General features: G+C 33.1%; 6 protein-coding genes across 6 annotated transcripts; 2 read left to right on the top strand and 4 right to left on the bottom strand.

Moving 5' to 3' along the window:
• Positions 1-6,813: 6,813 nt before the first annotated feature.
• On the bottom strand, positions 6,814-8,001 carry LOC112637532. Its single transcript, XM_025407438.1, has 2 exons — positions 7,834-8,001; positions 6,814-7,737 (listed from the first exon to the last, which is right to left on the bottom strand). The coding sequence occupies exons 1-2, from the start codon at positions 7,999-8,001 to the stop codon at positions 6,814-6,816; spliced, it is 1,092 nt and encodes a 363-aa protein (XP_025263223.1).
• Positions 8,002-18,204: 10,203 nt separating this feature from the next.
• Positions 18,205-19,935, bottom strand: LOC112637527. Its single transcript, XM_025407433.1, has 6 exons — positions 19,819-19,935; positions 19,569-19,664; positions 19,221-19,459; positions 18,589-18,748; positions 18,404-18,504; positions 18,205-18,325 (listed from the first exon to the last, which is right to left on the bottom strand). The coding sequence occupies exons 1-6, from the start codon at positions 19,874-19,876 to the stop codon at positions 18,296-18,298; spliced, it is 684 nt and encodes a 227-aa protein (XP_025263218.1). The 5' UTR covers positions 19,877-19,935; the 3' UTR covers positions 18,205-18,295.
• A 73-nt stretch (positions 19,936-20,008) lies between these two features.
• Positions 20,009-26,507, bottom strand: LOC112637057. Its single transcript, XM_025407437.1, has 6 exons — positions 26,371-26,507; positions 26,120-26,233; positions 23,960-26,055; positions 23,408-23,612; positions 22,209-22,397; positions 20,009-20,136 (listed from the first exon to the last, which is right to left on the bottom strand). Exons 3-6 carry the CDS (start codon positions 26,000-26,002, stop codon positions 20,009-20,011), a joined length of 2,565 nt encoding a protein of 854 aa, XP_025263222.1. The 5' UTR covers positions 26,003-26,055; positions 26,120-26,233; positions 26,371-26,507.
• Positions 26,508-40,318: 13,811 nt separating this feature from the next.
• Positions 40,319-41,599, bottom strand: LOC112637531. The gene is made up of 6 exons (XM_025407436.1): positions 41,413-41,599; positions 40,998-41,192; positions 40,809-40,886; positions 40,505-40,669; positions 40,361-40,424; positions 40,319-40,322 (listed from the first exon to the last, which is right to left on the bottom strand). The coding sequence occupies exons 1-6, from the start codon at positions 41,597-41,599 to the stop codon at positions 40,319-40,321; spliced, it is 693 nt and encodes a 230-aa protein (XP_025263221.1).
• Positions 41,600-42,742: 1,143 nt separating this feature from the next.
• On the top strand, positions 42,743-43,549 carry LOC112637530 (histone-lysine N-methyltransferase SETMAR-like). The gene has a single exon (XM_025407435.1). It carries the CDS (start codon positions 42,743-42,745, stop codon positions 43,547-43,549), a length of 807 nt encoding a protein of 268 aa, XP_025263220.1.
• Positions 43,550-68,482: 24,933 nt separating this feature from the next.
• On the top strand, positions 68,483-69,369 carry LOC105253409. Its single transcript, XM_011261440.2, has 2 exons — positions 68,483-68,669; positions 68,750-69,369. The coding sequence occupies exons 1-2, from the start codon at positions 68,483-68,485 to the stop codon at positions 69,367-69,369; spliced, it is 807 nt and encodes a 268-aa protein (XP_011259742.2).
• The last annotated feature ends 2,720 nt before the right edge of the window (positions 69,370-72,089 follow it).

Genomic DNA, 72,089 nt, shown 5'->3' with positions numbered 1-72,089 from the left:
GGAGAAAATTCGGGGCCTACGGGACTGGGTGGTCAAGATCTTGAGGCGGCCAACCGGAAACAGGCCCACTATTACAATTTGCGAAAGCGTGATAGGCGTTTTAATGTCGGAGACCGCGTATTGAAGCGGCAACACGTCTTGTCGTCCGCCGCGTAAGGCATAGCGGCGAAATTAGCATCGAAATATCACGGTCCGTTCACAATTTCAAAGGTATTGTCACCCGTAGTGTACGAATTGATTGACGACCATAATCGTTCGTTGGGTAAGGTTCACGTGAAGGATTTGAAACTCTATAACGTTCCTATTCCATTACCGTAGGCTGTCGAAAGGAAGAGTAGAAAGATGCTGTCGGAGGAGTTCCTGGAAGAAAACCAGGATCTGTTCGAGGCCATCAACGATGCCCGTCCAGGGTTTTGGTCGGCGTTGGGCAACGAGCTGGAGCGGGTGCGTGACGAGCGGGTCACCACGCGGGGAGCCGTGGTGCGCGAGATCCCGCCGTCTCGTGACGCGAGCACGCAAACCGAGCTCGGAAACGAGGAAGCCTCCACGCAAACCGCCCAGATCGAAACCCGCGATCAACCGGTTCAGACGGGGACTTTGCGGGAGGAAATCGAGCGGAAGCTCAATCAAATAAACCGGGAGCTGCAGCACGGCCTACCCCCAACGGTCCCGGGGGATGCCGCCAAACCTGTCCCGCTGGAATGCGATCCGTTGTGGACGAAGAAGCCCGGCTTCCGCGACACGATCAGGGGACCATCTCGCGGGTGCTGGAATTGCGCCAGCCGGGAGCACCGGGTGCGAGACTACCCCTTGCCGAATGCCCGCGAGTATTGTTACCGATGCGGGCGCGGGGGCTGCACGGTAAAGACGTGCTCAAAGTGCGGAGGAGCCTGGCGGGCCCGTACGTCGGAAGGGACACCCCGGACCCTCACCACCAAAGCGCTCCCGAAAGAGCACGCGGCGCTCTAGCCCTTACTAAGGGCTGCTGTCGACCTCCGAATGGGGAGGTCCGATTTTTTTAAATTTTTTGTTCTTCTCGTCTCGGCTATCGATGTTTGACGATCGACATCAGTCTGCAATCGGATCTTATCATCATGGCTACGCTAACGTTTGTGGATCTGCAAGGATTTATCGTTGGGAAAAATTTTGTCGTGAAGGAAGCTGCGGTTTTGAGAAAAGGATCCGTACTTTCTCATTACATTTTTACATGTCCGGTACCATGGCACACGCTCACAAAATCTGAAAGATGTCAGGTTTTATGCCTGATTAAAAACCACCATGGGTTATCGTGGATGATTCTTCGAATCCATATTTATAATAAATTGATGTTACGATATATTTTTATCGTCTTTCTTATTCCCTCCTTTCTTTCCTCATCCCTATCTATGTACGTGCGCAGTATCGTGTACGTGACACAGCTGCCACATATATTGTATTTCGATACTACATTGTGATACATTGTAATACATTTAAATAATTGTTTGATAATTGAATATAATTTTACGTTTGATTTCCGTTCAACGGACATTGGGTCTGTTCGTTTTAACTGCACTGTTGCACTAGTGCAATAAGTTAGAAAGAGACAAACATACTTTCTTTCACTCTAACTAATTGCACAAGTGCAGCAGTGCAGCTAAAACGAACAGATCCATTAATTTTCGTTCAAGGACTGTTCAATTACCATTCATTTCCGTTCAAAGGGCGTTCGACGGTCGTTTATTTCCGTTCCTTTCCGTTCGACAGTTGTTCATTTCCGTTCGACGGTCATTTATTTTCGTTCGATGACCGTTCAATTACTGTTCGTTTCCGTTCGATGACTGTTCAATTACCGTTCGTTTCCGTCCGAAGAGCGTTCAATTACCGTTCGACGGTCGTTCATTTCCGTTCGACAGCGTTTGACAACCGTTCGTTTCCATTCGATGGCCGTTCAATTATCGTTCGTTTCTGTTCGAAGAGCGTTCGTTTCTGTTCGAAGAGCGTTTAATTACCGTTCGACGAGCGTTCGATGATCGTTCGTTTTCGTTTGATGACCGTTCAATTACCGTTCGACGAGCGTTCGACGACCGTTCGTTTCCGTTCAAAGAGCGTTCAATTACCATTCATTTCCGTTTGACGACCGTTCGAAGAGCGTTCGAAGAGCGTTTGATAGCCGTTCAACGTGTGTTCGATGATCATTCATTTTCGTTTGATCGGTTGATGCATTACATTATATCGTGCTAATTTGCATGGGAAGATGTATACTTTTGTCTGACGACGTGTTTTTAGCAAAGCGATAATGATACGTCCCTATTCTAAAGTTTCGTACCGAGAAGTTTGTCTGCTCGCAAAGTCGCGATATTAATATTATACTATACCGCGCTGAGTGGCATGGGACCGGGTGTACTTTTGTCTTACGACGCGTTTTTGGCATGGTGATAATGCGGCATCTCTACTATAAAATCCCGTGCCGGGACCTCGTGTCTCATCATAAAGTTCTAACTGGTGCGCGAGTTAAGAAGAGAAGTAAAAAACAAAAAAAACAATGGAGTACATTTTCGAGAATTGTGCAGGATGGAAGCAGGCCTTTTCGGACCTGCTATGCGAACTGCTAGTGAAGCTGGCATTCCATTGGAATGTAAGTATTGATTTTGCGAATAATTTATAAAAAATTTGTATATCTATAATACTTATATTTTTATATATTTCTAGTCTCAGGATGAAGTTGAAATACCGGGATTTGTCAACATTAGACGCCGGCAGTGGGTGCGGGCGGAGCGGCGGTGGAGGAGACAGTACCTCTCCTTCATGTGGGGTGACGCCCCGGAGAGTCCCCCTGACGAAGAGGACATCTTCGATCTGCGGCGGCTCTTCGGAGAAGAGCCCTACATGGAGGAGGAGATTTGGGTGCCCGGGGAGATTCGGGCACCCAATGGCATGTGTAATGGGGAGCACAGATGTACTTTTTTTTTATAAATCTTATTATAACTACACTTGTATTAATCCAATATCTTTTTTTCTGTTATAGGAGCGGCCTCCTCACCCGGCTCCCCTCTGATCCCCCACCTCCGAACCCCCCGCACCCCTCAATAATATTATTTTTAAAATTATATTTTATATTTTATTTTAAAATTTTATTATTACTAATCATAATTTTAAGTACATACACACACACACACAAATATGTATAAAACACATACACATTTTAAAATAAATTTATATTTTATATTTTAATAAAAAAAAATCTAATTATTTATGCGCCTCTCCTCGCGTTCCCATCCCTGTGTTTCTCTCTCGCGCTAGTTATCGCGATATCGTTCTCTCTCGCACGCGTTAATCATAAGTCTCGCGCTAGTTGTAAGTCTATCTCTTTCTCTCGCGCTTAGAATTAGTAATCTCTATCATACTCGTTAGTTGTAAGTCTCGCGATATTATCATTCTCTCTTGTACATGTCGTTTTCGCGTTATCGTTCTCTCGCGCACGCGCTAGTTGTAAGTCTTCGCGGTATTATCATTCTCTCTCGCACGCGCTAATTGCAAGTCTCGCGGTATTATCATTTTCTCTCGCACGCGTTGTCTTAAAATATTATCGTTCTCTCTCTTTCGCTTAGAATATACTCGTTGCTCACTTACCTTTGCGTCGTCCTTCTCTCACATATACGTCGTTCTTGTCCCTCGTTAACGCCATCCTTGTCGCCCTCATAGCACTGTCCTCTTCACACACTTTGCACTGTCCTTTTCCATACATAGCGTTGTCCTTCTCACACCACCGTCCATCGGTCGCGCCGCAGATCCCCCTTCACCGCGCGGACCCCCTCGTCCATCGCTCGCGCCGCGGATCTCCCTTCACTGCGGGTGACGTCACCCTCCGCGCGCTGCGGTTCCTCCTTTCCCGCGCGTGACGTCACTCCCCCCGCACCGCGGTTCCCTTCGCGCCTCACCCCCCCTGAGAGGACCTGAGTTAGAACTGACATAGTTATACTACTCAAAAGAAATGACAAATAAAATTAATAAACGCGAAAAACATAATATCGTTTGTCTCTCCGGGGAGCTCGATAATGTTCTTTCGATGCAGATTCTGGCGCGGCTGCTCGGCCCGTTAAACTTATCGGGGCGGATGAACGCGCGACAGGACTGCAACGTCACAATATATATATATATATACATATATATATATTATATATAATATATATAATATATATATATATATATATATATATATATTCATATGATTAATATATGATTATTATTATTTATGTTACAGAAAATATACAACTCTTGGAAGCGGAGAAACCTTGGAAGTGGAAGTTAGATGATATTACCAATAAAATTCTACAAAAGAATAATACATATAAACAAATATTGTAATGTAATTACTAATGTGCTCGCGAAATGTCCACTAAGTATCATAATATTTTTAAATAGATGCCATAAGTTTACAAATAAGTATCTGACAAAAGATATTAAAAATTTATATATATATATAAATTATAAATATTAATTCTGAACATCACCATAATGTTCAGAATTTATATTTATTCGTATAAATTTTTAATATCTTTGGTCACATACTTATTTGTAAACTTATGACATCTATTTAAAAATATTATGATACTTAGTGTACATTTCGCGATAACATTAGTAATTACATTACAATATTTGTCTATATGTATTATTCTTTTGTAGCATTTTATTGGTGATATAAAAGTCATTATATTAAAAACAGAGACAAATAAATTTAAGCATTAGATGTTTTAATAGATATAAATAATTTATAGATTCAAGAATAAGAATTTTTATAATTCTGTAACGTTCCGTTTTTCCCGGAGATTAGATTGTGGATAAACTCGTCGGATTCGGGGTAATGAATGGTGAGCGAATTGGAATGTAAAAGAAAGAATGTATTTATTCAAATCGAATGCGTGTGTACAAGTAGTGTGTATCTTGTTGCGATTATAAATGTGAGCGGGTTTGAGTGTATAAATGTCTGCGTCGCGAGTTATAAATGTGAGCGTATTCACGTGTATAAACGTCTGAATGCGCGTGCAAAATGCAGGTGGTTCAATGCGCCAGTATAACTGTTATTTGTAAATTCGATAAATTCGCTGATATAATACGCGTGTATAAAAACGTTGTTTTGACGCGTGCGGATATGCGCTCAGAATCGATCGAAGACCTCGCGTTGTTGTGCCGGTGTTTTTGTCGCGTTTCTTACACGGGGAATCCCGTCGTTCTGAGAATCCCGTGTACGAAGAAAAAGCCGGTGGATTCCGGGAAATAATACGCTATTTCCGCGAAATAATATGCGATCTCCGCGAACGGAAATATCGCGCTAATAAATCGGGATCGCGCTTTAAGAACAGCTGGTCTCGAGAACTCTCGATCGGGGCGGCTCTGAACTCCACCTTCCGTGGGTTTTGCCAGCCGGGATGTGGAGGAGCGGATGGAGGCAGTACTCCACGCGATAGCGAGAACTCTCGGCTTAGGCTGAGTACTCTCAACCGGTTCGATCGGGGCGGTAGTGCCGGTTTTAGGTGCCTGGTAATTTCTCTCGAGCGTACAGCTTAAGAGCAGGACAGGAGAATGTCTCTTTTAGCCGAAATACGGCCTTTTTATACCGGCTAATTACCCGCATCGGCGCGCGGCGGTGTTACCCCTTCCGAACGGGTTAATTGCGGTACGGTACGGTCGGGCCCGTTCGGAGGGATTCGGGTTTGCGCCGAGCGCGGGTTTTCGCCGGTCGGTCGGTCGGACCGCGTCGGCTTCGCTCGGCAATTCTCGGCCGTTTTGGATTTACAACGGCCCCGGTTTTTTGAAACGTATTAAAAATGTGGGCGCACCGCGCACCTGCCTCTGCCCGGCGGGTGTTCTACCGGGCGGCAGCTTCCGGCGATGTTGTTGCCGGGAATTCGGAACGGTGCATCGGAGTGCACCGTTACATCACCCCCTATGTTAAATATGCCCGAATCGGGCATCCGCTTCGGTCGGTCGGTCGGTTGGGCGGGTGGATGCCTGGTCGTCGGCTGTGTTTAGGAAAATAAATAAACGGTTTTCATCATTTATTAAGCCGCGCGTGGTGCAATGCGGCGGCAGTAACGCACCCTGCCATCGCGGGTGAATCTAATGATCCACCGTCCGGCAGGTGTTCGCGCCTTGTATCGGTGCGATACATATACCGCGAAATGAGGGACCTCCACGGTGATCCCTGGCTCGACCTCAACGAGGATCGGTGGCGGCGGCAACGGACCCATTGGTCGCAAGATGGTCGGCAGCTCGGCTGGCGCGTCCCCTCGGTTGACTGGCCGGGGTGGCCTCTCGTATGCTGCTGGGCCCTTCGCTGCGGTGGTGGTGATGGCGGCGTCAGGAGAGTCTCCTGCTTCTGCCGGTTGACTCGGTCGGACCACTGGATGATGGTGCCGACTCGAGGTGGCCGCGGCGGTGGTGGTGCGGCAATGCGGGGCGGCGCGGGTTCCTCGGTCCGCGTCGCGAGGTTGCTCGCCTCGTACTCTCGAAGCAGAGCGGTGATCTCGTCCAGGATTTCCGAATTTTGATCCATCTTCCAAGAAGTCTGGCTCAGTTGTGAGCGTTATCGACAAACGAGGTGTCAGGCTCGTTATCGATGTCCTCGTTGGGGGGGATAAGGTTGACATTGTTGTTGTTTTGATGAGCCGTTTTTAAATCCTGGATATGTACATGCCTTATCCACTTTCCCCTTTTGCTCTTGAGATCCACTATAACGGGTGAGACGATTTTTTGGATCTCGTATGGCCCGCTGAACTTGGGCGCCAATTTGGCGTTGTACGCTTCGCTTTTCTTAGAAAGAGGGTGATCGCGCTTTCACATCCATTCACCGACGTTCGGTTTCCAAGGCCGACGCCGGAGGTCGTAATGGCGTTTCTGGCGCTGGAAGGCTTGCGCCAAATGGAGCTTCATCACTTCGTATGCCTCGGTGAGCTTGTTCCGGATGACGTCAGGCGCGTCCGGTACTGTGGTCTGCGGATCGGTGTCTTCCGGGGCTTGCATTTCGCGCCCGTAATTTAGGAAAGCCGGCGTGTATCTGGTCGCGTCGTGGAGTGCCGTGTTGTAGGCGAATTGCAAGGCCGGTATGTGTTCGTCCCAGGCTCGATGATCTTTGTCGATGTACTGGGTGATCATCGTCTTGACGGTGCGGTTCGTTCTCTCGACCGGATTGCAATGAGGCGAGTAAGCCGGTACGGTGATATGCCGGATATCCCATGCTCGTAGGCGCTCCTCCAACTGGATGGATCTCAACTGTGTCCCGTTGTCCGATAGCAACCCGGATTCGGGTCGGCCGTGTCGCAGGAGAATGCGCTCGGTCAGTGCCTTGGTGACGGCGGCGGCGGTAGCTCGGCGCAACGGCACAAGCTCTACCCATTTCGTGAACGGTCTTGGAGGACGAAAAGCCACGTATGTCCTTGGTGCGAACGTGGCAACGGACCGACGAGATCCAGCGTCACTTGTTCCCAGGGTCGGCCGACGTACGTAGAGTGCAGTGCCCCGGCCGGTCGTTGCTGAGCGACCTTGTGGACCTGGCAGTTCTGGCAGGCTCGTACGTAACCGGCAATCTCGCGCAACATCCCCGGCCAGTAATATCTCTTGGCAATCCGGGCGATGGTTTTCGCGATGCCCAAGTGCCCGGCGATGGGGGCGTCGTGGTATTGCTGTAATATCTTCCTCCGGTCCTCCTTGGGTATGCAACGTTTCCACTGCTCGTCCGGGTGGCTGTCCTTGAAGTCCAGGCTGTGATATATGAGGCGGTGTAGTTGTCCATCCTGGATGCGGTAATCGGGATACGCGGCGGGGTCATTCTGGACCCCTTCCCGCGTGCGGCGGTACCAGGAGCATTCCTGGCGTCTGGCGGCGCAGGTAGCCGGGTGACGCGACAATGCGTCTGCGACCCGGTTTAACACCCCGCGGCGGTATCGTACGTCGAAATCGTACTGCTGGAGCTCGAACACCCAGCGTCCGAGGCGTCCGGTCGGTGATTCCATTTTTTGCAGCCATCGTAGGGATTGATGGTCGGTTACGACGGTAAAAGAGTAACCCTCGAGGTAACTCTTCATGCGCCGGATGCCCCAGACGATGGCCAGGCATTCGAGCTCCGTCGCCCTGTAAATTAAAATTTTTATTATCAGACCAATTAAAAATTATCCGATTTACGTCGTGTTTGATATCATTTTAATCGCAAAAATCTCAATGATTCATTAAAATTACTTTCGTATCGATAAAATAAAAAATAGGAGTTTCAGTTTTCAGTTTATTATCTCGTAAATTGCGAATGGATAGAGAAAGTGAAGAAGCCGATTGTAAGAGACTTCGGAATTCTTTGATGATAGGTCATCTCGCTCGCTCTCGACTCGCTGTCGCTCTCGCACTTGATAGGTCGTAAAGATAAGCGGACTCGGCTTCCTCGCGAATGTAAACATCTTATAAAATAAAAACTGAAACGCCTATTTTTTACTTTATCTATTTGAAAGTAATTTTAATGAATTATTGAGATTCTTGCGATTAAAATGATATCAAACACGATATAGATCCAATAATTTTTAATTGGTCTGATAATAAAAATTTTGATTATATACATTTATCCGATTGATACCGCGTTTGATGTTGTTTTAAAATTTGTCGTCATTGTCGCAAAATTTTCATTGTTCCATTACAATTACTCGCATACCCTTATAAATATATCTTAAAATGATTAATTTATTTATTTCTCACAATTTGACATCGGTCGCTTGCCAGCGGCAGGCTTGATAACGAGATGAATATGACAGTATATGAGTACGTAAGAGCGAGTGAAACAATAACAGAAGCGAGCGAGAGAGAAATAGTATGCCAGACTGCAAGAAAGACTCGGTTTTCGAGTCTTCGTTGCTTGTTCTATTCCTATCTCGCTCACTCTTATTGCCATTTCTCTCCCTCTTATTACCTTCTCGCTTGTTCACATACTCCCGCGTACACTATATATATATATATATATATATATATATATATATATATATATATGTATATATATATATATGCATATACATATACATATATATATATATATATAAGTGTATAAAACGACCGTATATTCGTGCTAGATTCATTAATTATTGTGAATCTCAAAATAAAGTTCGAAACATTATTGCGTATGATCTTTTTTTCATTTTGGTAATATTTATTATTGGAGTAACATACACATATATATTTTATTAAAATACTTTTATTGAAATTATTAAAAAATTAAATTTTATGTGAAATAAAATAAGCATTTTAATTTTATATACAATATATTATACACGCATATACATATATATTACTTTATAATATATGCTAAAGTGAAAAAAGATCACGCGCTGTTAATAATATGTAATAAAAATTAATAAATGTATGATATGTTTCGTACTTTTGAGATCCACAATTATGGATCTAGCACGGACATGAACCAATCGGTCGTTTTACCGTGGCAGCCAAAAGTGGATCCAGCCACGTAGTACCGCCGGCCGTAAAATGGATCCAGTTAGCGCCACTTTATGGCGGGGAAAAAGCGTTCCCTGAAAAAGGGCAGCGTGACCCCTCTCAGTCTTCTCTCTGCTATAATGCTTAATTAAATAATTAGTGAATCACATCAAATGTTATTGTAGTGTCAGGCATATTAACAATTTTAAGCCCTAAGCCTTAAGAAATTGACCAATCACAGTCTAGTATTAAGAGAATATTCGATTGTGATTGGTCAATTTCTTAAGTCTTATGCATTAAAATCTCATTGTAGAAGACGCTTAACACGTCGTCTACAATGGCAGTAGGATTAATGGATTAAAGCAGTAACTTAAGGAATTGACCAATCACATTCAAGCATTAAAAGAATACTCGACTGTGAAACTCGAGTGTTACGCCTTACAATCTTATGCTACGGCCATGCAGACGAACCTTTAATCCTGATTTACCACAGATAATTTAAGCCCTAAGCCTTAAGAAATTGTTCAATCACAGCCGAGCATTGTCTTCATAAGCCGCGTTACGAAATTATTATCAGTATACTGCAAATTTTATAGTGCACGTTACGTATATTATATATTTTCAGTGTTTACAGTAAACTGGCAGCAATTTCGGAACACGGCCATACTTGACTGTGATTTGTCAATTTCTTGAGTCTTTCGCCTTTCAACCTTATGCTACGGTTATTGTAGACGACTCTTGAAGCGTCATCTACACTGAGATTTTAAGGAGACTTGAGGCGTAAGACTTAAGATGTTGACCAATCACAATCGAATATTCTCTTAATACTTGACAATAATTGGTCAATTTCTTAAATCATACGCCTTAATTCTCCTTAAAATTTCATTGTAGACGACGCTTAATGTAGCGTCTATAATTAGTGTTTAATGCGTAAGTCTTAAGAAATTGACCAATCACGGTCTAGTATTAAGAGAATATTCGATTGTGATTGGTTAGTTTCTTAAGCTTTACTCCTTAAAATCTCATTGTAGAAGACGCTTAAAGGCTATTCTACAGTGGCCGTAGCATAAGGATGTAAGGCGAAAGACTCAAGAAAATGACCAATCACAGTCAAATATTAAGAGTATACTCGATTGTGATTAATCAATTTCTTGAGATTTACGTTTTAGAACCTTATGCTACGGCCATTGCAGACGAACCTTTAATCCCGATCTACAACAGATAATTTAAGCTCTAAGCATTAAGTAATTGTCCAATCACAGTCGAGCATTCTCTTCATAAGCCGCGTTCCGAAATTATTACCAGTATACTGCAAATTCTATAGTGCACGTTACTTATATTATATATTTTCAGTGTGGCAGTAATCTGGCGGCAATTTCGGAACACAGCCATACTTGACTGTGATTGGTCAATTTCTTGAGTTTTACGCCTTACAACTTATGCTGCGGTCATTGTAGACGACTCTTGAAGCGTCGTCTACATTGAGATTTTAAGGATACTTAAGGCGTAAGAAGTTGACCAATCACAATCGAATATTCTGTTAATACTTGACTGTAATTGGTCAATTTCTTAAATCTTACGCCTTAAGTCTCTTTAAAATTTCATTGTAGACGACGCTTAATGTAGCGTCTATAATAAGATTTTAAGTCGTAAGACTTAAGAAATTGACCAATCGCAGTATAGTATTAAGGGAATATTCGATTGTGTTTGGTGAATTTCTTAAGACAAACGCCTTAATATCTCATTGTAGATGACGCTTAAAGGCAATTCTACAGTGGCTGTAGCATAAGATTGTAAGGCGAAAAACTCAAGAAATTGACCAATCACAGTCAAATTTTAAGAGAATACTCGACTGTTATTGGTCAATTTCTTGAGTTTGATGACTTACAATCTTATTCTACGGCCATTGCAGATGACCCTTTAATCCCGATCTACAATACATAATTTAAGCCCTAAGCTTTAAGAAATTGACCAATCACAGTCTAGTATTAAGAGAACATTCGATTGTGATTGGTTAATTTCTTAAGTCTTACGCCTTAAAATCTCATTGTAGAAGACGCTTAACACGTGGTCTACAATGGAAGTAGGATTAACGGATTAAAGCAGTAACTTAAGGAATTGACCAATCACATTCAAGCATTAAAAGAATACTCGACTGTGATTGGTCAATTTATTGAGTTGCAGCTTTAATTCATTAATTCTACTGCCATTGTAGACGGTGCTTTAAGATCGTCCTAAGTGGCCGTAGCGTAAGGTTGTAAGGCGTAAGATTCAAGTAATTGACCAATTACAGTCAAATATTAAGAGAATACTCGACTGTGATTGGTCAATTTCTTGAGTTTTACGCCTTACAACCTTATGCAACGGCCATTGCAGACAAACCTTTAATCCCGATCTACAACAGATAATTTAAGCCCTAAGCCTTAAGAATTTGACCAATCACAGCCGAGCATTCTCTTCATTAGCCGTGTTCCGAAATTGTTTTAATAATAGTCAAATATTGCCTTCAACTTCATCAACTTCAACTTCAAATCCAGACTCTATGTCCTTGGTTTACGAATGTGATGACCAATCAAATGTCTGTACAAGTTAATGAAATCAGCTATTTCCAAAATAACAGTTATAATTCAGACAATGAATCTACTCATTCAAAACTTTCTGATAAACTTAACTATTTTTTCATTAATGTTGAATTCACGAATTCTGTCGACAATCTTCCATCTTTTAAATCTTGGTTGCAAGAGTGGGCAATTAAAGATAATATAACACACGTCGCGCTGAATGAACTTATATCGCGTATCGAACCTCAATACCCTGACTTGCCGAGAGATGCTCGCAGTTTATTAGGGACGCCCAGAAAGATCAATGTAGATGATGTTGCACCAGGACACTACTATCATTTCGAGTTAAAAAATTGCATTGAAACACTTTTAACGCGACATTCTTCAAAAAATATGGAACTTATTGAAGTTAACATAAACATTGATGGACTGCCATTACACAAAAGTTCAACAAGTCAAGTTTATCCGATTTTATGCAATTTAGTTAACAATTTCAGTGAAGTTAATGTTATTAAAATATATCATGGATTTGAGAAACCATCTGATGCCAATTTATTTTTAAAACCATTTATAGAAGAAGCAAGAAATTTAACAATTAATGGATTAATGATAAACGGGCACACTTATCCTTTTAAAATCCGATTTATATGCGACGTCCCGGCGAAGTCATTTATTACGTACACAAAAGGTCATTCGGGCTATTATGCATGTTCTAAATGTACTGCTAGAGGCGAATATTATCGGGATAGAGTGATCTATCCATATTTGACAAGTTGTGATTCACGTACCAATCATGATTTTCGATTAAAATTACAACAAAGCCATCATGTTGGAACATCAAATCTTGAATCGATTCCAAATATAAATATAGTGGATGATTTCCCCTCTGATCCAATGCATTTAATTTTTCTAGGAATTGTCAACAAACTAGTTGTGTCTCTACAGTGTTTTGGAAAATCAGGTACGAAATTATCACATCAACAAGTATCAGTCATATTAAAATTTTTAGTCGATCAAAAAAAGAATGTTCTTTGTGATTTTAATCGAAAACCAAGATCATTGTCCGAATATAAAAGATGGAAGGCTACCGAATTCCGAACTTTTCTATTGTACTTAGGGCCCATCGTTTTAAAGTCTGTTTTAAATCATGATCGGTATTTAAATTTTTTATCTTTGCATGTAGCTATCATCATTTTGTCAAATTCAAATCATGTTGATCAAGTTGTTTAGATTATGCCAAATCCTTGTTGCACTATTTTGTCCAAACGTTTATTACTTTGTATGGCAAAGAAAATGCATCGCATAACGTCTACCATTTGTTACATCTTTGTGATGACGTGGAAAAAATGGGAACGCTTCAAGAATTTAGTGCCTTTCCATTGGAAAATTATTTGCAATCTATCCTGAAAATGACTCGCAAAAATAATAAAGAATTAGAGCAAATTGTTTGCCGTATAACAGAAAAGAATTTTTGTGCAAATTCTAATCTATAATAGAAACGTGTTGAACCTGAACTTTTAAATCCACATTTAATTAACGGTTCATTCACCAATTTCCATGATTGTAATCAATTTAGTAAAGCAGTGTTTAACAAATTTATTTTAAAAACAAATGCACCAGATAATTGTTGTAGTTTAAAAGATGGAAGCATTATTATTATTTGCAATTTTATTGCAAACAATAACGGCATTGTAGTAATTGGCACTAAATATAAGACGCTTTCAGATTTTTATGTGAAACCATGCAGATCATCAAAATTAGGCATACATTTAGTTGAAAATATTGGAAATTTAGAGTCTTGGAATTTAGAACAAGTCAAGAATAAATGTGTGAAATTAAAATTTAAAAATAAGTTCGTAGTTTTTCCCTTACTACATTCAGAATAATTATGTTGTTTATCTCTTAATCTCATCGGCAAATGTAACATATTTTTAATAGGTTTTATAATTAATTGTACATAAAAATTTTAAAAGTATATCCTGTAAAAACAAAAACTGCGTTTAAATATTTGTTCCATGTCCAGAAATGCAGAAGATATGATCGGTTGATCGATTTACATCGGAGGATACTGTCGAAGCGGTCTCGTCTACTTGGATCATTAACAATAAATGTTATTGGCCACCGTTTCAATCAGACAAAATGATGGCAGCAATTCGTAAATATGAAAATCCCAATAATTGCTAGCCTTTGTATGACGTGATCCCATTTCGAAACGGCAATTATGGTTAATACTAATTAATATTTAAATTAATATAACTTTTATACTATATATATATACTTTTATACTATACTTTTAAATTAATATAACTTTTATACTAATATCATTCGTTTATGTACTTTTTCTTTTCAGTTATACAAATATTTTTATTTATATGTTTTCAGACAGCTACTCTAAAGCCAGAGAGAAGGCAAAAAAGGCGGAATATACGTCAGAATTAAATAGCGATACGGATAATAATAATAAGAGGGATGACATAAAGAAAAAATTTAAAAAACTTAAGCAGCATGATTCATCGTCAGAAGAATCGATTAGTGATGAGGATGAGTTTACCGAATTGCCAACGCCTCCGCTTATGCAACGTGAGTTTCAATATTAATGATTTTTTGTAGTAATTATTTCTTTAGTTATTATTTCTTTAAAAAACCCACCATATATTTCCAATCATTTCACAATTATTATTAATAATTATTATTTTAGGATCGTTAAATACAATAGTATTCCGCGAAAATGAAAAAAGCAATGACTGTAACGAAAAATCAGTCTCTGAAATACCCAAGACATAATTTAAATTCACAAAAAATTTAACTGATAAGCATTTAGACAATGTTAACAATAATAAGTCGACAAAATTATCAAAAATTAGCGTGTCCCACGGAAATGAAAAACACAACGACCGTCATGAAAAATTAGCTCCTGAATCTACCAATAATAACGAGTCGTTTTCTATCCTTGACGAGATTATTGCTAAAACAACAGACGACGATTGTGGATGTTATACTTGCCCTGCGCATAATAATAATACAAATCGTTGAAAAAAATTGTAGTCGACCAAACTAGCCAGAAATTTGTTTATTAATACGACGTTTTTTTTTTTTCGATTCGACTACAATTTTTTTCAACGATCCTTGTGATTATCTGACTAGCGACATTAGTTATTTTATTAATAATACAAGTGGTTCGTATATACATTCTTTTCATCAATACGTACTAATTTTTCATTCCTCTGTAAACACTCTGTAAATATTTTTTTAAATTCAATTACATGTCTTAATATTGATATAATTAATGGTCTGAAATCGTTGAAATTTAGAATGACGTATTTAAAGTTTAATTTTTCTTTTCGTTCATAAAATAGTTCTTCAGTGTTTCAAAGAAATCATTCGCCAGCAGTCGTACTTTAAGACACAGTTGTGGCAAATGGCGGATGACTTGAAAGATTTAAAAAGTAACATGCCTCGAGAAATCCAGCCACCGGAAAATTTAAATCCAGTGGAATCCATATTTTCCTGTTTTGAGTTGCCACTTACATCCACGGATGACTTGGAAAAGCACGTTGAATCATTTTTAAAACAACCACAGCATTTCAATACGTCGGTAAATAACATTGGATTTATTATTTTTAAAAGTATAATTTCTTAGTAATCTTAAATTATGTATATCTTTTTTATATCAATATAAAAAATATAATAATAGTGATATTATAATAATAATAATTTTTGAGTCTATTGTCATTTTAAGTATAACTTTTATCAGAAAGGTACATAGTTTACATTTATGTAAAATTATAGTATTTAAAAATTGAAAAAACGCTCTATTCTCGCTAGTCGAACAATCAAAGGATTATTAAAGAATTGTAGTCAACCAAACTAGCTAAGAAACCATTAATTTATTTAAAAATTACGACGTTTCGACCATATGGTTGTGGTCCTTATCAAGTACACTGGAAGGATTTAAATACATTAATTAACGGTTTTTTAATATATACTAAGCACAACAAAAATGAAAAGTGAGCATAATTACCGATGGAAAGATAAAAAACAGGCATGGCACTTAAACCAGCACAAGTCACAAATTACAATTTTGAGAAATTAAGAATTAAAAAATTAATTAGACAAAAGACGTTATTTGATTAAAGTTCGAAATTGAGAGAACTGATGTGTCCGTGTGAGACTTCGTCAAAAAACTAAACATAGTTAAAAGAATAAATCAAGTTAAGTGACCTTTATAATTTTGTTATAAATATTGTTTAGATTGTCTGTGTCTATCTGTAAGTTTATTAGATTGTCTGATCTCTTAATAAAGAACATCTCAGCAATCTCTCTTTTTCGAACATACGTTTCGCTGTGTAAAATGTCGGGGTTCGACCAATCAAATTCGTGTCCCGCTTCCAATCTATGTTTGGTAATTACGGAGTGATTGGTCTCATGTAGCTTCATATTATTACGATGTTCATTTACTCGCGTACGTAAATGTCTCTTTGTTTGACCAATATATGATAGTTTGCAATTTTTACAATTTAATTTATATACAACGCTTGTCTTGTCGTTGTTATGTAATCTATCTTTACCACGTCTAATTAGATTACTAAGTTTTTTGGTTATTTTGTAAACGACATTAAAACCATTATTTCGCAGGAGACGGTACAGATCATGGCTCGTATTGTCTACATATGGTATTGCCATAATCGGAGTCTTGTCTCTATGAGAAAGATCAACTTTGTCATTACGGTCACGATTACTTAAAAAATTGATTCTCTTTCTAATATGTTTATGTATGATATGTTTAGGAAAGCAATTATTAATTAAGGTGTCATATACCAGTTTAATGTTTTCTTGTTTAAAACAGTCGTCGGATAATAAAATAGCGTGGTCTACTAAATTATAAATCGTATTAATTTTATATTTTAATGGGTGGTTCGAAAGGAAGTTGTAGTATTATAGTATTATAGTATTATATAATTTATTATTATAGCATTATAGTATTTAATTAATAATTTAAACCTATTTGTAAATTTTCGTAAATAAGTTCAACTTTGAAAATATAAAGTGCCATAAAATCAAACAGAAAAATATTTTAAATGATTATTGAAATAATTACTCACATTCCAATGACAGATTATATACATATTATATGTATGTATTATCTGTGCTGCTTGAGAAGAGAAATCTTATATTTTGTTCTTAACCGAAGTATCAACTTGATAATTTCCTTGGACTGTATATATGAGAATACACTATTTTTGGTTGAAATAACTATGCATCAATATAAAAATTATATTTATATTAATTATATTTATGTAATTACACTTGACGACTTACATTTATACGGTTATCGGTGTTTTTCGTATGATAAATGCTGTTTGTGAATAATTAAAAATAATACTGTATTCTTTCACACTTAAAATTTCACATATGTCAGAGCGTTGTGAGATTTTAAGAGTATGAAAGAATATGGTACAATTTAGTATTTATCATACGAAAAACACCGATATACAAATATATAAATATACCCGCTAAACAATATTCTGTTGCAAAAACGTTTTTGTAACATTGCAATATAGCCGTGCGACGTTTTACGTTTGGTTGTATTAACCTTTTGGTAACATTTCAGGAACCAGAAATGTCCCGATTCAATTACCTTACATATGCGACGTCGAACTTGCAACGTGTTTTAGGCGTTTGAAAAACCTTATATGTGCGACGTCGCATTTACAACGTTTTTTGCGCCGTTTGTAAAACTTGCATGAAACGTTAGGGAAACGTTACAAACTTTCATTCCAAAAACAATGTTTATACAACGTTTTTTATACAACGTTCCAGGAATTTATTTTCCGCTTTATGGTTAATTTGCAACGTTTTTGTAACGAATGTATAAGGCACAATCTACAATGAGTCATTAATCGTTAATTTGCAAATGCCATCTCTTATGACTTACGACTTAGGACACTCGAGTGCATAAGAGATGGCATTTGCAAATTAACGATTAATGACTCATTGTAGACTAGGCTTTATACATTCGTTACATGCGTAATAATACGATCAGTGAAAAACAAAAATTATTCGCATATTAATTACATTTATTTTCATATACATACAACAATATTTTGTGATAAAATTAAAAAAATACAAAACATCAATTATATAAGATATATTATATATTTATAACATGTATTTTTAAAATATTTCTAATATTTATAACATAAATATTATTATTTTAATATTGCACTATTAGTGCATTTGCAGGATCGGCTGAACGCCATATATGAGTTCATGTACATTTCTTTAAAACTGAATTATCCGATCTGATTTCTAAGTGCTTTTGCCTAAGACAAGAAAAAAGACACAAAATCAATTCAGCTGTATAAAAATAGTAATTCATTTAAGTAGAATGAAAAAAGTACCTGCTCTCTATCATGACGTGTTTTGGCATATTTAAACCAGGCGGAAACATGATTTAAAAATTGTCTATCCGTTAACATCGGATAATGCTTTCGAGCAGCCTCTATAAAACGCAAGAAAAAATTAAAGTTTAATAAATTGATTTGTATAATTTTGTTTCAAGTTAGGTCAATGCAGAAAGTCTTACTTTTTATGATATCTATTAGCAGAAGTGAATTTATGGCAAAGTTTCCTTTCTGGCCTTTCCATGAACATTTCATAGCCAATTTATTGGAAAACATTTTTTCCAAGCTATGTTTTATTTGATCCTGAGGTGAGTCTCCTCCAAGCAAATAGAAAAATGTTTCCTGAAGCATATAATTATTACAATTATAACGACATATTACATTTTTCATATATGAATAATGTCGAAACATTACATATTTCAATATACATACTTTCGAGAGATTAATATGTAATAGAAAATTGTAAATAATTTTACTGTACATATATCAGTATATATGTACAGTAAAATTAAGTTAAAATATTCAATTATGTTAAAAGTATTTTCGGCCGCACAATTCTCTGAGTATCGACATCATACAAGCTATTTACATTTTTTCAATCTTTTTTAATTTACATGTCTAATTGAATATACGATGCAATTATATTTTAATTGTATAAATAAGTAAGTGGGGAATGTACACTATCCGTCAATGATTCGTTCCCATTCCTGCTAGGAAATAAAGACGACGCTATAGATAAACTATAAAAAATCTATAGCGCCGTCTCTATTTCCTAGGGGGGCGAATCATTGACGGGTAGTGTATATACTATTACCAGTTGTTTTTTTCCATCTTCATCATTCTTCAATGAAGTGTCATACTGCAGCAATTTTCGGTGCTTTTTAAATGGTTTTGTAGGGATAGTCGAAAAATTATTATATCTTGCACCTGCTGCTGCAAATATTACTGATTCGTCGTTTTTTTGTTTTAATTGCTCAACAAATTCATTTTGTTGTCTTAATAGGTTTTTAATCTCTATCGTGTTCTCTAAAATCTTAATTATATTCTGGCTATCTGTAAAATTACAATTAAATATTATTACATACCTTATTGTTATTATTGTTGCTGTTGTATTGTGTAGTTGTTTAAGTAATAAAATAACAATAAATATATATATTGATACCTGATGGAAAATCTTCAAAGATTACGTTTCCTGCGAATAAGTTATTTCTTATCGGAATTGGAGATGCGTTTCCAGCAATATTTTGCGGACCTAAATCTGTTGAATTAAAATATTTTATGTTATAAAAATATAACTTCGGAAAGTAAATCTTGATATATTAAAATAGTATTTGTTATTTATCGTAGATATACTACGACCAATAAATACGTGTATGTGAATGTTAAATATACATATATATACGTTTACATACCCTCCGTTGGGTAGGTTTCAAGATCTACAGTATTGTTTATATTATTGTTACGATTCATAACCCCTATATCATCCGTTTGATCTATCTGATTTTCTTTATTATCGTTATTGTTTGAGTCTAAATAAATATGAAATTAATAAGTACTCAGGACAAAACATTAACATTTCTATTTATAAACATTAAAAAAATACTAACCTATATCACCTATATTACTATTTATTTTTTTATTGACGGTTGGAAAAATGTTGTCAATATCTGCTGGCAGATTTCTTGTAGTCTGTAGAACTTCACTTGATTGTCTACGTTCGATTGCAGGATCTGAAAGATAAATATTTAGCAAAAAGACTCATCTAATCGTTGCAAAAATATTCACTTCTGTATTCACTTGTAAGACTGAATAGAGGCTATTTATGTATTACGTAAATGTATTTTTAACCAACACTTAACAAAATTAGAATTACTTGATTACAAAAAATATAATATTTATATTATTTTTATTTCATATAGGAATTTATATTATACATTTTTACTTTCTTATTTATATATTTAAAAAATTTAACTTACTATTTTTAAAACCGTAATATGTTACAAGAAATAACAGTGTGTATTAATTCTTATTACTTTTCGCTCAATCATCTCTGCTTATGCAGATCAAAATGGAATGATTGAAACTCGTGATTCGCGAACAATTTTAAAGATCAAATTTCTAAAATTAAGTTACAGGTGTTTAGATAATGTCGATTTTTTTAATTTTTGTTAAATACTTTTATTTTTTAAGTACTTTAAAGTGTCTACAAATTTGTAATGGCTTATGTTTGCATCATTACATAGCCAGAAGTGTTGGAAAAAATTGTGAAGTGAAAATGTATAAAATTGTGCATAGTTAGCCGGAATCGATATTCGTGGTTATAAACGGCATATTTTCATTTTTCTAAATGTTTTCAGTGGTTTAAAAATTCAAAATTGTTTGTGACTATATACAGGGTGTTTCATTTTAATCTAGCCAGGCGAATATTTCCAACGCTGTTGAGTTTAGAGAAAAATGTTTCAAACAAAAGTTGTAGGGTTCGAAGGGGCACATAAGATGATACTATTGGTTTGACTTTGAAGAGTTATTTGAAGATCACATGAAGGTCACTTTCAATTTCTTAAACGGAATCTACATTTTCTTATTACATATTCTTGTAGCTTATCTCGAGAGCTTTCCAAAACACTATAATAAAATATTTTTTTATTGAGTACTTTTCGAGTTATGAGGCTTAAAATCATTTCTTAATTTTACACAAACCATAAAATATCTAGTAAAATATTCATTTTCTGATTATCTTACCTTAATGCTTTCATGTAGAAAATAATGAGAGAAATCAATTGGTGCAAAGAAAACATACAGTTGTTTTTAAGAAAAAATATGTAATTGTTAATTGCAAATTACATATTTTTTCTTAAAAACAACTGTATGTTTTCTTTACACTAATTGATTCCTCTCATTAATTTCTACATAAAAGCATTAAGGTAAGATAATAAAAAAATGAATATTTTACTAGATATTTTATGGTTTATGTAAAATTAAGAAATGATTTCAAGCCTCATAACTCGAAAAGTACTCAATAAAAAAATTTTTTATTATAGTGTTTTGGAAAGCTCTCGAGATAAGCTACAAGAATATGTAATGAGAAAATGTAGGTTCCATTTAAGAAATTGAAAGTGACCTTCATGTGATCTTCAAATAACTTTTCAAAGTCAAACCAATGGTACCATCTTATGTCCCCCTTCGAACCCTATAACTTTTGTCTGAAACATTTTTCTCTAAACTCAACAGCGTTGAAAATATTCGCCTGGCTAGATTAAAATGAACCACCCTGTATTATGGCATGGTAAAGTGTGTCTATATAATAAAATGTGCAAATAAAAAATATGAAAAATCCTGACTGTATCCCTTGGGAGCGTCCGAAATGGCCACGGGTAAATTTGACCACGTTCGAAATGGCCACGTTCGAAACGGCCACGCGTTCGAAACGGCCATACAACTTTTCACGCGAAGCGAGGGGGACGGGGTGGGTGCGGGAGGGGTGCCGAAGGCCCCCCTTGCACCCCCCCGTATGTGTGTGTGTGTGTGTGTGTGTGTGTGTGTGTGTGTGTGTGTGTGTGTGTGTGTGAGTGCGTGTGTAAGGGGATAGTGCTTCCAACATTCCGTGGCCATTCCGAACGTGGCCGTTTCGAACGTGGCCATTTCGAACGTGGTCAAATTTACCCGTGGCCATTTCGAACGTGGTCAAATTATATCCACTCGTATCCCTTTACAAATTAAAATTAAATTCCTGAATTCAGTTCTATTGGTAACGTAATGCACTGCTTAATTTAGTTCTATTAATAATGCACTACTAACGTACCAAATACGGTAGACAGCATCGGAGGTGGTGTCATTCTATGATTTTGGGAATTATCGCTGAAGTCGCTTGTGTAATCATTTTGGCTCTTCTTTTTTACTCTCCTTTTGCTTCGGCCAGTTTCTGGCACTGACGTATCTGTATCAGTTTTTGTTTTTCTTTTTGCGAAATCTACGGCAGTCTGATATTCATCTGTCAATCAAAATTATTCATATATATATATATACAGGGTCTACCAAAAGTGTGGAAACCCCTAAATATCTCGGAAAATATACGTTTTACAGAAAAGTGTTTCCAACAAAAGTTGTAGGGTTTAAGAAGATCTATATACTGATTCTATCAGTTTGACCTTGGATGGCGTCGTCAAGGTCAGGTCAAGGTCACATTGACTTTTTTAAATGACACCCCCTACATTTGATTGCATATTCTTATAGCTTAATTCAAGAGCTTTCCAAAACACTATAATAATGTTCATTTTTATTAAGTACTTTGCGAGTTATGAGGGTTGAAATAATTTCTTAATTTTACATAAACCATAAAATATCTAGTAAACCATTCATTTTTCGATTATCTTACCTTCATACTTTTATGTACAAATTAATGAGAGGAATCAATTGGTGTAAAGAAAACACATAGTTGTTTCTAAGAAAAAATATGTAATTTGCAATTAACAATTCCATATTTTTTCTTAAAAACAACTGTATGTTTTCTTTACACCAATTGATTCCTTTCATTATTTTGTACATAAAAGTATGAAGGTAAGATAATCGAAAAATGAATGGTTTACTAGATATTTTATGGTTTATGTAAAATTAAGAAATTATTTCAACCCTCATAACTCGCAAAGTACTTAATAAAAATGAACATTATTATAGTGTTTTGGAAAGCTCTTGAATTAAGCTATAAGAATATGCAATCAAATGTAGGGGGTGTCATTTAAAAAAGTCAATGTGACCTTGACCTGACCTTGACGACGCCATCCAAGGTCAAACTGATAGAATCAGTATATAGATCTTCTTAAACCCTACAACTTTTGTTGGAAACACTTTTCTGTAAAACGTATATTTTCCGAGATATTTAGGGGTTTCCACACTTTTGGTAGACCCTGTATATATATATATATATATGTATATACATATCGTTACATATATTTACAAGTATTTTGAAATAAAAATAGTAATATTAATTACAATAAAGATTACCAGTTTGGAAAAAGATGTTTCTTATATTCCAAGTTTCCCAAGAACTTAATGGGGCTGTTCGTTTGTTGATTGCCCTGCGGATGTTTTTCCCAGGCCATTTGCATGTAATTTCGTTGTTTAAAATTGTTACCCATGTTGTCGGGACGACTTCTACTGCAGTCGATTCTTCGAAATACTCCGCAAATTCGACTACAGACCAAATAAACTGAAATAACACAAATTTTATTTGTAATAAAAATAAATAAAAATATCAGAATAAGTAAATGCAAAATGTGAAAATACCTTCTTATTGTATACCATATAATTATATTAACTCAATTTTATATTAAAATTTATATTTAAATTCAAAGTATAATTTATTTACTGGTTTTATATTGATGTATTATATATTAATTAAAATTAAATGGCAGAGATTCTTTGTGTAATTATTAATTAATTATTAAATATTATTATTAATTACTGTTATTAAATATTACTACTATTAAATATTTGTTATTATTGTGTATGAATTAATGGCATAATTATAAACTTATTTTCGTGCGGAAATTTTACACATTTTGCTTGAATTTCGTCAATATTAACAGTATACGTATCTTCAGAAATATTTTGCACCTGTTCTACATTAAATAGTTCAGAAGAACAGGGTGACTTAAAAAACGTTGTTGATTCTGTAAACTTTCTTCCCGTTATGAACATTTCCAGTGTGTTAGTGTTTTGGAAAATACCGTCTACGCATAGTACAGCCTTGTCTCTAAGCATGACGCAATTTTCTTTATTTTCTGTGCTGAATTCATACTTTCCAATATCCACTTTTTTGTAGAATATACATCTTTCCTTATCAATAATTTGCACTTTACTTTGTTGATGTAAAATCGGATAAGTCTTGTCGTCCTGTTTCTTTTTCTGCTCTTCTTCCTTTAGTCTGTTACAAATTTGTTGTAAGGGGTGTTTTGTTGTTTTAATTTTTCGTTTTATTTCGTACAGAAAATTTTCATATTTGAAACAACTAAATGTATCAAGTGGACCGTGCAACAAGCAGTCTGCAGGTAAATGAATGAGGCCGTGTACGTTGTGATTGATGAACTCAGGACCATAAAGAACTGAATATTTTTGAACAAAATACTGAATAAGTTGCAAAGCATAATCATTATAAACTGAATATAATGCAGGACTACATAAAATGCGAATAGCGCATGATAATGTCATAAAATGTGTATACATGTTCTTGTTTCTCATATTTTGTAAAACGATCGGTCCAATGTACAACAACAATTGTCTTAGTTCAGCAGCTTTAAAGTACTCTATGTCATCTAAGCTTCTTGGTAAGCGGCCAAAATCTTTAGGTACATAATTCTTTAAAAATAATATTTGATCGTTAATGGCTTTTTTCTCATCGTCAGTGAAGCGAATGTTTTTTGGTCCTCGTACCCAAAACGTTATCAGTTTTTTCATTACACCGAGAAATACCAGATGCATACCATCAAGGGGTATTTGCGAAACTAACCCGATGTTAATATTTTCAAGAGGAGTTGTACCTTTATGAAATTCATCATCTAATTTGTTTTTAAAACTTGCATCAGTTCGTAAGTCTACATTGATATCTGGGAAAGCTAGTCGGTTATTAATAAAGGTACCACTTTGAGTACATTTTGTGCAACTGTAAAATCCCGTGTGACCTTTCGTACATAAAACGAATGATTTAGCAGGAGCATCGCAAAGTAATTTACTGGCCTTTATTTTAACAGTTTTATTGCATATGTTAAATCCATTATCTTGCAAATGTTTAAATTCTGTAATAAATTCACTTAAAAATTGATTAACATCAGCTGGTTTTGTGTGCCCGTGGTAAATTCCAGCTACAAAAGGTTTTGACGCATTTTGACTAACTGAATCTACATCTAGAGAAATCAAAATTGGCCAAAATTGACTTTTTGAACTGTTTGAAATAGGTAATCCGTCTATGTTTATACTAATGGGTAACACTGGTTCTGAATTTTGAAATAAGAAATTGTGCATATTAATACTGTCATTGATGAGTCTACGAATTGTATTCTCTATACCGATGTGACAGTAGAAACCGGGGGGCATATTAATTATTTCATAGGGGCACGAATTTGGTGTTTTTAAAAGAATACGCGAGTCTGCAGGAAACTTTGGATATGGCACTCGTAAAATTTGCAACATATCGTTAATGGCCCGTTGGCTTAATAAATGTCTATATTTCAGAACCCATTGTTTAGTGGCATCAAGTGCAAACTCTTCAGTCACAGATGAAACTTTATCGTCAAATCCTATGTTACATTTATGTAATTGAAAATCATCATCGACGAGCGTTTCAATATATCTTATAGATTCTTCCTCATCTATTTCTGTTGGAAATGCTGCAGTACACTGATTTTCGGTATGTGCAAATTGTTCAATATTTATTTCATTTTTATTTCCTTTTTGCATTGCTGACTGGAATGCAGTTTTAGTTTGTGATTTATCATTTATTTTAATTAATTTGTGATTTACCAACAAAGTTTCTAATAATTCTTTTCTGACTATTCGACGCATATGTCTTTTGGACACAAAACATTTATTTATTTTTCCCATATTTTTTTCTACTAATTCGCTCGCGCGAGTGTGCACTTGGAACAATAAGTTTTCTAAAACGTTAAATATTAATTATTTTTTAGGTTAGTATAGGTTATAAATAAGTTTGTTACTTACCTTATGTAGCTGATGCTGATTCCCCTCAGCAACAGGAGTCTGAGTGTGCGATGTCATAGATCTTTTTTGTAAGAAATATACGCTTATCCGGGCGTTAATTATGCAGGAAGCGTCCTTGCGGGAGGACAATATAATGTCAGAATTATTGCGTTTTTGACGACCGAATCCAACCCAGGTTAGCCAGGTTTTGAATTCGATCACGTCGAAAACGCTATTATATACTTGAAAACTTTATTAATGCACAAACCAACCGGCACACAATTAATTATACGAGAAGATTGTAACACAACACGTTTGCACACTACGCAGTAAGTCCCCCCGACTGCTCGATACACGCGCCTTGTCGCAACTCAAGCGACCAATCATAACGCGCGAAACAAGAAAGCAAAACGGTGAGTGGCAACCGCTTGTAGCGCGCGACATTTGCCGCGTTCATCAGTATGTCCTTTACTTTCTGATACGCGGAGGCCGCCAGTGGTCGCAATCAAACAATTATAATAATAGGAGTAATATTTAGAGACTTATTTGTTGCAAAATTGCAATTTGTTAAAAAGTTATGACCATTTATCAACGATAAATTGCGAGTTGACTTTACGAGGCTGCAAAATTAAATCTTTTAATAATGTCGCATTTATAACGTTAATGCGAAATGAAATGTTTTTCAAAGTTTACGTTTTGAATGAAACGTTTAAAGTACGTAGCGAAATGAATGTTTTAGAAACATAGTAAATGCTAGCATTGAAGCAACGTTTATAAAGTCGCAAAGAAAACGTTTCATATGAAATGTTACTTGAACTTTACAAAATATTTCATTTGTGACGTTCCGAATTGACAAATTAAATGCGGAAAAGCAACGTTTCTGGTACGTTCTACGAACTGACACTAATAAAACGTTAATTTCAGACGTTTACGGAACCTTTTATTACCGTTACATGTAAACGTTTCAAATTTGCTTAATTACAGTCGAAATGTGACGTTACCAGAAAGTTACATGTTTAGCGGGTACCTATTTTTTTACCATATTTCAATATATGTATATGCATTATATGAGAGCATAGGAAAAACATCGACGTACAAATACAAATTTATAAATATGTTCTAACATTATATTTGAATATATGTATATATATATATATGCATTATGTAAGACAGTGTATAAATGTAAGTCGTCAAGTGTAATTACATAAATATAATTAATATAAATATAATTTTTATATTGATGCATAGTTATTTCAACCAAAAATAGTGTATTTTCATATATACAGTCCAACGAAATTATCAAGTTGATACTTCAGTTAAGAACAAAATATAAAATTTTTCTTCTCAAGCAGCACAGTTAATATATACATATAATACATATATATGTATAATACAATATTCTGCACTTAAATATGACATCCTAAAGTATTGTCTTCCTTGATGTAAAAAACTGAATAGCAGTATAAATATTCCTAATTGAAACACATCTATAATATAAAATTGTTATTGCTTTCACCATCACTGTAAGTTAATGAATGAGCGTTGATTATTCCATTACAGATCACAAGAGTCTATTAGCGGAGACTATAATATTGAACTCTCGCTCTAAAGATTCTCATGTTTTGTAATGGATTCCTTCTTGACATTAGATGCAAGCTTTCGGGTGAATGTTTTGGACGGTTTGCAAATTAGTATCCATTACCATCCCCTGCAAACAGTAAAATAAATATGATGTATTAACAGACAGCATGACACTAAGACAATACAATATGTAATTGTCATTATTACAAATCACGCTTTTTTTATTGAATAAGTAAGAGAACACAATTTTTAAGATAACATTATACAATATTATGCTGTAGTTACACAGTTATCTTAGCACTGATTTGAGTAATGCAGACACAAAAATGCATTAATTATTATGTAAAAATCTTACTGTAAATAAAAAAGAATGATTAATAAATTACTTATTAAAATGTTTTAATTAATTAGTTTTTTAAATTTATGTTGTGTATGCGTACTTATCATAAATTATGAAAATATAACAAAAATACTCACTTCTGTGATCATAATAGGTGTTTTCCATTTACATCAAAACTCAGATAAATCTCACTTCTGTCTTTCTTTAACATGAATGTTGAAGAAAGACAGAAGTGAGATTTATCTGAGTTTTGATTGTAAATGGAAAGCACCTAATATGTCTTATTACATATAGCCAAGAATTTGCTCCACATTGTTAAAATACTCAAGCACTTTCACTGAAAGAATTCTCAATCAATGTCCTTCATAAAGATTGAAAATTTAGAAATGTAACATATATATGTTTAATATAACAAAAATAATGAGATGAAATGATAAGATAAATAAAATACATGAGATTATACAGGTAGGATATGTGCATATGGATTATCATATGCGCAGTAGATAATATAGAAAAATGCTTTCATATGTAAGATTGGCGAAAAAGTACAGTGATTATTCAAAATATTTATCGACGGTGATTATTAAAATTATTTATCGACAGTAAGCATATAGCCATCAACTGTATTTGAGTTGCAAAAACAGATTGAAGAAATAAGACTTGATAGAAAATTAAAAATATAATTTTAATAAGAGACACATAGGAAAACGCATCTGGACATGTGTAGACGCATTCGGACATGTCTGGACACGTTCGCTCCACATCGCGTAACGACGGATCAATATATTGTAGTATTATATGTATAAATCACTATACATATTGTGAAACATATACAAAATAACAGAACGTTTTTCTACATTTTCTACTGCAAGCACAATAAATATCCTAACTTTGCGTATATATTGACTCTGTCATAAAATATATGACATATATAATGTGTAATACCATTAATAAAACATCATTACAAACATGGAACAGAAAAAGCTCCTTTGCAATTGTTGTAAAAATTGCGAATTATATGGCGATATATATATATATACCAATATATTGGTGCATGCTCTTAATTTTGGCTGAATTCAAGAACATACGCCAATCAGATTCACGAATTTTATGATGATTGCAAAACAGCTTTTTTCTGCTGAATACCTATGAAGCGGATCAATTTTCACACGTAGTTCGTGTACATAGTTCAGGTTTGTAACAATGCTTTATCTATTATTGGTATTTCACCTGAATATAAGCAGTGAGACTTGAACAATAAGGAAATCGACCAATCATGATTGAATAGTAAGCATAGACATATTAACATAGATATACTGTATTTCTACAATTATATTGGCTTCTCTCTGTGTATTGTTAGAAATATAATTGGTCACACTGAATTATTTTGTCATGTTGGCAATCCTTTAATCAACGATTGAGTTAATCGGAGTTTGGTCGAAGCGGGCCTAAAGCGTCGTCTACAATGGCCGTAGCATAAGGTTGTAAGACCGTAATCGTAAGAAATTGACCAATCACAGTTGATTATTCTCCTGAATTTCAACTGGGATTGGTCAATTTCTTACGACTACGGCCTTACAACCTTATGCTACGGCCATTGTAGACGACGCTTTAGAACCGCTTCGACCAAACTCCGATTAACTCAATCGTTGAGAAATTGACCAATCACAGTCGAGTATTCTCTTAATACTTGACTGTGCATGATTGGTCAATTTCTTAAGTCTTACGCCTTAAGCCTCCTTAAAATGTCATTGTAGATGACGCTTAATCAATCAATTAATCAGTTAATTATTTTTCTTACATTCAACTATGATTGGTCCATAAGTACATGTATAAAAAAATGAACCAATCAATTTTCTTATGTTTATAATTATGCGTTTATGCAAAAGGTCCCTGCTTTAAGGTGAAAGCACATAAAATTGCATAGTCGCATAACTATAAGCATAAGGAAATTGATTGGTCCACAAATATATGCATAAGAAAATAAACCAATCAGTTTTCTTATGCTTATGATTATGTGTTCCTGCAATTTTATGCTTCCACCTTAATAGTGAGAGAGAGAGAGAGAGAGATAAAGAAAGAGAGAGAGAGAGAAAATATATTTTATAATCATAATTAATATTTATATAATTCTGTTCTTTTTCATGTGCTAAGCTGTTAAAAATGAGTAATTGTGTTGTATTTTTTCGTAAGTAAATCCTCAGGCCGATGTCCCATACAGCGGAAATACTCAGCGGAAAGTGCGGAGTCAACGCAATCAATCATAGCCATTCCGTTTTTTCGGCGTTTTCTTATGGCTTTGATTAGCTTCGTCGCGTTAGCTCCGCGCGTTCTGTTCCGCTGAATATTTCCGCAATGGGACGCCAGTCTCACATATGTCACAACATTGTGATATTTTTACTTATGATAGGGTACAATTATTAATTTGCAAACAGCATAGTACACAAAAAACGCAAAACTAAACTATATATAAATAGATAAATAGATATAATAGATTTTCAATATTGCGTTTTCACGTTACATACTGTATATGTAACAGATATTTTAATCTCTCGTGACGTATAAAAAATTGTATTAATTTATTCATCACGTTTTTAGTATCAAACGTATCTTCATGATTTCCAAATTTTAATCTTTTAACGAAGTTATATTGAGAAATTACATTTCTGTGTTAATTTGAAAGAGTTATTGTAAAGAGATGCAGCAGATTTTTATGTATATGTAATAAGATACATTGTAGTTAGTGTTTTTTTTGTTGTATAATTATTTAGTTTATATTTATATTGTGTATTATTGTTATAGTTGTTTATATTACAAAAGTATATAAAGTTTATATGTCATATATGTTTAATTATATTTCTCATTAATGTCATTATTTTTTCTCATTAATGTCATTATTGTTTAATTATATTTTTCATTATTTGTCATTAACGAATCTCTTTTATTTTCTTCTATCTTTACATCTTTACATTTACGATCTTTACATTTGGATTAGAAATAATACATTTTTATGTCTACGCAACACATATCTGCTGGAAAAGTTATACAATTATAATGTTTTAAGATAGAGTTTTTACAAATTACTGTGTTTACTGACTATTTAGTCAACCTAAAAGGTTAAATGCTGATGGTAATAATTATTCTGGTAAGAAAGTAATTGCTGCATAAAGGGAATTTTAATGTTACTATAGCTACTAATATTATATTATATTTATTTCAATCTTTAAGAAAATATAAGCAATATATCTACAGTCATTTAAATAATTAGATCTACAGTAAACCAGCTTTTATCAGATGTCAGGTGATCTATTTACGAAAATATTACTTTCATCTCTTAAAAATTAAAATAGACATGGTATATTTGTAATTAATTCAACGTTAAGATCTTGTACACAATCTTACCAGAATAATTATTATCAGTATTCTTTTTATAGTAAACAGTCAGCGAACACAGTTTGTAAAAACACTATCTTATAATGTTATAATATACAATTTCATAACCTTTCCAAAAATAGTATATGTTACATAGACAAAAATGCATTAATTTAAAAAAAATATAAAGATCCCATCACTGAAAATAAAAGAGATTCATTTATGACTGGAATATATTTAAACATATGACATATAAACTTTATATATTTTTGTAATATAAACAATTATACAACAAAAACGCTTACTTTTAACTATAATGTATCTTATTACATACATCTCTCTCATAAGAATTTGTTATGTTGCTAAAATAACGAAACTCCTTCAAGTCAACACAGAAATATGTTTTCTCAATGTAATTTTATTTCAAGAACAAAATTTGGAAATCCTACAGATATGTTTGATACTAAAAACGTAAAAACAAATTAATAAAGTGACATAAAAAAGGTTAAAATATCTGTCATGTATGCAGTAGACTACGTGAAAGAACATAATGTTAATATCTGTATTATTTATATATAAGTTTACTTCTGTGTTTTCCATGTGTTATACTATCTGTAAATTAATAATTGTACTGTATACTGCATCTTATCGCACATAATATTATATATATCATGACGCCATGATACACGGGAGCGTGTATAAAATGATGTTTTTGAATGATCATTTAATCGCTCCGGGATAGTTTATTAGGTTAATATTACATTTATCGTACGACAAATTTTTTAAGCACATTTATTGGCTGCAGAATAGATAGTTTCTAAAGACTCAAAAAAATAACTATCCCGCAGCCAATCAATATGCTTAAAAAATTTGTCGTACGACAAATGTAATATTAGCCTTAGACATCATTGCCCAATCATAGCCATTTTTCTGAAGAATATAATCATACATATTTCAGAAAAATGGCTGTGATTGATTAATGACATCTAGTAAACTACCCCGGAGCGATTAAACCCGACCATTCAAAAACGTCAAAAGATACGCATTAATGCGTTCAGCAGAAAAAGCTGCTTTGTGACTGTTGTAAAATTTGTGAATCCAATCACAGTCAAGTATGAAGAGAATACTCGACTGTGATTGGTCAATTTCTTAATGCTTAGGGCTTAAATTACCTATTGTAGACGGGACTTATGGCCATCACACATGAAATTCCATAAGCACGTAAGACGTAAACGTAAGGAAATCGACCAATCACGGTCAAGTATTAGCCCCTCCAAGGGGTCAAAACTTGACCGTGATTGGTCGATTTCCTTACGCTTATGTCTTACGTGCTTATGGAATTTCATGTGCGAAAGTCTTTAGCGACAGAAGTCAACGCAAGCTTTATTTTGTCTTTGTCATTCATTGATTATTGAAAAAGATAGAATGGTACTTGTGTATCCATTTGTGTCGTTAAATGAAAACACCCCTACTCTAGACATGACAGATCATGACAGATTTTCTAATCTCATGAATATTATTATGTATTAATATTACATAATATTTCTAGTTAAACATAGCTATCTATAAGATTTCCATATCTTATTATTCTTCATCGTACATTGAGAAACCATACTTCAATTCTAACTTGAAAGGTTTAGCAATATGAAGCAAGTTCTTATGTGTATATGGTAAGGTACAATTAAAAGCAAGTATTTTTTATGTTATATTTTTCATATGTTATATATTTTTCATATGTTATATATTATTTTATATATTATATTTATATTATATATTATTTTATATATTCTTTTTTTAATATTATATTTATATTTTTTAAATATTTTCTGTTAATAACGATATAAGAGTATATGCAAGAGAAGCTAAATAATTTTCCAATCGTTGTATAATCTCATTTACTATATCAATGGTAGTTAAATTATTAGGCTTACATTGCATATATATATATATTCTCTTGTATTGTAACTGTCAATGAAAATATATAAAAAATACTTGCTTCTAATTGTATCTTTTACATACATATAATAACTTGTTTTGTGTTGCTAAAATAACAAAACTCTTTCAAGTGAGCACAGAATATGCTTCCTTAATGTTAATTTGTCGAAATATTAAGATTCGGAAATCTTGCAGATATATTTGATATTAAATATATATTGAAGTTATAACGATGCACCCATGCACCCCTGATTCCCAGCAGGCGATCGCTGGAAGCTGCCGCCCGGCATAAGAACCGCCGGGCAAGGGCAGGGCGCTGAGCGCCACATTTTTAAAACATTAAAAACGAAGCCGTATGGTTGAGCTTCGAAATAACGAAGCGCGCCGAAAACGGCCGACGAAACCCGAACGATCGGGTTAAGTCCCCTCGCGCCCGGCTCCACCGCGCGCCACGAACGGAGCCGTCACGTTGTGCGGCCGCTCGACGGGGGTAACGTTGTTTTTACGCCGGCGCGGACTAATTAGTCCCGTATAAAAAGGGCCCGTCGAGCGAAGAAGAGACACTCTTTTCCGAGTTTCTCCAGCGCACCAGTCGCCAGAGCAAACTCACATAAGACGCCACAGCAGCAAAAATCAGCGGTGGGGAGTACCCCGCCACGCCTGGGAATTCTCAGGATTTGCGAAGGCACAATCCTTCCAAAAAGTGCATTTAGAAATTGGGGCGTTCCCCGATCTCTCCGGGAGTTCTCGGCAGACGCACGAAACCAGCTTCCGTCACTTTTCCGACCAGTGCATCCGGAGGTAGAGAGGAGAGCTACCCCCGGCGGGACGTTCTCGCTAGCACGGTCTTCCCGAAGGGAAATCCCGTCGTTTCATTTCCCCGAAAATACGCGGCCTTACGGGCAATCTCGCATCGCACGGAAAAAAGCGGTAGAAAAACGCCGGCACGCGCCGTGACGTCACGCATCCATCGACCGACGATTAAACCGCTGATCAAGTTAAACTCGTTATTACTCGCGAACGCGGCGTTACATCGACGCCTGGTCTTCACGACCCGCTGCGCGAACTCGTGGTGCATCCGACCGTGCAACCTCAAGCATAAGCCCCGATTGCAACCCCGCTAAAACGCGTTGCAACTATTAGCGCATTTCCGACACGAGCCGCGAGCCCACGAACGAACGCCCGCGGCATATCTCGAAGTTCGGCATCGAGTTCTTGCGATACCGACACAAACACAACTGTATATACGCGCCGAGCTTTCTTTTGCGATAATTACGCGCCCACGCACGCAACTGTATCTGTATCAACTCTTTTTTTTAAAATATATTTTCTTTGTTATTTTATTAATCGAACCCCGCATTGCACTTATTTCTACGCCTGCCTAATCGAACCCGATCACCACGACTGCCGCTATCCGCGGAAATAAGCCCGTTACAAAGTATTAAAATACCTAGTGATATATGTGAAGTTAAAATATCTGTTATGTATGAAGTAAACTTGAAGGAACGCAATGTCATATATGAACTAGAACATAAAAGAATTCAATTTTAAGATATCTTTATTTATACATATATAAATTATATATTTCATGTGTTTCTTATATATTAAGTGCATATTTCTTGTGTTTCTCTTTGGTTTTCTTTGCGTTTGCTGTCTAAATTAATAATTATATTGCACTTTCTCGCATATAAAATCTCATGACATATTTTACTTACATAAGATATAGTATAACAAATATTGATTAGCATAACAAATAGTAGATTAGCATAACATAACATAATATAGTAGTTATTTTAAAAATATTTAAAAGATATTAGTCTTTTCAAATGTTGCACAAATTTTATAAATATTAAAAAGTCGCAATTATAATGATGTTTATACAATGTTAAGAACTACATATCAAAAAATGTTACATGCTATTGAATACCATTGCATTAAATTTTTTATCAATCATATTTTTTTTAACAGATGAAGTTTTTTGATGAGCAAATGTTAAAGTGTGATTATAGTATTATGCTTCAAAGTAAAATTATTTTAAATGTAGTGATTACATTATAACATAGTATGCTTCTTTAAAATAAAAGTTTTAAATTAACACAACAATTAAAGCAATTACCAAAATGACATTGTCCACATGTAGAGTTTACTGTAAAGTTTTGCCTTTAGAGTTTGCATGTAGAGTTTTTTGTTTATTATGTATCCATGTTTTTATTTGCGGCGATGTCCGGTGAGATAAACATTTGTATTTCTTTTTTATTTCTTGAATTTCTCGTAAAGATGGTAACGTTAAGTTCTCCATATGTGTGGCGAATGCTTGAAGAACTGTTTCTCTTTCTTTTTCTGTCCAGCGCGTCCTTTTGGTTTTGCCATAAGGAGATGCTAGAAGAAGAACCATGTATTTTTAAAATAGTATATACATATTAAAAGCGATAAATAATGAATCACAAAAATAGATATAAATTAAATAAATTAATAAATGATAAAAATATATATATATCAATTAAACAAAGTATGTTAAAATATAAAAATAAAATTTTATTTTATTAGCTTTACATTTTACAATTTAATTATTAATATAATAGAGAGTCATGAAAGAGAATAGTAAAAATTAAGCAAAAATTCTCGATAATATTTATAATTTATATATTTTTAAAATTTTTTCTAAATGATTCTTTTTCAATAGCTTTTCAACACATTCAGCAATTACTTTACAACACTATCTTGAATAGTCACATTTTAATATTGCTTATCAAAGAAATAAACCTAAGAAAAATATAATTCATAAAATTTATTGTAATGCTATTCAATAGCGTATAACATTTTTTAATATGTAGCTTTTAACGTTGTAAATATCACTATGATTAATTGCAACTTTTTTAATATTTATATATTTTGTTAATATTTATGAAACATTTCTGCAACATTCGAAGAGACTATTGTTTAGTAATATCTTTGAAGTATTTTTAAAATAAGTGAATTTTAAGTAAAAATTTTCACAAGATATTTTTAAAATCAATAAATGTTAACCTAATATATATATTTTCTGTATTTATTGTATACACAACCAAAATATAAATTTTAATAAATTTTAAAAATTGAATTTTAATAAATTGATGTAAAATACTTACTGGATCTCTTCCGTTTATTATTTTTTTGTATTTTCTTAGTAATGCTATCATCAGATGCATTATATCCCAGGTAGCAAGCACGTCATTTTGACGTTTCAAATTGGTCATTCACTGACTATTCTTGCCGTCATGAGTTGACGTTTTTATGACGTAAAAGTGACGGTCTAATGTCACAGACTGTTGACGTCACGAAAAGAACCACATTTGACGTCATTTCATGATGTCTTTCCAGATTAATATAATGACGTCATTAAGACGTTCTTTGGCCCTGCGCACAATGGAGAAAATATTAGAAATAAATATTAAATATATTAGGAATAATAAATATTTTAAAATAATTATTATTCCTAATATTTAATATTTATTCCTAATATCTTTTTTATAGTGTGCAGAGTTTTAATATAGTTAACAATTAATGGGTGCGGACGTGCGCGCGCACACACATATGCACACACACATGCGCACGCACACACACACACACACACACGCGCACGCACGCACGCACGCACGCACGCACACGCACACGCACACGCACACATATATATAAAACTTGGATGAAATATGTAAATATATGTATATATAAATTTTTTATTATTATCAAATTTTAATATAAACAGAAATTTATTAATATATTATACTGAGAATATACTTATAATTATTATAAAATAAAATGTAAACTTATTATAATAGCCATAATATAAAAACTTATTATTAAATTTTACAATCATAATATATATTTGTGATTATTAATAGTTATCTTAAATTGCACAATATGCATTGCATATATATCATAATGCAATATGCATTATGATTGTTAAATTATTTGAAATAAATGTTCACAAATATTAAATTAAAAATTAATAATAAAATATTAATCAATGTGTGTGTGTATGATTGGAAAACAAACATAAGTATTATCATTAATATAAAATACTACAATACATTTGCTGCTAATGAGACTAATAGGCCATATTTTGAGATTACTGAAATTTTTGAGAATATATATATTAAGTAACGATGAGTCGCACGGATATAAATATAATGGTGATTGTTTAATAAAATGTTTTCCAATAATAAAAATATCACCTTTTGTTGTTTCTACAATATTATGTATTTTATTACTTCTGTGTTGCCTCTCAAATTACAATAACTGTCTGCAATGCTGTAGCGATTGATAGAAAATGACAAATTTGTAAAACTGATTTTTTTATATTGTTTGTACCATTGACAAGAAATATAGTTTAATAAAGGTCCATTTTTATGTTCTATGTCAACAAAATATTTAGCTTTGACTTCTTTTAAGTTACATTTATTTATTTTTAAGAAACAAGAATTTATTTCTTGAATTCGACGATGTATTTGCTGTAATGGATTACTAGAAGATCTTATTAATTTTTTTAAATGACCAAGATAATTTTCAAACGGAAACGCAGAAAATTCATCTAAAGGACCATAAATTTCTACGTCGTCGCATATATGTGTTAAAAGATGAATATTGTAAACAGCAAATTCCAGACCGTACAATTTACTTTTGCAATGATTGATAAAAACTAGTAGGCATTCTCGTGCAAATGGAATTCCAAAATTATTTATATGTTTTTGTGATATTAATATGGAAATAACAACATGCAGCAATAGAAAATTTTGATAAATAGCTTTGTCCACAATATCTTTTAAAACTAAAGGACCGATGTAAATCAAAAAAGTTCTAAACTCTGTGGCTTTCCAATACGCTAGCTCATTTAAGGACCGAAGTTTTCTATTAAACTCCAATGGAATAAATGGCCGTAAATTAATGAGACGTTGTGAGAGAATTTGTACCTTTCTGTTAGGTAATCTAACGTTTAATGGACCTCCAACCCATGTATTTAATAGCTTTCTCATTACGCCTAAGCAAATGTTATGCATGTAGTCTGTGGGAAAAGATGTTATTAAATCTATAGGTAAATCCATTAAAGGAGATAAGCTATGATAGTGATCATCATCTATCTGTTTCCTAAAAGATTCGTCTGTGCGCTTTTGAGCTGTTTCACTTGTAAAAACAACTTTATTTTTATAATATTCTCCAGGTTCGATACATTTATCACATGAAGAATACCCCGAATGTGTCTTTGTACATTTTAGAAAAGCACGAGCAGGAGCATCGCATATAAAACTATGGATTTCTATTTTAAAGTGATTCCCATTAAAATCAAATCCATTTTTTAATAAATCATTTAATTCATCTATAAAATTCCTTAGAAAAAGATTTAAAGGTTTAGGCTTTGACGTGCCACAAAAAATTGAAATAATAAATGGAATACTATGAAAATTTTTAATAAGTCCCAGAATAGGCCATAGTTGTAATTTGTTACTTTTAAACAATGGGATACCATCTACATTAAAACAAATTTTTAATGTTTCATCAGACTCTAAACATTCTTGGATATACTTTTGTGACAATACATTTTTCAAAGCTATGTTCAAACCTAAGTAACAAAATTCTCCAGTTTCTAATTTATTAATTCGCGTAAAACTTGGAGTGTTCAATAATGTACGGGAATCTAATGGTAATTCAGAGTGATAGGAGGAAAGTATGTGCAAAAGATCTGTTACAGCTAAATGTGATATGTGTCTTTCAGTGGCCCATTTCATTAATTCAAACATAAAATTACTCTGATTATCTAAGCTACTGTTTATATCTGTGTCAGAAAAATTATTTATTACCTTATTAGAAAAATCAGACACGGCATCAATAGTTAAATAGTTATCGTTTTGAAAATTTGAAGAGACAATTACATTTTCAAAATTTTCATTATTGCTCGTTTTATTATTAGTACTCTTATTAGTATCTAAATCATTTAATGATCCATTATATATTTCGTTTGATAGGTTCAAATTATTACAAGGTGTTCTATTAGAAACATTAGCAACAAATATTTTGTTTACAGCTTGCGTTACTCTTCGATATTGCTGGCGCCGTCCAACAAATTCTTTACGTTTACGTCTAGTTTTTAACATAATGATAAATGTTTGCAAATAAACGAAAACAAAAGATATAATATTTTAATAAACAATTATTAAAATGAATAATGCAAACTTAAAACGTGAAATTAATAAAATTAATATTAATTTATCACACACAATAGACAAAATAAAAATAAAAAATAATACATACGTGTACAATATAATACAATATTTATAACCTTTCTCGATGTTTTCTTTTCAAACTTTCCTTTAATCTATCAGAAGCGTGTTTTAACCAAGTTTTGATTGCATCTTCAATATCTTTTTCTGTGGTTGAAGGTGATTTTATTTGCACACCACCTATAAACAAAACAGAAAAATTTTATACAATTTATTTCTAATGAATTATATATATTATATCAAGAGAGAAATTTTATTTTTAAACAATTTTAATTAATTTTTGTAAAATATTTAATGTTGTCAAACTTATGGACTACCACAGTCTTCAAAGAAAGCTTCTCAAAAGCTTCCTTATTTTTTTGTCCTGCAAAGTTGAAACTTTTCGCAAGTTCGTTAGTGAAAACTTTTAAAATTTTATTAGTTCTTGCAGTAGTAGTGTCACCTCCTAATGTTGATAAGAACAATGACTGTAAAATAATAAAAAAAATTAACATTAATGCATGCATAGGCACATATATATATATATATATATATATATATATATGCAACACATACATACATACACATATAATAGTAATAGTAGTAATAGTAATAATAGCATATGTGTCTGTATATGTATGTTAAAATATGTAATTAGAATAAATTTATACCACAGCGTGTTTATTTTCACGGGAGCTAAAATAATTTTCTAATAGTTGCAATTCTTCGCGTGTTTTCAATGGAAATTCAACAGGATAATCATCTGGGATAGAGAGTATGCCACCTTGAATGTTGGAATGCCTTAATATTCCATAAATTTTTTTAACTTGTTCTCGAACTTTTTTTATTTCAGTAAAAATTTGTTCTGAAAAATTTAATATAAATAGACATTCTAGTATACAAAAAAAATATTTATTTATTTTATAGAATAATAATAAGACATACCAGTAAAGCTACGAAAATATGGTCCTCCATACGATTCATTAATAAGAGTTGAATTTACAGACTCTGATCGAGAACTGATGTTTGTGGAAACAGATAAAGATGGTGATGGTATTGTGATTCTATTTAAAGAATTTATATCCTTTAATCTCCTAGTAATAGTATTATCTAAGTGTACAGAAGAATCTGAATTTATGTATAGTTGCGATACTATAATATAACAAATTTAAAAAAATACAAACATTAGAAACAAAATTTTAAAAATATGATGCTTTATTTTTTTTAATATTTTGCTATTTCTTTATACCTGTTTCTGGAGGGCCTTTTGATGTCATAGACACTGGCACTGGTGTTAAAGATCTTTGTTTATCTTGTAGCGCATGTGCTAAACAATAATGCTTAGATAATAAAATGCTTCCAATATTTACAAAAAGATAAAATTAGATTTATATTTATTAATTAAAAATTTAAATTTCTAATTGAAAAATATTTTTACCAAATGTGGAAATCTTTGGTGGTCGATGTAAAGAATGGTCATTTTCATCATCTTCTTCTTCACTTGTAGATATGTATTTAGAATTTCGTTTTGGCTGTCTTTTTTTTGATTGCTCTTTATCTTCCACTGTAGAAGACTGTACATCAGAAAATTCTTCACACTTTTTTAGTTTCTTATTAACTTTCTGATATTCATCTATAATTAACAAAGATAAAATTGTTAAAAATAAGTTTTATAAACATAACCTATTTTTATACAATAAAATTTATTAATTAAAAATATCACAATATACAATATAATATTAATTAAATAAACAATTAATATATTCAATATACTCAATATACACAGATACACACACACACACACACACAAATATATGTATACGCACCACAAGAAAAAAGTATTTGTTTAATACCGTATAATGTCCATGTTTCATCTTTTGGTTTTTCTTCAAGGATGAGTGCTTTCTTAAATTGTGTACCAGTTTTATACGGAGGCCACCAAACCTCTTTTTTTCGTGGTGTTAACCATGAACGATGTACTAAAGCAATTGATGCTTCATCAAGATCACTAGTAATAAATTCGACGCCAATAAAAGTCATTTTAGTAATGATTATATAATCAAGAAAATATATTACGTATAAATATATGAAATAATAAAGTTTATACGGAATTTCGAATGTTCGCTTGCGTCTGAACAAGAACGGACTTGCACTAGGAGCACGTGGACCTAACATAGACTGATAATTTATTCCGCCGATATAACAAATGCGCAATAAACGACGCACGCGCGTAATCTGTTTCACGCACTTGACATTCACAATGCTCGTGGCATTATTTTATTTTTATTGTTCTCCAAAAGAAAAAGACAGATTTTATGCTCGCAAGTGTTGCAAACGCTTTTTATTTGCTTTTGCTACTTCGATACAATGATTGCATTCAAGCAGTAAAACTTATGTCATTAAACGTCAAAATGACGTTATTTTAACGTCTACTGACGTCATTCAGCGTCAATATGACGTATACTTGCAAATATTCGTATTTATATATTTTTCATTTCAATATGTAATAGGATCTATCTAAAAATTGTACATAGTTTTTTAGTATAAATAAAGTCAAACACAAATACTTCTTATCAGGAATTGTTTAAATAAATGGCATCCTTTTTCAGATTGACACAAACTATAATATGTAAATTAAATAAATGTAGGACTTAAATATTATGTCATACTAACGTACTATATAATGACGTCATTATAAAATGAATGTGGGACTTAAATATTATGTCACACTGACATACAATAATGACGTCATTATAATATCATTCAAATGACTTATATTGGGTTGGGGAAAAAGTTTCTTCGTATTTTCCGGCAGATGGAATTAGAATCGCATAACCTTGATAATATTAATCGGATCTGTCAATACTTTGTGTGCGTTTGAAAGGTGACATATCATAAAGAAAAAGTAGCAAAAAAGTAGTGATATTTATCTATTCAGTTAAAAGTTATTGCATCTTGAAAATGAGTGAAGAGAAAGAAGAAATTCGATACATTTTAAAATTTTATTTTAAAAAAGGGAAGAATGCAACTCAGGCAGCTAAAAAAATTTGTGATGTTTATGGACATGATGCTGTATCAATACGTGTTGCACAAATCTGGTTCAAGCGTTTTCAATCTGGAAATTTTAATGTCAAAGATACACCTCGCTCTGGTCGACCGATCACTGAAAAAGTCGATGAAATTATGGAAATAATTGAACAAGACCGGCATATTAGCAGTCACGAAATCGGTAAGCAACTGAACATCGACCACAAAACAGTTTTAAACCATTTGCAGAAAGCTGGATACAAAAAAAAGCTCGATGTTTGGGTGCCACATGATTTAACAGTCAAAAATTTAATGGATCGATTTTCTATCTGCGAATCATTGTTAAAACGAAACGACATCGAACCATTTTTGAAACGGCTCATAATAGGCGATGAAAAATGGATCACGTATGACAATAATGTACGAAAAAGATCGTGGACAAAGCGAAATGAAGTTCCGCAAACTGTGGCAAAGCCAAAATTGACGCCAAGAAAAGTGATGCTGAGTGTGTGGTGGAATTACAAAGGAATTGTTCACTACGAGCTGCTGCCGTCCGGTCAAACAATTGATTCTAACCTTTACTGTCAACAACTGGAAAGATTACGCCAAGCAATTGAGAAAACGCGACCAGAATTGATCAATAGGAAAGGCGTCGTCTTTCATCACGACAACGCGAGACCTCATGTATCTATAGCGACTCGTCAAAAATTAAGAGAACTTGGCTGGGAAGTTTTGATGCACCCACCTTATAGTCCTGACCTTGCACCATCAGACTACCATTTATTTCGATCTCTACAGAACTCTCTTAATGGTACGAAGTTGGCTTCAAGAGAGGCCTGTGAAAATCACTTGTCACAGTTTTTCGCCCAGAAATCACATAAGTTCTACAGTGACGGGATTATGGTTTTACCTCAAAGATGGCAAAAGGTGGTCGAACAAAACGGCACATATTTAATTTCATAAGCTTCAAATATGAATAAAATTTGTTTCATTTTTGCAATAAAATACGAAGAAACTTTTTCCCCAACCCAATATATGATGTCAATTTTTGGTCACTTGACGTCATTCGTACAAACATGACTAGTATTTGACGTCAAAATGACGAACCTTTGCTACCTGGGATGAGGATGTATCTGAAATAAATATTTTGTTGACATTAAAAACAAATTTCGAATAAATATGCGCAAGGTGAAAAATTGAACTTGTTACAATCTAACATTCTTGAAACTTCCTACCAAACAATCCAAGCAAGAAATCATTAGTATAAAATTATTATTTCAATAACATTTTATAACAAGTAATATTTTTAAGTAGCAGTTCTTAATATTATACATAATATTGTGAATAATATTTAATTTAAACATTAAACATAACATTTCTAGACTATGATTTTAATAAAATTAATAAAATATTAATTTTTCAACTTATAAATTATAAGTTTTATTAATCGTCAATATTATTTTAACGATTTTAAAGTATTTTATGTTTCTTTTTCAAGATCATGTGTAGCTATAAATTAGATATTGTCATATCTATAGATATCAAAAATATTATGTAACATTTAATTTTTCACCTCGTATATTTCCTGTTAGATAAAAATAGAGAATTAGTTCTAATATAATTACTTAAAGAAACATTCTCTTTGTCCATTATTATGTCGTTATTATTCTCATCTTCTCCATCTTCGTATTAGCTATCTGATGAAGATTCGTTTAAATCTTGTTCATTACCTTGGACTGCCTCTAAATATTGCGAGATTTTAAGAATATCTCTACTAGCTAGAGGTTGTCTATAATGCTCTCGATGAATTTTTTCTGCGTGTCCCATGAATGTAGCTAAATCGGAAACATCGATATCATTCAGATTCAATTGTATACAATGAGTTGCTACGTGTTTCCGTAAAATCGTGCCGCGTAAACTTGATGATTCTATTGCATTGCATTCGCTTGAGAATTTACGCATTAAAATGCAAGCTCTTAGGTACCTGTACCTATTTTTGTTAGAACCGCGTAATCCAAAAAGATACGGATTTTTTTCAGACACTTTGGCTTCTTTACGAAATTTTAAAATTATATGAATACATTTAAGCAGCTCATTCGTCAATAACACCGGCACAGTACGTCCTAATTTTCCTCTTATGCAGAATCGACTATAACTTTCTGCTATTTTTCGATTCTCTTCTGATAATGATGTATCAAGAGACACGGTAGTGTCTTGTGCTAAGTCCCGCGTAAGCAACAAGACGCGCCGTGTATTATTACGCGAGTTGGATAGTTGGAGATGTTCGAGATTATCATATTGAAATAATCGCTGAACGGATCGAGTTTTTATTAGGCTTAATGGATAGCTTGAGGTTGATTTACATAAGAAAAGTGTTTTTATTTTTGCTCTACGTGCATCGTGAACAGCAATATTATGATCCAAAGTCGAAATATGAAAAATTTTCATTAAGAAACGTCTCCTTGGTCATCGTCGCCCAAGTCCCCAATGCGCAAGCGTAAAAAGTTGTACGTTTGCCGCATTCGACGTAAGATTGCGCTAGCGGCGCTCCGTGATGTTAAGACTATTATATACAGGGTGTCTCATTTTAATCGATGGATCCAAATTTCTCCTAAACTACATCAGCTACAAAAAAATGTTTCAGACAAAAGTTGTATGGCTTGAAGGGAAACATAAGGTGGTGTCATTTGTTTGGCATTGAAAAGTCACCTGAAGGTTACGTGAAGATCACATCCAACTTTTTAAATGGGATTTCCTATATGCTTTTGCATATTTTTTTAGTTCATCTCGAGAGCTTTCCGAAATACTATAATTAAGTTAATTTTCATTAAGTAGTTTTCAAGTTATGAGACTTGAAATCATTTTTTAATTTTAAGTCGTAAAATATCTAGTAAAATATTCATTTTTCGATTATCTTATCTTAATACTTTTATACTTAATACTTTTATCTTAATACTTTTACGTACAAAATAATAAGCAGAATCAAATGGTATAAAGAAAACATACAGTTGTTTAAGAAAAAATATGGAATTGTTAATTGCAAATTACATATTTTTTTCCTCTGAACAGTTATATGTTTTTTTTACACCCCAATTGATTCCTCTTATTATTTTGTACACAAAAGTATTAAGATAAGTTAAACAAAAAATGAATATTTTACTAGATATTTTACGATTTATGTAAAATTAAGAAATGATTTCAAGCCTCATAACTCGAAAACTACTTAATGAAAACTAACTTAATTATAGTGTTTTGGAAAGCTCTTGAGATGAACTATAAGAATATGTAAAAACATATAGGGTGTCCTATTTAAAAAATTGGATGTGATCTTCACGTAACCTTTAGGTGACTCTTCAATGTCAAACCAATGACACCACCTTATGTCCCCCTTTAAGCCATACAACTTTTGTCTGAAACATTTTTTTGTAGCTGGCGTAGTTTAGGAGAAATTTGGATCCATCGATTAAAATGGGACACCTTGTATACAGGGTGTCCTAGACCACCCGTACACCCCTTTTCTTTCAAAAACTAAGCATTTTAGAGAAAAACGTTTTAGACAAAAATTGTATGATTTTGAGGGGAACATAAGATGGTGTCATTGGTTTGACCTCGGATGGCATCGTTAAGGTCAGGTCAAGGACACCTTTAATTTCCTAAATGGAATCACCTATTTTTTATTGCATATTCTTATAGCTTATGTCGAATCAATTGGTCTAAAAAAGAACACATAATTGTTCCGAAGAAAAAATATGTAATTTGCAATTAACAATTACATATTTTTTCTTAAAAACAACTGTGTTTTCTTTTACACTAATTGATTCCTCTCATTATTTTGTACATAAAAGTATTAAGGTAAGATAATCGAGAAATAAATATTTTACTAGATATTTTATAGTTTATGTAAAATTAAGATTTTATTTTAAGTTTTATAAATTGAAAAGTACTCAATGAAAAAATACTTTATTATAGTGTTTTAGAAAGCTCTCGACATAAGCTATAAGAATATGCAATAAAAAATAGGTGATTCCATTTCAGAAATTAAAGATGTCCTTGACCTAACCTTAACGATGCCATCCGAGGTCAAACCAATGACACCATCTTATGTTCCCCTCAAAATCATACAATTTTTGTCAAAAACGTTTTTCTCTAAAATGCTTAGTTTTTGAATGAAAAAAGGTGTACGGTTTCTAATGACATATTAATTTGTAGTTATCCGTTATTTTTGCAATAAGAGTAGCAAAGAAGTTTGAAGGATCTGAATATTTATATAGTAAGCAAAGAGGACCGTCTAATTTTAATGAAATATGACGGGGGTGATGGCGGGTTCTTTGCTCATTTATTTAGAGATGTTTAACATATTGTACAAAAAAGAGTGATATCCCTAAAAAATTACCCTTTAAAAAAAAAGGTAAAAAAAGGTGCTAAGTCCGCGTAAAAAACAGTATATGTATTTGCAAAATAGTGTATTATTAACTGTAAAAAAACTACTGTATTGTATATCCTACAAAAATAATGATATAAAAAAAGTTTCGCTAAGTGAAAATAAAAGCTTATAAATATACTTTAACCAAAAAAAGTTATACAAAATAGCTGATTTAATTTTCTACATTATATCCTAGAAAAATAATGATATCCAAAAATTACGCTAATTGAAAATAAAAACTTAAGATAATTTAACTAAAAAAAATTGTACAAAATAATTGTTTTAATTTCATACAAATAATATTAAAAAGTTGCGCCAACTGAATAAAAATTTTTACTATAAAATAGACATATTTCTTTTTTATTTTCAATATTAAAAGAAAAATGATATTAAATGAATTGTAATATATCTATTATAAAAAATCGAATTGAAAATATGAACAATCATATACATTGCAATAATCATATGCATATATCCTGAAAAGTTTAATTAAAAAAAAAAAAGAAAATGATAATACAAAATACAAAATTAAAAATTATTTAAAAAATTAAAAATTAGAAATTAATAAATAAAAAATAAAAATTTATATAAAAATTAAAAATTAATACATATAAAAAAATTTTAGTTAAAAAACTTAGCGCTGCTACGCTGAACAATGTGCTAATGAAATTAGCAGCGCTAAGTTTTTTAACTAAAATTTTTTTATATGTATTAATTTTTAATTTTTATATAAATTTTTATTTTTTATTTATTAATTTCTAATTTTTAATTTTTTAAATAATTTTTAATTTTGTATTTTGTATTATCATTTTCTTTTTTTTTTTTAATTAAACTTTTCAGGATATATGCATATGATTATTGCAATGTATATGATTGTTCATATTTTCAATTCGATTTTTTATAATAGATAAATTACAATTCATTTAATATCATTTTTCTTTTAATATTGAAAATAAAAAAGAAATATGTCTATTTTATAGTAAAAATTTTTATTCAGTTGGCGCAACTTTTTAATATTATTTGTATAAAATTAAAACAATTATTTTGTACAATTTTTTTTAGTTAAATTATCTTAAGTTTTTATTTTCAATTAGCGTAATTTTTGGATATCATTATTTTTCTAGGATATAATGTAGAAAATTAAATCAGCTATTTTGTATAACTTTTTTTGGTTAAAGTATATTTATAAGCTTTTATTTTCACTTAGCGAAACTTTTTTTATATCATTATTTTTGTAGGATATACAATACAGTAGTTTTTTTACAGTTAATAATACACTATTTTGCAAATACATATACTGTTTTTTACGCGGACTTAGCACCTTTTTTTACCTTTTTTTTTAAATATATATCACTGTACATGTTTTTATTTATTCTTTCATTATTTTTGAAGTCTTCAATTAATATTCGTTCTATTTCTCCTGCTCGTCGTCTGTTGAATACATGGATTGACGTTAGTGTTGCCTCTGCTAGAGAAATCCAATTTTTATAAGAAAAAGACTTTTCTAATGCAATGTAATTATTTTCTCGTACTTTTTTCAAATGTTTATACAATTTTTGAATATCTTGCATTGATGGTAGATTGATCTTTTTACGTCTTTTATAAGCTGACTGCGTTTCGATTACAGTTTTATTAACACTCGTTCCAATATCTACGATCAATAATTTTAAAAAATCTTTCACTAATTTCTTTTTTTCAGAATCATCTGCCTTTATATATTCTGTAATAAGTAGATTTCCTATATGCTTCAGCAATGTTGATATATTAGCCGCTACCGCTGGAGTTTTATACATATTTTCTTTATTATCGTATCCTGCTACTACATTTATTGCAGTAATGCAATCATCGTACACTTTTGGATGATAGAGTGACTTAAAATCTTCAATATTTGAATTAATTTTTTTAATGCTAAAAGGAATCGTCCAAGAACGCGCAATCTTGCACGTATCATATCGTGTTGATATTGTGCTTTATATTTAATGCATAGTTTATTTGCATACAATATTAATAATTCATCATAGCGTATAATCCTTGTTATTTCATCTTCCCTCATTACTGGGAATACTGTTTTCGCTAATGTTTCATTTGCCATATGGTGTATTCTGCGAGTCACTTTTCTGCCCATAACCATGATGCATTTATTTTTGCTGAAATCTTTTTTAAAGCATTTTCCAGAATGATGCCTTATTGTTTGTTTTGCAAAAAAACCTTTACATTTTCCACATGCTATAAAGTCTGTAGCAGATTTATTATGTTTTTCATTAGGACGTCTGCATACAATAAGTTTTCCATTATTAACTTCTGAGTTTATGTTAAATTTGAAATTGCCATTTCTTCGAATGATATCTATTATTTTTTTTCTTTCTGTGTTGCCTTTAGGTAACATGGCGAACTTTTTAACCTCAGGTTCATTGCGGTGTACAGTTTCCAAGTGACGTGAAAGTTGTGTTTGTAATTTCAAGCAAAAACAACAATAGTTTTGTTTACTTTTTGTATTAGATTTCTCTACGTACATATTTTTGTCGTTGCATGCAAATATACCAGACGAAACATCTACACTTGATGCTGAGGACATAGTTGTATTTAATATTTCTAATTTTTTTTTCTGCTGTGTCTGTTCGTTATGTTCCAATGAACGTAGTTCATCTTCAGATGGCAAATATTCCGATTCACTGCTATTATCATCGTTAACATCTAAGATATAAATGTAAATTAAATAAATACATGCATTAACATATAGCTGTAATATCCTTGATTTAGATGCATCTTATAAATATATTAATATTTGCTTATATTTTTATTATCGTTCTCTCAAAATTTTTCAAATGACACTACAAATATCATTAGAGAAATGATATTATAAATGTTATAAAATTAAATTTCATGGGAAACTATATATGTATTATATGTACATTCACGATTAATCATTCATCCCATTTTAGATCTAATGAAACTAATCTAAAGGATGTGTATTCTAATATATCTGTAAGATTTATACATGTGCATAGAGCTCATATGTATAAAGGCCCTTGGCACAATGCTAGGCAATAGGCAATAAGAACAGAAATAGTATTTATTCTCTGCTGATTTAAAATGGAGCGAATTATCAATCATAAGTGTATATAACTTTTAATATAAAATTTTAGGTTTAATTAAATCTATTTTTTTACTTTTCTTATAAAATCTTATTTTATTTATGGTAGGGGAAGGTGGGGTAAAACGGTCCGCTGGGTAAAATGGACCAATTGCTAGATTTTACTAAATAATCTCATAATCTATATGATAATTATAAAATTGACTTCCTTTTTGGCACTTTTCAACTGTTCAAAAGTTGCATCGTCATGCCAACAGTCTAGCGTGAATTATTTATAAACAAACGTCAAGTTTTATAAAGCTGATTTTATGATGTAATTTTGATGTGTTATATTTTGAGTGGCTAACTCTATCAAAATTAAACATTTTCAATTTTAGTCTACATTTCTTTTTTCTGGATATCAGAAGGTAATATTTGTTGATGAATTACATTAAAATCGAAATTTTAATATAAATTAAAATATTATAACGCTAAATGTTGTCATATGGGGTAAGAAGGACATGAAATTGTGGGGTAAAACGGATCAATCTAATATGCACTTTTTCCTGTTTCTTTTCTTTATAGTTCCCAAAAATGCCCAGAAATTATAAAAGAACATCTGATCGATGTAAACGGAGTGAGGAAAATTTACATGGAGCTTTAGAAGCTATGTTAGAAGAAAATATTGGTAAATTAGAAGCTGCAAGAAGATTCTCTGTTCCAGCAACAACTCTTTTTCGCAGATTTAAAGCTTTAAAAACTCAATTAGAAGTAAATCTTACGCCAAAATTAGGTAGTAGAAAGCCTGTTTTTTCAAAAGAACAAGAAAAAGAATTAGCAAATTATATCTTAGATATGGAAAGAAGACTTTTCGGTTTAACTACTTACGATGTACGGAAGTTGGCTTATGAATTAGCAGAGAAAAATTCTATAAAACATTATTTTTCCGAAAAATCAAAAATTGCTGGAAAAGACTGGCTTGTAGGATTTTTAAAACGAAACTCTCAAATTTCTGTCAGGAAACCGGAAGCTACAAGTGCAGCTCGTGCAATGGGATTTAACAAAATTGTCGTTGAAACGTTTTACGAGTTATTAGGTAATGTTTTAAACAAATACAAATTTTCTCCTGATCGAATCTTTAATTGTGATGAAACTGGTATTTCTACAATATCCAAGTCTCAATCCAAAATTCTTGCGCGAAAAGGTCGGAAACAAGTTGGCGTACTTTCCTCTGCAGAAAGAGGTCAAACGGTGACCGTTGAAATATGTGTTTCGGCTTCTGGCAGTTATATGCCACCTATGTTTATTTTTCCCCGAGTGAGAATGAATCCTCTATTAATCAATAACGGTGCCTTTCCAGGAGTTTGGGCTGAAACTGATAAGTCAGGTTGGATGCAAACTGATATTTTTTTAAAATGGTTTGATCATTTTATACAATTTACAAATGCTTCACAAAACAATCCAGTTCTCCTATTGCTTGATGGTCATGCAACTCACGTTAAAAATATTGAATTAATCAATAAAGCTCGAGATAATGGTGTCGTTATTATTTGTTTTCCTCCTCATACGACGCACCGTTTGCAACCTCTTGATGTAGGTTTTATGAAACCTTTGAGTTCATATTATGATATTGAAACAAGAAATTGGTTACGTAATAATCCAGGAAAAGTTATAACTTCTTATCAAATTGTACAATTATTTACTCAAGCATTTGTTAAAGCAGCAACAATACAGACAGCGTTAAATTCTTTTAAAAAAACTGGAATATCACCATATAATTCGTTAAATTTTACTGATGCCGACTTTATCGCTTCCGATACAACAAATTTACCAGCGCCATCATCATTCTTATCGTCTACATATTCTGAATCTATCATCTCTCAAAATTTACTCCCTGCAACAATATCAGAAGCATCAACTTCCTCTTTTGCAATCTCTCCGACTGTTTTACAACCCATTCCTCATGTTGATAATAAGAATAAAAGAAAAATAAGCAAACGGGGAAAAACTGCAATAATTACAGATTCTCCATACAAACATGAGCTGGAAGAAGCAAAGAAACGAACTATTGCTAAGAAATGTAAAAAAAATCTAAAATTGTGAAGTTTAAAAAACTTAATTTGTTGTTAATTTAATAAGTCTAAGAGAAATACTTTGATTGTGTTAATTACATGTTTAAATATTTAATTTTATTTATAATTAATTCATACTAAATAAATAATACCTATACAATTTTGGTTTCAAGTTAATTAATTGAATAATATCTTGGTCCATTTTACCCCATGAGATGATCCGTTTTACCCCAACTGCGGGGTAAAATGAACTAAAATTAAATTTTACAAAAAATTCAATAATAACAAAGCATTTGCAAGTTTTAAAAATTTACAATTATTATCTTATAATAAACATTTTAAAGTTTACACATGCAAAATTTAAGCTATTTTTTGCAATTATGGTAAAAAATATGATCATTTTCGCTTAAGTAGTCCATTTTACCCCACCTTCCCCTATATATATATGTAAATATGTTGCAAATAAACAAGAAACTGTACAGAAAATGAAAAACAAAAGTAATAATATATTTTATATTTATGTATGTATTATTCAAAACATAACATGTAACTGCAAAAAATTAAAAAAATCCAATTTTAATTTGGATATTCATCTTTATATTATGCATCAAAATCAAGGTCATGACAGCTATAATTCTTTTATTTAATTCTTTTGTAGTTTCTTTTATAAAGTTGTCTATTATTATGCTATCACTATACAGAGAAACACATGTGCATTATACAGATTCTTAAAACTTTTAGCAGATAGTTTGTTACATTATGTATTAAATTTTGTATAAATTATTCGTAAACTTATTTCTTTTAAAAATAGTCAGATATGATATGACAGTTTTGCAGACAATATTATAATGGCTACTCTCATTGCAAAAGAATTAAAATAAATTAATAATAATGTAGATTAATCGATATAATTTACATTAAATAACACATGAATAATTTTTAAAAAACCATGTACATACCATGCAATGTAGATATTGGGGATAGTATTGCAGAATGTTCTGAAGATGATATAGGATTAATGTTTTCTTTATCGCACGTTGTACTTTGAATAGAAGGTATACACACATCTATCAAATCAGCATCTGTCAAATCTTGTAAACAGAAATATGATTATCAAATTGGAAAACTAATCAATAATAACATATGAAAAATTTAGAAAGCAGCCGCATGGTTATAAACAAATAATTAAATATGTTAGAAAAGTATTTATATATTTTTTTAATTAAAATTGTCATAATTTTTAAAATTACATTTTTACATTATTACTATATATTACGTAATTTGAGAGCACTCTTCAACATGGCAAAATAAAATATTTACTAAATATTTATGTTTTTAACAAATGTTTAAACTTGATTAATACGTTAAAAAATCCGTGCAGTATTTTAATAGTAATTATTGTGAAATATTCTATTTTTTGTTTACAAATAAACATAATTTTCAAATGTTCTTTGTACATTAATTACAAAAATCGATATACAATAATCTACATACCAATATTACTGAAATTTAGTTTTTTCGCACAATTATTTAAATTGGTAGATGTGACATCATAACACATATCTGAAAATAAATTTATAAATATGATAGAAATAAATATTTATTACAACATAGAAAATAATGCATTTTCATATATTAGATGTTTAACTTTAATTGATGTAACTGACTTATCGGAATTGTTATTTATGTTAAAAAATACATTATTTTATTTAAAAAATTATAGAAACAAACTTGAATTTCACAAATTTTTTTAGATCATTCAAAACTCAAATACATATCACAATCTCGTGATCTCCTTAAAATTAAATTTTGTCTAAAACATTTTTTGATCTGGAACGATTTTCGAGATAATCAGTTGTATTATTTAAAATTAGAACCTCTATATGTAACAATTAGAAATTACTAAATATTAAGTGCCATATGCAAATTTCAATAAAGAATCCATTTTGTATAATAGATAAAAGAAATAATAGAGACGAAAGTATTAATTAATGTTAAAAAATTTACCTAAAGCTATTAAAATTTCAGAATTGTCTAGAAAATTATAGTTTTCGCTTTGCGTATCAGCTCTCTCTTTGTTGTTTCCATTTTCATCGATAAAGTTTGTCGCTGTCACAAAACTATTTCCTAAAACTGACAAAATTTGAAATTGTAATCACACAATAATTATTATAAACTAGTAGTTACACAAATATTTTGTAATCCGCTTCCGCGGTGTGAGGAAACGTTTAATCTGATTATACTTATAGTTAATAGTATTGTTCTGCATTGATTTTTAAATTCGATATTAACATAACTCTAAGCTTTGCTCATAAAATAGGATACAGTAGAAGAAATATATATATAGAACAAGAGAGAATCTTTGGAGGACTGATATTGAAATACTTTTAAGAGAGTTTTTATAACAATTTTTATACTTTCTATTGCATTAGAAGTATTAGATGGTAGTTTTTTATCACTATTATTTATATATTAGTACATCAATAAATTTTGTCGATGAAAATAGAAATAACAAAGATCGATACACAAAGCAAAGATTGTGAATCTCTAAGAAATATTGATGTTCAAAGACTAGAATATATGACTTTTCTAATGTCCATAATTTGTGTAGCTCTAATTGATGTGGCTCTCAGATCAGTATTGCATTCTTCATGGATTTATGTCTAACGTTTTGTGAATAAATCCATGAAGAACACAACATCAATCTGAAATCAGATCAAAAATTATACAAATTATTAACATTAAAAAAACTCATCTATTCTTTAAATATCAACATTTCTTAGAGATTCACATTCTTTATTTTGTGTATTAATCTCTGTTGGTTCCATTCTCATCAATAAAACTAATCGATGTTAATATTTAATATAAATTTGACAAGAAAAACAATTCATCTAATATTTTTAATGAAACAGAAAAAATGTTATGAAAAAATTAATGTTATGAAAACTCATTTAATGATATTTTAATATCAACGATTTCCAAAGATTCTCGAAATTCTTTCTGGATGTCTTTTCATTGTTTCCCTTATCATGGACAAAGCTCAGAATTATATTAATACATAATTTAAAAAATAAACAAATATACTTATGACGCAACAGAGATTATTAATATAATCAAGAAAACTTACCTAATGATATTTCATCGTTTTCTAAACATTCGTAGCCTTTTCTTTCTGCAATAGTCTCTTTGGATGTAATTTCATTGACAGATCTTATTCTTGTATCAATATCTAGTATAAAAGTAAAAAACAGAACTACATTATTATCTAACTGATAAAATATATAATTACAATAATAATAATTATGATAAGCTTATATGATAAAATAACAGTCATGAATTTTGTTGAGGAAATATACCTAATGCTATTTCAGCATTGTCGTTTCGTAAAGATTCACAGTCTTCGCTTTGTACAACAATCTCTTTGCTGTGTATATTTTTATCAATAGATTTTAATCTTGTATTAATACCTGAAATAAAAATAAAAAAAAAAGAATTACATCATTATCAAATACTTATAATACAATAACAGTCATGAAATTTGATAATATTAAGAAATCTAACCTAATATTATATGAGCGTCATCATTTCTTAAAGATTCAGAGCATTTTCTTTGTGCAGCAGTCTCTTCGCTGTGTGCTATATCAGTGTCACTTCTTCCCAAAGATTCACAGCCTTTACTTTCTACAGCAATCTCGTTGTTGTGTATATTTTCATCAATAGATTTTAATCTCGTATTAATACCTAGAATAAAAGTAGAAAAAAAGAATTACATCATTATCAAATACTTATAATAAAATAACAGTCATGAAATTTGATAATATTAAGAAATCTAACCTAATATTATATGAGCGTCATCATTTCTTAAAGATTTAGAGCATTTTCTTTGTGCAGCAGTTTCTTCGCTGTGTGCTATATCAGTGTCACTTCTTCCCAAAGATTCACAGCCTTTACTTTCTACAGCAATCTCGTTGTTGTGTATATTTTCATCAATAGATTTTAATCTTGTATTAATACCTAGAATAAAAGTAGAAAAAAAGAATTACATCATTATCAAATACTTATAATAAAATAACAGTCATGAAATTTGACAATATTAAGAAATCTAACCTAATATTATTTGAGCGTCATCATTTCTTAAAGATTCAGAGCATTTCCTTTGTGCGGCAGTTTTTTCGTTGTGTGCTATATCAGTGTCATTTCTTCTCAAAGATTCACAGCTTTCACTTTGTACAGCAATCTTGTTGCCGTGTATATTTTCATCAACAGATTTTAATCTTCTATTAATATCTGAAATAAAAATTAAAGAAAAGAATTACATCATTATTAAATACTTATAATAAAATAACAGTCATGAAATTTGTCAGTATTAAAAAATCTCACCTAATATTATTTGAGCGTCATTGTTTCTCAAAGATTCAGAGCATTTTCTTTGTGCAGCAGTCTCTTTATTGTGTACTATTTCAGTGTCATTTCTTCCCAAAGATTCACAGCCTTTGCTTTGTACAGCAATCTTTTTGTATGTATTTTCATTAATGGACTTTATCTTCGTATCAATATCTAATATAAAAGTAAAAAACAGGATTACATTATTGTCAAATTGATCAAATATATAATAAATATCATAATAATTATAATAAACTTATATGATAAAATAACAATCATGAAATTTGTTTATATTAAGGAAACTCACCTAATGTTATTTCACTTTTTCCCAAAGATTCACAGCCTTTGCTTTGTGCAACCTCTTCACTATGTATATTTTCATTAGATTTTATCCTTGTATTAGTATCTGAAATAAAAGTAAAAATAGAAGAATTACATCATTACAAATACTTATAATAAAATACAAGAGTCATAAAATTTGCCAATATTAAGAAAGCTCACCTAATATTATTTGAGCATTATTATTTCTCAAAGATTCAGAACATTTTCTTTGTGCAACAGTCTTTTCGTTGTATGTTATTTCATTTTCAGTATCATTTTTTCTCAAAGATTCACAGCGTTTGCATTGTACAGCAGTCTCTTCATGTATATTTTCATCGTTAAATCTTGTCCTTGTATCCATATCTAATATAAAAGATAAAAACACAATTATATATTACTATCATATACATATTATTATCTTATGATAAGATAACAAAATTTACCAATATTAAGGAAACTCACCTAATGATATTTGTGCATCACCTTTTTCCAAAAATTCATAGCTTTTACTTTGTGTAACAGTCTCTTCTTTGTGTATATTTTCTTTGGCAGATCTTATCATTGTATTAATATCTAATAATAGTATAAAAATAAATAACATCATTACATTCCCAGCAAATACCAAGTAATAGTTATATAATTATTAGTTATAATTTCTCACTCAACAATATGTGTTATATGTACAATTATATTGTCGAGGGAGAAATTATAACAGTTATATAACTGTCATATACTAACAGTTATATAACTGTTACTTGGTATTTGTTGGATTATTATCAAATACTTATGAAAATAAATAATCATGACAATGTTAAAGAAACAATATTAAAGAATTTTACCTAAAGATATTTGAACATCATCCTTTTCTACAGATTTATTTACTTTACTTTTATTTTTAAATCCTTCTACATATTTATTTTGAATTCTTTTACACCTAATATATGGTTTTCCATTATTTATATTTTGCTCTATTTCTTTTAATATTGTTCTATTATCTGAGAAAATAATAAATTTATTTCAATATATTGCTTAATATATTCATTTAATTCATTCTACTTTGCAGAGTTCTAGTTAAATTATTTTTTTAATATTCTTAACTTGGTATAAAATAAATCCATTATGATACCGATATAAATTCAATATTTATATAATTGACAACAAATATATATACACTTAAGCCGATATTATACATTTATACATTTATCGTATGACACATTTTTTAAGCATATCGATTAGCTGCAGATTAGAAAATTTCTTGAATTTACTATTTTTTAGTAATATCGATTTTAGCCTTGCTTTAATAACAGTTAATTATAACTCGCATAGAAAAGTTTGAGTACAAATTGGAATTTGAAATTAAAATTTTCCAGCTGAATACATATAAGTATGTATGTACAAGTTATTAAAGCTTATTTATAAAGACCATAGTTATTAACTCTTATGCCGGAACCGGTAAAGTTTAATACTGGGATTTCAATGCTTTAATTTATAATGAATTTTAAATTCATTATGAACAAAAGCATTGAAATCCCAATATTAAACTTCACCGGCTTAGGCATAAGTTAACATTTACAACTTTCATAAACGAACCTTTTCAATAACATAAGAGCTACGTTGGAAAATGTTACTTACCATTTCTTGCTAAAACGGTTGCTGCGTACTTACGTTTATTACTGTACAACGCTTTGATAATACCTTTATTAATAACAACTTTATTTGATTTACACACGTAATGAATATCGTCATAAAATTTTACTAAGGCGTACATATTGAAAATGAAATTTTCTTATTATTTCTAAAACACGTATTCTTTCCTCAACTCATTACTTCTAAAACACGTATTTTTTCCTCAACTTATGCGTAATATGGCGGTATGGGTACTAAATAGTTTCTTTCCCGCGTTTTCGTATTGTAAAAATGGCTAGCAGGGAGAACCGAATTAAAGACTTGTGTTCACGATGCTAGAAATTGGTCCGAGATCTCGATCTGAAAAGTGTAAGTCAATCAACTCGCAGCTTTTACGGAAAAATGCAATTTTATTAGCAATACATTTCTTGGATCGAGATCTCGGATCGATTTCTAACATTGTGGACACAAGCCTTTAACTCTGGCTGCGTTCGTTTTGCACGCTCACGCCCTGTGAGCATCATTCTGTCTTTATTGCACATTGCATATCGAACAAAGATAGAGCGATGCTATCAGCGCTAAAAGCGTCAAAACGAATGCAGCCCCCGTATTATGCCATAAGTTGTGAGTTCGGTTACGGTTGGAATTGACCAATGAGAGTAGCCGGCCGACAAATTGCCTCTACATATGATATGTTGTAAACAATAATTCTATTATGCGTCGTCTACAATGAGATTTTAAGGAGACTTAAGGCGTAAGACTTAAGAAATTGACCAATCACAGTCAAGTATTAAGAGAATACTCGACTGTGAATGGTCAATTTTTTTAGATTTACGCCTTACAACCTTATGCTACGGCCATTGTAGAATGGCCTTTAAGCATCGTCTACAATGGCCGTAGCATAAGGTTGTAAGGCCATAGTCGTAAGAAATTGACCAATCCCAGTTAAAGTTCAGCAGAATAATCAACTGTGATTGGTCAATTTCTTACGACTACGGCCATTGTAGACGACGCTTTAGGGCCGCTTCGACCAAACTCCGATTAACTCAATCGTTGATTAAAGGATTGCCAACATGACAAAATAATTCAGTGTGACCAATTGTATTTCTAACAATATACAGAGAGAAGCCAATATAATTGTAGAAATACAATATATCTATGTTAATATGTCTATGCTTACTATTCAATCATGATTGGTCGATTTCGTTATTGTTCAAGTCTTACTGCTTATATTCAGGTGAAATACCAATAATAGATAAAGCATTGTTACAAACCTGAACTACGTACACGAATTACGTGTGAAAATTGATCCGCTCCATAGGTATTCAGCAGAAAAAAGCTGTTTTGCAATCGTTATAAAATTCGTGAATCTGATTGGCGTATGTTCTTGAATTCAGCCAAAATTAAGAGCATGCACCAATATATATCGCCACATAATTCGCAATTTTTACAACAATTGCAAAGGAGCTTTTTCTATTCCATGTTTGTAATGATGCTTTATTAATGGTATTATACATTATATATGTCATATATTTTATGATAGAGTCAATACATACGCAAAGTTAGGATATTTATTGTGCTTGCAGTAGAAAATGTAGAAAAACGTTCTGTTATTTTGTATATGTTTCACAATATGTATAGTGATTTATACATATAATACTACAATATATTGATCCGTCGTTACGCGATGTGGAGCGAACGTGTCCAGACATGTCCGAATGCGTCTACACATGTCCAGATGCGTTTTCCCATGTGTCTCTTATTAAAATTATATTTTTAATTTTCTATCAAGTCTTATTTCTTCAATCTGTTTTTGCAACTCAAATACCAGTTAATGGCTATATGCTTACTGTCGATAAATAATTTTAATAATCACCGTCGATAAATATTTTGAATAATCACTGTACTTTTTCGCCAATCTTATATATGAAAGCTTTTTCTATATTATCTACTGCGCATATGATAATCCATATGCACATATTCTATAATCTCATGTATTTTATTTATCTTATCATTTCATCTCATTATTCTTGTTATATTAAACATATATTTGTTACAATTCTAAATTTTCAATCTTTATGAAGGACATTGACTGAGAATTCTTTCAGTGAAAGTGCTTGAGTATTTTAACAATGTGGAGCAAATTCTTGGCTATATGTAATAAGACATATTAGGTGTTTTCCATTTACATCAAAACTCAGATAAATCTCACTTCTGTCTTTCTCCAACATTCATGTTAAAGAAAGACAGAAGTGAGATTTATCTGAGTTTTGATGTAAATGGAAAGCACCTGTTATGATCACAGAAGTGAATATTTTTGTTATATTTTCATAATTTATGATAAGTACGCATACACAACATAAATTTAAAAAACTAATTAATTAAAACATTTTAATAAGTAATTTATTAATCATTGTTTTTTATTTAGAGTAAGATTTTTACATAGTATTTAATGCATTTTTGTGTCTGCATAACTCAAATCAGTGCTAAGATAACTGTGTAACTACAGCATAATATTGTATAATGTTATCTTAAAAATTGTGTTCTCTTACTTATTCAATAAAAGAAAAGTGATTTGTGATGATGACAATTACATATTGTATTGTCTTAGTGTCATGCTGTCTGTTAATATATCATATTTATTTTACTCTTTGCAGGGGATGGTAATGGATACTAATTTGCAAACCGTCTAAAACATTCACCCGAAAGCTTGCATCTAATATCGAGAAGGAATCCATTACACAGCATGAGAATCTTTAGAGCGAGAGTTCAATATTATAGTCTCCGCTAATAGACTCTTGTGATCTGTAATGGAATAATCAACGTTCATTCATTAACTTGCAGTGATGGTGGAAGCAATAACAATTTTATATTATAGATGTGCTTCAATTAGGAATATTTATACTGCTGTCCAGTTTTTTACATCAAGGAAGACAATACTTTAGAATGTCATATCTAAGTGCAGAATATTGTATTATACATATATATGTATTATATGTATGGATTATCTGTGCTGCTTGAGAAGAAAAATCTTATATTTTGTTCTTAACCGAAGTATCAACTTGATAATTTCATTGGACTGTATATATGAGATTACACTATTTTTGGTTGAAATAACTATGCATCAATATAAAAATTATATTTATATTAATTATATTTATGTAATTACACTTGACGACTTACATTTATACACTGTCTTACATAATGCATATATATACATATATTCAAATATAATGTTAGAACATGATAAGAAAACTAGCGTCTACGAGTCACAGAGGATGGTAAATGCCTGAAAAATTCTTTTTAATTGTACGCGAAATTTTAAACGAAAAACACGGCATATGCATATATTTTACTTGGTGCATTTAACCAAGATATAGATTCTCATTTTTGAAAAATTCTATACAACCCTCTTTACCCCCCTGAAGAGACGTAGACAAGAAAAATATCGGGGCGAAGTCGCTGAATCGGGAATCGAACCCGAGTCTTTCGCTTGCCGGGCGACTGCTCTTACCACTGAGCTATTCAGCCCCACACCGATACTACCCTCGTCTATTTGTTTATAACTATGGACAATGAAACGCGATCATTTCAGCTAGCGCGTGAATTAAATTAAATCGAAAGGAATTAGGCTCGTTATATATTCAATAACATGATAAGAAAACTAGCGTCTACGAGCCACAGAGGATGGTAAATGCCTGAAAAATTCTTTTTAATTGTACGCGAAATTTTAAACGAAAAACACGGCATATGCATATATTTTACTTGGTGCATTTAACCAAGATATAGATTCTCATTTTTGAGAAATTCTATACAACCCTCTTTACCCCCCTGAAGAGACGTAGACGAGAAAAATATCGCCCCGATATTTTTCTCGTCTACGTCTCTTCAGGGGGGTAAAGAGGGTTGTATAGAATTTCTCAAAAATGAGAATCTATATCTTGGTTAAATGCACCAAGTAAAATATATGCATATGCCGTGTTTTTCGTTTAAAATTTCGCGTACAATTAAAAAGAATTTTTCAGGCATTTACCATCTCTGTGGCTCGTAGACGCTAGTTTTCTTATCATGTTATTGAATATATAACGAGCCTAATTCCTTTCGATTTAATTTAATTCACGCGCTAGCTGAAATGATCGCGTTTCATTGTCCATAGTTATAAACAAATAGACGAGGGTAGTATCAGTGTGGGGCTGAATAGCTCAGTGGTAAGAGCAGTCGCCCGGCAAGCGAAAGACTCGGGTTCGATTTCCGATTCAGCGACTTCGCCTCGATATTTTTCTCGTCTACGTCTCTTCAGGAGGGTAAAGAGGGTTGTATAGAATTTCTCAAAAATGAGAATCTATATCTTGGTTAAATGCACCAAGTAAAATATATGCATATGCCGTGTTTTTCGTTTAAAATTTCGCGTACAATTAAAAAGAATTTTTCAGGCATTTACCATCCTCTGTGGCTCGTAGACGCTAGTTTTCTTATCATGTTATTGAATATATAACGAGCCTAATTCCTTTCGATTTAATTTAATTCACGCGCTAGCTGAAATGATCGCGTTTCATTGTCCATAGTTATAAACAAATAGACGAGGGTAGTATCAGTGTGGGGCTGAATAGCTCAGTGGTAAGAGCAGTCGCCCGGCAAGCGAAAGACTCGGGTTCGATTCCCGATTCAGCGACTTCGCCCCGATATTTTTCTCGTCTACGTCTCTTCAGGGGGGTAAAGAGGGTTGTATAGAATTTCTCAAAAATGAGAATCTATATCTTGGTTAAATGCACCAAGTAAAATATATGCATATGCCGTGTTTTTCGTTTAAAATTTCGCGTACAATTAAAAAGAATTTTTCAGGCATTTACCATCCTCTGTGGCTCGTAGACGCTAGTTTTCTTATCATGTTATTGAATATATAACGAGCCTAATTCCTTTCGATTTAATTTAATTCACGAGCTAGCTGAAATGATCGCGTTTCATTGTCCATAGTTATAAACAAATAGACGAAGGTAGTATCGGTGTGGGGCTGAATAGCTCAGTGGTAAGAGCAGTCGCCCGGCAAGCGAAAGACTCGGGTTCGATTCCCGATTCAACGACTTCGCCCCGATATTTTTCTCGTCTACGTCTCTTCAGGGGGGTAAAGAGGGTTGTATAGAATTTCTCAAAAATGAGAATCTATATCTTGGTTAAATGCACCAAGTAAAATATATGCATATGCCGTGTTTTTCGTTTAAAATTTCGCGTACAATTAAAAAGAATTTTTCAGGCATTTACCATCCTCTGTGGCTCTTAAACGCTAGTTTTCTTATCATGTTATTGAATATATAACGAGCCTAATTCCTTTCGATTTAATATAATGTTAGAACATATTTATAAATTTGTATTTGTACGTCGATGTTTTTCCTATGCTCTCATATAATGCATATACATATATTGAAATATGGTAAAAAAATAGGTATATTTATATATGTATATTTATATACATATATAATAGGTATATTTATATTTGTATATCGGTGTTTTTCGTATGATAAATGCTGTTTGTGAATAATTAAAAATAATACTGTATTCTTTCACACTTAAAATTTCACATATGTCAGAGCGTTGTGAGATTTTAAGAGTATGAAAGAATATAGTACAATTTAGTATTTATCATACGAAAAACACCGATATACAAATATATAAATACCTATTTTTTTACCATATTTCAATATATGTATATGCATTATATGAGAGCATAGAAAAAACATCGACGTACAAATACAAATTTATAAATATGTTCTAACATTATATTTGAATATATGTATATATATGCATTATGTAAGACAGTGTATAAATGTAAGTCGTCAAGTGTAATTACATAAATATAATTAATATAAATATAATTTTTATATTGATGCATAGTTATTTCAACCAAAAATAGTGTATTCTCATATATACAGTCCAAGGAAATTATCAAGTTGATATTTCGATTAAGAACAAAATATAAGATTTCTCTTCTCAAGCAGCACAGATAATACATACATATAATACATATATATATATATATATATAATATTCTGCACTTAGATATGACATCCTAAAGTATTGTTTTCCCTGATGTAAAAAACGAAATAGCAGTATAAATATTCCCAATTTAAACACATCTATAATATAAGATTATTGCTTCCACAATCACTGCAAGTTAATGAAGGAGCGTTGATTACTCCATTACAGATCACAAGAGTCTATTAGCGGAGACTGTAATATTGAACTCTCGCTTAAAAGATTCTCGTGTTTTATAATGGATTTCTTCTTGACATTGCATACAAGCTTTCAGATGGATCTTTCGGATGGTTTACAAATTAGTATTCATCTATACTGTATCCTGCAAAAAACAAAATGAATATATCATTAACAGACATCAGAACATTAAGACAATACGTTAATGTAATTGTCATTATCATAATTTAGTTTTTCTTTTTTAGATTGAATAAGTAAGAGAACACAATTTTTAAGAAAACATACAATATTATGTAGTTATACAGTTATCTTAGCATTGATATGAATTGTGCAGACACAAAAATACATTAATTACTGTGTCAAAATCTTACTGTAAATAAAATGAATGATTAATAAATTACTTATTAAAATAATGTTTTAATTAATTAGTTTTTTAAATTTATGTTGTGTATGCGTACTTATTATAAATTATGAAAATATTACAAAAATACTCACTTCTGTGATCATAATATGTCTTATTACATACAGCCAAGAATTTGCTCCACATTGTTAAAGTACTCAAGCATTTTCACTGAAAGAATTCTGAGTCAATGTCCTTCATAAAAACTAAAAATTTGGAAATCTAACAAATATAAGCTTAATATTACAAATATGTTAATGACAAAAAATAGATGAGATAAAAATACGCGAGGTTAGGATATATGTCATATGTGCAGTAGATAAATGTTAAACAGAAAACCTTCGGACGCATTCACATCTTGGTAGAAAAATGGAAAGCAGGAAAGCAGAAACCAATGAGAACTCACACTAGTGGTCACAATTTCTACTTTATGCGTCGTCTACAATGAGATCTTAAGGAGACTTAAGGCGTAAGATTTAAGAAATTGACCAATCACAGTCGAGTATTAAGAGAATACTCGACTGTGATTGGTCAATTTCTTAAGTCTTACGCTTTAATGCGTCGCCTACAATGAGATTTTAAGAAGACTTAAGGCATATTCGAGTGGATAATCCGCTCAAAAACGGTACTAGAAATCTATGTGAAAATTTCATGAACTTTCAAGACATATTACTTTTTTCATTTTTGATAAGTGAATATCTTGGACATTAATAAAAGTATATAAATACACTCGGCCATAAGAATAATTTTATTTTTATTTGCATTTTATTTTTAATATACGCAAAAAATAGGCTATCTCCCATTTATCCGTTTAATTTCAAATAATCTGTTCCATATTCTGAATCCCAACAAGCGATCCAGATTATTAAACAAATTATTTTAAATTAAATCAGTTTATTAAATTAAACTGACTAAAAGACCGTCTACAATGAAAATAATATCGGTGGAGTGGACGGTGGAGTAAGGCGTAAGACTAGGAGTAATGCGAAATGAAAAAGAACCATTCGCTTATGCCTTACTCCACCGTCCACTCCACCAATATTACTTCCATCGTGGATGGTCCTTAAAAGAAAAAATAAACTTCGGACCGTGTTAGTATCAGTTCTTTATATATACTTTATGACGAAAAATTGAATACGAGTTAGCTAATTTAATGCAGCGCCGCATAGCGGCAAAGCGAAGAAACATATTCTATATACATATGTACTATCACATATTTAGAAACATACAGATATAATTTTTTTTTTAGCAAACTTTTTTCTTTCTGAAAGATTTCAGAAATATTGCAAATACATTATTATATAAAATATAAATATTATAATATTATAATATAAATATTATGAATATTATAAAAAATATGATGCAGGCATATTTCTGAAATATTTCAGATACAAAATTACAATTGAAAAATTTTAATAAAATATCTTTTAACATTACAATATTACCGAGTCGTTGAATGATTAATCATAATTTCAATAGAAATATCCACATGAAATCTACATTGATCGAGAATAAAGTACCTCGATGTAATAATGGAAAAAGAAAGTTGTATCCACGTAGACAATTCGTGGATAAATCTGCATCCACGTAAGCCACGTAAAATATGTGGATTCGACGAGGATGTGACGTAACTGTTTTTGTCAAGAATGTACTGTTGTCAAAGTAGTCTATCTATAATTAATTCCTTATATATATTTAATAACATGTCGTATTTCAAAAATATTGTAATGTATACGTCAGACAATCAATGTACATCGGACAATCATCATAGATAATTTTGTACATTATAAATAATTGTAGTGTTGTCAAAATAGCCTATCTATAAATAATTCCTTATACATACTTAATAGCAAGTCGTATCTCGAAAATATCGGTAAGGTATACATCAGACGATAAATGTACTCTAATGTATACAATAATATATGACAATTTTTGATGTCGCCAAAATAGCCGATTGACATATATATATATATATATATATATATATATATATATATATATATTTATATATATTAGCTTTTTAAAAAAAAAAAAAAATATATATATATATATATATTATACAAATATATTATAATTATTTAAATATTATTCTTTATAATATGTTTATAATATGTATGTGTATTCATATATATATATATATATACAGATACATATTCTAAACACATTATACAATAAAAATGCTGTAAAAGGAACATTGAGCGCATATCGAAATATCGAGAAGCGTGACGCGTCGCGTGTTGTCCGTCTTTCGGTAGGAAGGAGATAGAAGACTGTATTCTGTCCTCTTCTACTATCCGAAGCTAGCCGAAGTGCCGAGCTCATACATACGCTTACGCTCACATCCTCATTACCTCCTCCACGCCGTGTTGCATGTTGCTTGCGGCGGAGATCTGGCAGCTTTGCACCACACTCCACTTGCTGACTGCCAAGGGCAAGGTCGCCCCCGTGAAGCCCGTGTCTTTACCGCGACTCGAGCTCTGCGCGGCTGCCCTCTTGACGAACCTTGTCGTTCACACACGCACTTTGCTAAGTTTGTCCTCAGCTCCGATTTTCCTCTGGTCGGACTCCAAGGTTACACTGCACTGGATCCACGGCCACGCCTCCCGCTGGAAGACCTACGTGGCCAACAGAGTGTCGCAAATCCAGATCCGACTACCCGAAGCTCGATAGCGACATGTGCCGGGCAAGGACAATCCGGCCGACTGCGCCTCTCGGGGAGTCCTGCCAAGCGACCTGGTCGATCATCCTTTATGGACCGGACCATCCTGGCTCCGAGAGAACAAGGCAAGGTGGCCAAGCGACGACGGCGTTCTGCCGGACGCAGACTTGCCAGAGCAGAGAGCCGCCTCCTCACTCGCAGCCGCCATCAAAGACGTCACCGAACCTGGATTCCTCTTTCGCTTCTCATCTCGCTGCAGAGGCTCCTCAGGGTAACAGCTTGGTGCCTTCGATAGCGGAGACCAGGCATCCGGAAGACACGCGACGCCATTCACACCGCGCTCCCGCTCGAGCCTCATGAGATCGAGGACGCACTCGTACGTTGGATTCGCACCACACAGGCACTTCACTTCCATAGCGAACTCGCAGCACTGAGCCAGGGACGTGGCTTGCCGTCACGAAGTCCGCTCACCAGGTTAAGTCCGTTTCTCGATGACAGCGGTGTGATGCGAGTCGGGGGACGACTCAAACACGCCATCCTGTCACACGACAAGCGGCACCTCATCATCATCCCGCCGGAATCCAAGCTGACTCACCTGGTGGATTCCTGTCACCGACGGAGTCTGCACGGAGGAGTGCAGCTCACTCTCGGGTTGCTTCGCCAGCGCGTCTGGATCCCACGTGGTCGAGCCGTCGTTAAACGGGCAATCCACCGATGCGTTGCCTGCACGCGATGGAGAGCCGTCGCACCACAACCGCTAATGGGCAATCTTCCCCGAGAGCGAGTAACTCCCGCACGCCGGTCCTGCGCACCGGCGTCGATTACGCCGGCCCAATCTTCATCCGGACCAATGTTCCGATTAGGGATTCCATGTGCGCGCATGTGCGGCTCTGCACTTGCGCGACCGTGAAAGTACAATGTAATTTCAAAAATCGCGCATGCGCAGAACCGCATATGCGCGCGCACGGAATCCCTAATCGGAACACTGATCCGGACCAGCAAGGAACGCAAAGGGCCACAAGGCAAGCAAAGGCTTCATTTCGGTCTTCGTCTGCCTCAGCACAAAGGCAGTCCACCTGGAGGCAGTCACCGATTACACAGCCGAGGCGTTCCTGGCCACATTCCGTCGCTTCGTCTCCCGGCGAGGCCTTTGCAACGAAGTTTTCTCCGACTGCGGCACGAACTTCGTCGGGGCGGACCGAGAACTGCGGGAAATGTTCCGCGTTTCTTCCTCCGACGGCCATCGCACGGCTCACGCAGCAGCCTCCGACGGCGTGAGATGGAGATTTAATCCCCCCGCAGCACCACACTTCGGCGGACTTTGGGAGGCAGCCGTCAAGTCGACGAAGCACCATCTCCGAAGGGTCATCGGCGAAGCCACCCTCACCTACGAGGAGATGGCCACTCTTCTCACACAAGTGGAGGCGTGCCTCAACTCGCGCCCGTTGCAGCCGCTGACGGACGATCCCGACGACTTGACGGCACTAACACCAGGGCACTTTTTGATCGGAGCCCCCTTCCTGGCCGTCCCAGAGCCGTCACTCACCGCCGAGAAGGACACCACGCTGTCTCGATGGCAGCTTCTCCAGAAGATGCGCGACCATTTCTGGGAACGGTGAATCGCGCGAATACCTCAACACCTTGGCGGCCCGACCAAAGTGGCTTAGGAATGAGGCCGGCCCCAGCGTCGGCGACCTGTGCCTGCTCCGGTCCGAGATCACACCCCCGACTAGGTGGCCTCTTGCCCGCATCACGGCACTGCATCCCGGAGACGACGGAATCACCCGCGTGGTCACCATCGGCACGGCGTCTTCGGAACTCACTCGGCCACTCGCGAAGGTCATCCTCCTGCTAAAAGACGACAACGACACATCTTTACCGCACCTGGATTCGTGAGCCCGCACTTAGTCAAACTTTGTTTAACTGTCCGTTGCCGCCGCGTAATATCTCGCGTTTATCACACTTCACTTGAATTGTACTCTGCACACGTAATATTTCCGAGAATCGCGCCGCGCTCAATCACATTCTCACACTCGATCTTACGTGCGATCCACGGACCGTGTCATCGGTCTTTCCTTTCCTTTTTTTCTTCACTCACGTCGGAATTTCGCAGTCACGCTCACTCATCATAGCACTCCACATTGCAACTCTTAACTTTCACTGCACTCGCGAAAACTGCACTGTATCATTTTGTTCATTTCACACCACTCTCCGCTGTACATAATTCATCACCAAACCGCACTACTTACTTTCGCGAAAGACTCAACTAAACTGTTCAACACGTGTCCACATTACGTCATACATTCCATTCATACATCGCGATCAATAGTTCATCAATGGAACAGTTTGCGACACCTGTCCGCACCCGCACGCACTCGCAAATTTCGTCACGTACTGACGAGGCGGACGGAATGTTCGAAATTCATAATTATTATCTCGATCTGAAAATTCGAATAAATAAAATCCGCATTTTTCTATTGTAAAACTTTATTATTTAATTGATTGTGTGTCGTTTAAAATAAATCTCATAAAAATACCAAAAAAAATACGTGTCGTGTTTTATCGTTGCTTTCAATAGTGTGGTGTCCTTTTTACAAAATTCTTCGGAACGCGCTTCCTGCATAAACTTATTCATCCGCGAACACTTTTTTATTCTATAAAAAATTTATTCTATAACTCTTTTAAAATTTATTCTATAACTCTTTTTTCTATTATTATTATTAATAAATATATCTTTCTTTAACTATTATTATTATTAATAAATATATCTTTCTTTAACTTAAAATAAGACATTTAAAATATGCTATTATTTTAAATATGCTATAATATATTTACTATTTGCCTCTCTTTTATTATTACTATCTGCCTTTCTTATTTTTCCTTTTTTTTAATTTTAAATTAAACTTCCTTCTCTTTTTACTCTTTTTCACCTTCATTCTCTTCTTCTCTCTTTCTATTCTTTTTTATCTGTTAATAATATAATTAATAATATAATTCGTCCTTTCTTTAACTTTAAATAAAATGTTTATTAATAATAATAATAGATTAAAAAAGATATAATAATATTAAATCAATATTATATTGACAACGCATTAATATTACATGCAATATAATATACATACTTTGTAACGATGCATTCCGGTGCATCACATTCCCGGCATAACATCCGCCGGAAGCTGCCGCCCGGCAGAACACCCGCCGGGCAGAGGCAGGGGCGCGGTGCGCCCACCTTTTTAAAACTGCCGAAAATCAAAATTCGGCCGAACATCGCCGAACAGAGTCGATGTGGCTCGAACCGTCGACCGGCGAAAGCCCGCGTTCGGCTCCTACCCGAATCCCTCCGAACGGGCCCGACCGTACCGTTTTCCGAAAACCCGTTCGGAAGGGGTTATACCGTCACGCGCCGACGCGGGCAATTAGCCCGTATAAAAAGGGCCACATTTTTGACTCTAATCACATTTTTCCGATCCGCTTGAAGCAGTACGCTTCCAAAAGCAATCCTCGAGAAATCCTATCAAACGCACAGAAAGAGCCGAAGACAGAGGTGGAGCGTGCTCCGTCTCCGAACGAGTGTTCTCGATTCTGACGCCGAAAAGTGCAATCCGCCTGATCCGCAGCTGCAACCCTCACGGAAGGTGGAGCTTGAGCCGCCCCGGATCGGGAGTTACCGATCCAGCTGCATCGCGCAATCCATCCTCCGCGAAATAAAAACCGGGGTCATACGCACCGAACATCAACGCATACATCATATGCAATTACGCGAGCGCATCCGAAAAACAGACGCGTAAACGCCGCCAAGTTAAAGCGCATAGGCGATTTATACGCGGACTTTAAATCGCGAAGTAAATAATACGGCGAAAATCACCGTCGATTCCGAGAACCGAAGCATTCTCGGAATCTCGGGATTCCCCGCAGAAAAAGCGCCGCAAAAACGCGCGCCGTCTCGCGCGATCGTAAACACCCGCCGGCGTGCGAAAACGAGGCCGAAATTAATCAACATTAATATTCGGGCTAATTACACGAACCACGCGATTTATATACGAGCTTTTATAATCACGCACACGCTCACACACTCGTCCACACATTTACGCACTCTAACACTGTACACACATTCATACAACCTCAATAAACGCAATTATACCATACACACCGCGTATTTCATTTAACGAAACCCAGCACCGGCGATCTATCCGCGCTAAGAAAAACGTCCGGAAATACGACCGTCACATTGGCGCCCGAACAGGGACGTTTTTTTTTATTTTTATTGTTTCTCGTTCTGCGTTTCTTTTCTGTGTGAGCGTGCATAATGAGGTCGTGGCTATACGCGCTCCCGAAGGAG

The sequence above is a fragment of the Camponotus floridanus genome, unplaced genomic scaffold (assembly GCF_003227725.1).
Source record: "Camponotus floridanus strain SB8 unplaced genomic scaffold, Cflo_v7.5 scaffold176, whole genome shotgun sequence".
Lineage (NCBI taxonomy): Eukaryota > Metazoa > Arthropoda > Insecta > Hymenoptera > Formicidae > Camponotus > Camponotus floridanus.
Note: the sequence above shows the minus strand (reverse complement) of the source record. Positions and strands in the feature narration are given on the sequence as shown.

Bases quoted from the DNA above. Each gene is read 5' to 3' on its own strand.
- LOC112637532 (XM_025407438.1), bottom strand. From the start codon at position 8,001: ATGGCTGCAAAAAATGGAATCACCGACCGGACGCCTCGGACGCTGGGT. The intron at 7,738-7,833 runs GTACCGCCGCAC...CATATATCACAG, and splicing joins AGACGCCAGGAATGCTCCTG to CCTGGACTTCAAGGACAGCC.
- LOC112637527 (XM_025407433.1), bottom strand. From the start codon at position 19,876: ATGAATCGTAACAATAATATAAACAATACTGTAGATCTTGAAACCTAC. The intron at 18,505-18,588 runs GTAAGACTTTCT...TGCGTTTTATAG, and splicing joins GCTAATAGATATCATAAAAA to AGGCTGCTCGAAAGCATTAT. The intron at 18,326-18,403 runs GTACTTTTTTCA...TTCTTGTCTTAG, and splicing joins CACGTCATGATAGAGAGCAG to GCAAAAGCACTTAGAAATCA.
- LOC112637057 (XM_025407437.1), bottom strand. From the start codon at position 26,002: ATGGGAAAAATAAATAAATGTTTTGTGTCCAAAAGACATATGCGTCGA. The intron at 23,613-23,959 runs GTAAAATTTCCG...GTGTTATTTCAG, and splicing joins ACGAAATTCAAGCAAAATGT to TTTATTTGGTCTGTAGTCGA. The intron at 20,137-22,208 runs GTACGTTAGTAG...TTTATCTTTCAG, and splicing joins GATGCTGTCTACCGTATTTG to ATCCTGCAATCGAACGTAGA.
- LOC112637531 (XM_025407436.1), bottom strand. From the start codon at position 41,599: ATGACTTTTATTGGCGTCGAATTTATTACTAGTGATCTTGATGAAGCA. The intron at 41,193-41,412 runs GTATTAAACAAA...TGTTAATTATAG, and splicing joins TGAAACATGGACATTATACG to ATGAATATCAGAAAGTTAAT. The intron at 40,887-40,997 runs GTAAAAATATTT...ATTATTGTTTAG, and splicing joins ACCAAAGATTTCCACATTTG to CACATGCGCTACAAGATAAA.
- LOC112637530 (XM_025407435.1), top strand. From the start codon at position 42,743: ATGGAAATAATTGAACAAGACCGGCATATTAGCAGTCACGAAATCGGT.
- LOC105253409 (XM_011261440.2), top strand. From the start codon at position 68,483: ATGGAGAGCCGTCGCACCACAACCGCTAATGGGCAATCTTCCCCGAGA. The intron at 68,670-68,749 runs GTAATTTCAAAA...GATCCGGACCAG, and splicing joins CGCGACCGTGAAAGTACAAT to CAAGGAACGCAAAGGGCCAC.